This window comes from Pararge aegeria, chromosome 24 (genome assembly GCF_905163445.1).
Source record: "Pararge aegeria chromosome 24, ilParAegt1.1, whole genome shotgun sequence".
Classification (NCBI taxonomy): Eukaryota; Metazoa; Arthropoda; class Insecta; order Lepidoptera; family Nymphalidae; genus Pararge; species Pararge aegeria.
The window spans coordinates 3,886,404-3,958,492 of NC_053203.1; the positions used below are offsets into that span (position 1 = coordinate 3,886,404).

Sequence of the window (72,089 nt, forward strand, 5' to 3'; positions counted from 1 at the left end):
TTAGCCGGGTGTTTTTTTTTTGTCATCACAACCATCACAAAGTCATTTAAAATTATTAGAAGAGCAACCTGGTTAGAGCAATAATTCACACCAAAGCTTTTTTAACGTTTACTAAGTCCTTTATACTATAATAGGACAATTTTTTTTTTCAGGAGCATTTCTTTTTGGTCTTTAAAAATATACCGTAACGAGAAAAACATTTTTGATGGAAAAAATTTTTGGTTTTTTTGCGCCACACTAATGTATATAATATATAAATGGCACAATATTACTACATTATTCTATTCATTTTTTTTATTTATTTTTTAAGTATTTATAGTAGCGTATTTGTATGTTTATATGTTTGTATATATGTATGGAATATATTTTATATTTTTGTACATATCTTTAATATGTTATGTTTAGTATCTACTATGTTTTATGTTTTTTTTTATGTTAATTTAGTTTTAAATCCTAATATTTAATTATGTTTGTTGTACCACCTACTTATTTCTTATAACATTTTCTTGTATGCCTTTGGTTGCCTAGAAGAGATCGCTATTTAGCGATAAGGCCGCCAAATTGTACGTTTTACCTTATTGTGCTGTTGTATTTGTATCTCTGTAAATTTTCTCTGTGGTGTACAATAAAAGTGTATTCATTCATTCATTCATACATCTTAGGCCGGTTAGCGCAGTGGGCAGCGCACCCTGCTTGCTGATTCCAAGTTACCTGAATAGTAGTTCGATGAATGATATTTTAATAAGCATGTATTTCAGTCATATCAATAGTATTCCATCGCGCCTTCAAGAATAGCTCTGGCGAGAGAAAGAAAAGTGGCGATCCCTCCCCCTGGCCCGCTCCCCTCCCCCCGGCCTGGCCCCGGGCGCTTTATAAGACGCTATTTTATTTCGCTCATTGTATTTTTATCGATGTTTCCACTCAAAGGAACAAGGGGCTGATGGATATTTCAAATTCTTAATTTTACCAACACTAATTTGTTTTTTTTTATTTATTTATACTATACCTACTTGTCACTTCATTACACCTCATTATTCCTAGTATATACTATATAAGTATACTACGACAATGCACACATCGCCATCTAGCCTTAAAGTAGCCATAGATTGTGATTTGGGTACGTACTAAGATAGCCTATTTTTTCGGAATTTAATATACATATGAATATAAATGATTATAATACACATAAAAACACCCAGACACTAAAAAACACTCCTTTTTCCAGTTGTGGGAATCGAACCCATGGCCTTGGTCTTAGAAAGAAGGGTCGCTGCCCACTGCGCCATTCGGCTGTCAATGATGATAGTAAGATGTCGCAAAGTTTCCCAAACGCTGTTCATCGGAGTTACATTCAGTGGGTTTAGCTCACATCATTTTATACCGTCTTTATCATCATCACCTACATACAGCCTTCATCATCATCACCATCCACCACCCACCCACTTGAGGGCACCCAGGTTTATGATGTTGGGTAGGGTTGGTAGACTTCAAATACCTTCGTGATATCGTTATTTATCATCATCATATCAACCCATTACCGGTGCACCACAGAGCACGGGTCTCCTCCAACAATGAGGAGGCGTTAAGCCCCACGCCATAAGCCACTACGCTCGTCCAGTGCGGATTGGATTTAATGTTTTCGAAGGTGTGTGGAGTCCCACACACCTTTGAAAACGTTATGCAGAACTCTCAGGCATATTTTAATCACTAAAAACGCAAATAACTCGAAAAACGAAAAATCGTAGGTGCTGGGATTCGAACTCGGCCACCGAAAGTGAAGTCGAGTTCCTACCCATATCACCGCGTCTGATACTTTTATTGCAGCTATTCGAATAGTTAGAGCAGCGTGATCCCTGGGTTTCGAACTCGGTCCCCTGAAAAAGGAGTCGTACCTTTCGCCACTAGGCTATCAGTGCTTACACATTGAATGACGATATCATATTTAACAAAACAGTTATGGAAAAACAAAGTTTCGTTGTAAAATCGCAAGGAAATCGTTCTCATTAATAAATCGCTGGAAGTGAACTGGCGGCCCACCGCAACTGGTTGAGACTATGGATCGCTCGGTGGAGGTTTATGACGCGTAACCGATTAGGGTGAAGTTTCTTTTAAGGGCGTTCATTGGGTAATACCTATCGATACTTTTTTTCAAGAGAAGTATCAAGGGTTTTTGTGCGATGACACTAAAACGTCGCTCCTAGAGTATAATCTTATAAACTTTATTTACTCTTTATTTGCCCACAAAACACTGCGAAGTGTTGCTCTGTTTACAGGCGATAATTTTCACCAACAGATGGCCCATATGCTTCCATATGCATAATTGGTGGATGTTTGCTATGTCCATCAATTATGACTAGAAAAAAAAGAATCTGATTCCCCATTACATTTTTGACGGCCGACTGTATCTAAGGAACCAAAACTGTTATATTGAGGCATTCGCGGTATCGCCTTAATACGGCTTGCACTGAGACATGTATGGCTTAATCTTTGAGCTAAGCATATAACAACTGGCAGGATCAACCAGGGAGCTATCCACATACGCCACGCCACGCCCGTAGCTGTTCACTACGGGGAACGTAGGCAGTGCAGTGGGCAGCGTTACTGCTTTCGGTGTCCAAGGCCGCGGGTTCGATTCCCATAGCTGGAATTTTTTTGTGTGATGAACATGTTTTTCAGTATCTGTTAATAAGTATTTATGTATATTATTCAAAATAATTTTCATCAGTCATCTCAGTACTTAGTATCAGTCCTACTTAAAAGAGGGTACAATAACTCGAATGTTTGTCCAAGCAATTAAGATAATTAAATAAGTCCCAACAATATCCAAAATTTTCGAGTAATTATCAAACAAATCCACCCGCTTTACACATTAGCATTCTAAACACTGAACCGACTTCAAATATAGGCGTTTCGGTCTCGAGATTAACAAAACACAAACCGATCTCTAAAATGAACGATTGATTCGTATTCTCAAAGATAAGTAATTACGCAGTGGAGGCCAGATCTATAAATCTGGGGGAGGCCTCCCTTTAAAAAAGGGGGTTCTTCTTATATTTAAATATCGTACCCCTTCCGGGTAGGTGCCACGGTTTTTCCAGTAAAAGGGGTAAGTGACAGAAGCAGGGAACAGAGAAGGTGCAGAGTTGCTTTCGTCGATTAATTATAACACTCCAATTTTACTTACCTTTTCAATAATGAATGTACCTAACATCCGTTTTAACTTAACCTAGGCATTGTCTAAATTGAATTCCTGATGATTGAGGCGATGTTTATAGAAAAAGGAACGTTTCACCAATTCTTAGGTTATAACTATTGGTAAATGGTTGATTTGTCTAGGAATCTCCTTACCTATTACCTTTACCATTTCATTTCCTTTTTCATCATTAATGAAAACGGGCATAAGTGTTTTTAGGGCATTCTAAATGGTATCACTATATTCGTTCATTTTACAATTGATAGAAATAGACAAAAGTTTGTATAAGTTAACTAGTTTTCAACCGAAAAAGCACACATGCTTTTAATTAATCCACAGTAAGCCTACATAATTATACTGTAAATTGAAAAATAAGCCGATTCCCGACCGACCAAAGTGAATCAATTGAGAGATGTGTTTAACCAAACAAACTTATTCGTCAAGTTAAGTCCATAACATATGTTCACATGAAAAAGCTTTAATCTATAACTTTATACTTTACCGATTTTATATAAGCTTTCATCAATATTTTGTACACGTCTTTCGGAGAATAACATTGAAAACAAAATTTAGTCAAGCAGGATTCCGCAGCATATCAGCTAGTAGTCGAATATTACATATAATATATAATATTACATATAATATAATAAATAATAATATTATATGGTTAATTAACCTATCAGTAGGTAAGACTTTTTATATAAGGTATGTAAAATAAACAGTAGAAACACGATTTTATTTACATTATCATTTTTAATGATACAATTACAGTGTGATTACAATATTCTGGATGTTAATGAATAATCGTGTTATTAGGTAAGTAATGGGTAGCTAATAATATAAGGGGGAAAGATTTGTTTGTTTTTTATAATTGATAACATTTGTAATTACTTGATCGTTTTTTCACGGTCTTAGACTTTGTCAGACAAAATAAGATTACAGCCTGAAATTATAATAGTACTAAAACGACCGCTATTAAAATATTATAATGTTAATAGTTTCTTTTAGAATCCAGATTAAATGAAATAATCGGTAGCGACTAACTGAATCAAATACATTTTCAGCGAAAGTCCTTAATAAATAAAAATAATAATTTGACAAACATCTATTCCAGGACTCCGCTGTTCCGTCTCAAGATGGACTTAAGAAGCAAAAAGGAAAGAGTCCACGGGGCGGCGCCCCCCTCCCCTCCCCATCGGAATACAGAATAATAATCGCCAAAAGAAACGAGGGGGAGGAAAAATATAAATAGCTCTATCTAGGTACCTACCTCCGGCGAGATATTAAAATTTGTTCAAGAAATACTCCGGCCGGTTTCAATTTTCTTAAAATAAAATACTTAGTACTACCTACTGAAGAGGCTGTTGCTTTCGGTGGTTTATAATAGCGTTATTTTACTTGAGTTCAAAGAATATAAATAAAGAAATAAATGTACTTGGTCATACACACAACATCGTCACCTAGCCCCGAAGAGAATATTTTTATGAATAATATACATAAATACTTGCAAGATACAGAAAACAACCGACCACTGAAAAACGTTCATGTTATGAACATTTTTCAAATTCAAATTCAAATTCAAAATTTCTTTATTCATGTAGGCCTATCACAGGCACTTATGAAGCGTTCATACATATTTGTTTACATAATTGTAACGGGATGGTGATAACTTCGTTCGCCAACTTAAATCTAAAGCTACGAGGGTTCCAAACGCGCCCTGGTCTAAGAAGTGCCCACAGCAAACTTAGCCGGGTAAATTTATTTTTTTGTTATCACCATCTTCCAGTAAATTTAAATTAAGCTATGAAGCTAGAGCAATTCACACCCAAGCTTTTTTATCGTTTAAATAATCCTTAATATTATAATAGGATTTTTCTGTAAGCTTACGTTTTATATAAACTTTGAACTTATTGAGAGACAACTCAAAGATTTCATTTGGTAATTTGTTATAAAATAATATACAATTGCCCTTGAATGAATTTGCAATTTTGTGTAGCCTAGTAAATATATAGTACTTTTACGACCTGCGATATATGTTTTCGGTACTCTTTAAATAGCAAAATGCCCTAGGTAAATTATTTTTTTTTTTCGCATCCTGCATTGCGATCATGATTAATGTTTGGTTTTACTTTAGCATTTACGTACATCATTATCAACCCACGTTTCCGAATTATCATATTAAGCGGGGATAGCCCAGTGGGTTATGGTGGGTGGCCCAGGACTTCGACTTCACTTTCAGGGGGCGAATTCGAATCCCAGAACGCACCTCTAACTTTTCTAAGTGTGCGTTTTAAGCGATTAAAATATAACTTGCTTCAACAGTGAAAAAAAATACCATCCATAATGTTCTGAAAGGTGTGTGAAGTCCGCCAGTCCGCACTGGGCCAGCGTGGTGGACTACGTGCCTTGTAGTGGGCCCGGTAATGGGTTGATATGATGATATAAATAAATAAATAAATATAAATATACGACGACAATACACACATCGCCATCTAGCCCCAAAGTAAGCGTAGCTTGTGTTATGGGTACTGTGATAGCTGATGAATATATTTTTATGAATATAATACACATAAATACTTATGATATACAGATAAACACCCAGACACTGAAAGTTGTGGGAATCGAACCCACGACCTTGGATTCTGAAAGCAGGGTCGCTGCCCACCGCGCCAGTCGGCCGTCAAATGTGATTATCAACTTATTACCGGCCCGCTACAAGGCACGGGTCCCCTCTCAGAATCAGAACGGCTCTGGCCGTTGACAACGACGCTGGCCAAGTGCGAATTGAAAGACTTCACAAGCCTTCGAGAACGTTCTGAAGAACTCTTTATCCGAAGGGTGCGAATAATCTACATTATTGTACAGCTACTATATAATACTTTGTAGAAATAAATGAAATTAATTAAATTGTTTTTTATTTCGGAGACGCGACGTAAAGAAAGAAAATACATTTTTCTTGTTTAGTATTACCATATAATACATAATTGAATGTTTCCTATAATTAAAAATCTGTTAATGAAAGCATTGAGCAACGAATATATTCAGTCTGTCTGTACAGTAGTGCTTTGTGCTTTCGTTAATAAAAAGCACTAAGCAACGAATATACAAACACAAAAATATCTCATCACGAATCATGGAACAATGACATATTGTGGCGAGGATTCTTGTATTTTGGTTTTGTGTGTGCATATAAAAAATAATAATAATTATAATAATGAATATTCATAAACTTAAAAATATAAATAAGTAGGTATATCTCCTTACGTGATTTCTAAACGTGCCTTGTCTAAGAAAAAGACATATTGTTACTACTATATATCTAGTCAGAACAATAATAATTAGGTTAAAAGTTAAGGGATTTCTAGTAACCATTAATAAAAACTTTTGTTTCAGTTTTTCAGGGCCATCGATATCCGAGTATCTTAGCAAAGTTGAAGTTTCTTTGTTTGATTTCGTTTGTTTGTTTGCTAATCTGTACAAAATTTGAGTTATAACACTGACTTTCAAGAGGAGGATCAGTTTAGAAGTCTGGGTTATCGATTCTAATTTTATACCTATAGAAAGTGTGTCTGTTATAAATGTATGAATGAATAAGCTTTTATGGTACAGCACATAACCAAATCATGGGCAGTTCGCACACTTTCACTAGTAACAGTTAAAAATTAAAAACTTTAACGCGATTTGTTAAATTCTCATTTTATATAAATTAAATAAGTTATACAGTCATCCTTTGTCTCCTGCAACACAGTTTTAACTACCGCAGGAGACAGGGCTTCACACTCATGAAATGTAAGCGTTTATTTTGATAAAATAAAGATACGAAGAACTTGACGTTTCAAAAGTGCTTATATTAGGCCTACTTGAAATAATTGAATTTAGAATTTTTTTGAATTTTGATATTATTATGAATGAATGAATGAATGAATGAATACACTTTTATATTGTACACCAAAGAAAAAAAAAAGTAGTTACAGAGATATAAATACATATCAAGAGAGGAGAGTACAATTTGGTGGCCTTATCGCTACATAGCGATTTCTTCCAGGCAACCAATGGCGTAAAAGGAAAACACATAGAAAAGAGGTAGGTGGTGCAATAAATAATATTTAAAATTATACAAATATATAAATATATTATAAATATATTACATATAAATACAAATAAAATATATAACATAAATACCTATATAAATTGATAACAAATAACATCCTCAATTTATATGAAATACATAGATAATTAAAATTACCTACACACTTAAAATGATCCGCTTCAGCGATGTTCGGCTGATAGAGACAAATAATGATCCTTCACTAGTTTCTTGAAGGTCCCAATCGATGGTGCCTCACGGATATCTAACGGCAAGGCGTTCCATAATTTAATAGCCTGAACCGTAAATGATCCGTTGAAGAAGGAGGATTTGTGACCAGGCACCTTCAAGATTAACTTCCTCGTAGAACAAAGCTCGTCTGGGAGTCCTACAAATTGAAACTTATTATTATTTTATTTTTCTATCATTTATTATTTTTCTTTTTCTTTTTTTTAAATTATTAACAATGCTTAAAAATAAATTAAAAAACACTATTAAAAATTTATAAAAAAAAAAAAATTTTGATAATTTAATAAAATTTAAAATTTATTAATTAAATAATTTATTATTATTATTATTATTATCCTATTAATAATTCAGTGGTTATAGCCTAGTGGTTAGGACTACGGCTTCACATTCAGGGGGCTGAGTTCGTACCCCTGCACTTATCGCTGCAAAACGATCTCTTCCGGGCAACCAAAGGCGTAAAACACAGCTCAAGAAGAGAGGTAGGTGGTGCATATAAATAAACATATATATTTGTATGTATACCTAAATATTTAATAAACTTACAATCTTAATATATATAAATCTCCTGTCACGATGTTTGTCCGCGATGGACTCCTAAACTACTTAACCGATTTTGAATTAAATGGGCACACCGTGAGCAGTCTGGTCCAACTTAAGAGATAGGATAGCTTAGATCTTTAATTATAGTCGCAATTTTATTTTATTGCAAATTATTTGTCTATAATTAATTGACAGTCACATACTACTATAATCATTTAAGGCTTAGCGATACTGAATACTTTAAAAACAAAATCAAACGCAGACGAAGTCGCGGGCAACAGCTAGTATTATATATAGATACTGATAATTTATAATAAGCTTTTCTAAGTTATGAGCATTTTAAGAATTAAATATCACTTGCTTTAACGGTGAAGGAAAAATCGTACGGAAACCTTCATGCCTGAGAGATTTCAATATTTTTTTCAAATATATGTAAAGTCCACCAACCCGCACTTGGCCAGCGCGGTGGACTACGGCCTAAACCCTTCTCATTAGGGCATGGGTGAAGACCCAAGTCCTGTAGAGGGCCGGTACTGGGTTGTTGTGGTGATGTGTGATGATTAATAATTTAGGTATAGATACATTTACCTAACCTTGTTTACAAACATTGAAAGTTTAAAAGAATATTTTGTATGCCTTAAAAGTTTTGCGTGAAAGTGAAAGGAGCTGGCGTAAGTGAAAATTGTCGAACTTTCCACTCTTGAACAACTTAAATCGCGTTAACTTCAGCTGAGAAGTATCGACAGCAGAAAAATTGTGAGAATTTGCAACAAAAGACGATGTGATTCAGTCGCTAATCATTTCAAATCGTCGCTAATCATCTCAAAGTTTTCTATACATTACTGGACAAAATTTATGAATATCACTTTATAGCACCTGAACACCTGAAATGTAAATGACTTGAAATTAAATTACTACTAACTTAATTCTTTATTTGATTTAATTGGTCGCCATTTTACGTTTTGAAGATATTCTATACAGTATAGAAAGAACGGTCCTAGGTACAGAAAAGCGTTTATTTACAGTTCTTAGACTTACAGTATCTCATTTTCATCAAATTACCTAGTTGGGTAATGAACTATAATGAGATACAATAGGTAGGTAGGCAGTTTAGAACAAGACATGTCTTAAAACATGGAAGTTAATATTAGTTGCAGTAAAAGCTATCCAAATTACATAAAAATAGGTATTAATGTTAATCGTAAGTAAACCTTACTAATATTATAAATGCGAAAGTGTGTTTGCTCGTTTGTTTGTTTGTCCTTCCTTCACATCCTAACCAAGCAACCAAAGAACTTGATTCTTGGCGATGGCACAATCTCAGTTGGTTCTAATAGTTAACAATTAACTTTTAATACAGCTGTTCAAGTTCGCTGCGATGCGATGGTGATATAGAACTTCTTTAGCGGTTGTTTTTCAATGGAGCCAATTCGTTTGTGCACTAGTCTCTAAATTAAACAAAATTGACATGTATAAATATAGTGCGTTCCTTTTGTACGCCAAACGCGATAAAAGGACATAGTGTAATTTTATCCTAGAAGAACAAACGAAACCCAAAGAAAAAAAAAAGCGGACGTTGAAAGCTAGTTTTATTATAAAACTTAAGTTTAGTTTTTTCTGCTATCGGTACAACTCGTAAGATTCTCAGTGACCCACCTGTTAACGCATACCATGTCACAAAACTTTGCACCTACTTAACTTTTTGATATTTTTGACCCACTATCGAGATATGGTTTTATCTGAAATCCATACTTTACTGATTCACAGTTAGTTCGAAGCGGTGATAGCATAGGTTTCGGCTTTCCTTTCGTTGAACCGAGTTGGAGTCCTGGCACGCACCACTAACCTATCATTGTGCGAGTTATGTACGTTTTTAATTTAAGCCATTTAAACATCACTTGCTTTAAGCGGTGAAGGAAAACGTCGCGAGGAAACCTTGTTTGGTTTGCCGTTATATTTATGAACTGCACGCTAGAGCAGTTTACGAGAAATAATAAATAATAATAATAAATAAATAAATATACTACGGCAATGCTAAGCGTAGCTTGTGTTATAGGTACTAAGATGACTGTTGAATATTTTTATGAATAATATACATATAATATACAGATAAAGGCCCAGACATTGAAAAACTGTCATGTTCATCACACAAACATTTTCCAGTTGTGGGAATCGACCCCACGGCCTTGGACTCAGAAAGCAGAGTCGCTGCCCACTGCGCCACTCGACCGTCAGACCAGCAGAAAGCGTGCGAGCAGTCAATCTTTTTATACAGCTAAAGTAATAAAGACTATCTGCCTTGTACCTTCCTTTCTTTTGCTGGGCCTGTCTCCGTACTTGGTTTGTCTGAACCGTACGTTGTACGTGTGGCCACTGATGCGGCTCCCCGCTGGATCATTAGCCAGCCGAGCTGACTCCAGAAGCTTAGCAGGTGGCCCAGGTCGCCGAGTGCTTCATGGAGTGTTGCTGAGGAGCCAAGGTATGCTGCGCGTTGTTCTGCTACTCCATTGCATTGGAGCATTACGTGTATCGGTTTTTCATCTGTCTCCATGCATGCTCTGCACAGAGGACTGTCAGTTATACCTAAAATGGAAAGGTGTTTGTTTAGTGGGCAGTGCCCCGTTATCATACCTACCACTGTCCTTTTTTTCACGTGGGGAAATCCTCATGGATACCACCCCACGGTGTTCCTACCAGTCGCCTGGGGGCTGGGCCACGCGAACGCTTTCGCACAGATCCGCGACCCAAATACCTACAACTGTCCTTAGTTTAACCCGGTTGTAAGTCTTCAATTTTTGTATAAAGCTTAAGAAATAAAGAGTACCTGCCTTGTACCTATATGTATAGCTAAAAGAAAATATACAAGGCAAGCTTTTATGTTTGTACTGAACTGAACTACTAGTATGTACTAGTCTATTTATCGCCTACATAAAAATTTCTAGTATACAGATATGATACGGGAGATGTTTGTTAGTTTATAGTTACTTTACGGCTTAACTAAAAATCAATAAACTAAATTTTTCGCATAGAGTTAGTTGGAAGGGCGGAGAGTAACATAGGCTTTTCTCAGGAAAACAAATGTTTTTGTGTGTTGTGAAAACACCTTATAAACGCAGATGAAGAACTCGGGCAACAATTAATATGATATACTGAAATGCTTTTTCTAATCCGACTACTAGTTCATTTCAGTACAAACACAAAAGCTTGCCTTGTAATATTTTCTTTTAGCTATAGTTCCACCCACCCTGAGTTCAAATTTGAATGAAAATTATAAAATGCTAATTGGTTCTTCAGTCCACTTTCTTTTTAAATTTTGTTATATTTTTATGTAGCTTAGGTGGTAAGCCACATATGCCTGTTATTCAGCTGGAAACCGCGCCCTTTAGACCGGAAACAGCAAAGCTGAGCCTCTCACCTGAATAGACGAGACCGGATACAATTCAGAAATTATATTATTCAGACATTTTCCACGTAAACACAATGCGGACCTCACATATATTATATTTGTGTAGTCTGGTTTATATATTAGTATGTTGGTATTTGTATGTATGTACTAAATAGTGTACCCCACTTATTCGTTTTTCTTTTTAGTTTTCCTAATCCTAAGGTTGCCTGGCAGAGATCGCTACTTAGCGATAAGGCCGCCTTTTGTATCCTACTTCATTCTTCATGTGTTTGTTCTTTTTTTTGTCTCGTTTTTCTGAGTGGTGTAGAAATAAAGAGTATAAATATAAGACTGCAGCGCTTTAGTACCTAAGGAGGTACTTGTGTGGTCACAAAATATCCTAATCATAATTTGGTCCCCTCTTTTTCTATTTAAAAAAACGTCCCGATGACATAAGTAAGTGTGAGAGGGACAGATATAACGAGGGGGTCATTTTTGCCGATACTTAAACGAAGATAGATAGCGTCCACCCCTCGAGGGGGTGTTTTAAGAAAATTTTAACTTTTCTTTATTCAAAGCAATACCCGACAGCGGGGGTTACCACCCCCGGGCCCCACGGGGTGGTCCCATTTTTCTTATACTATTCTCTTTGAGACTGGCCAAAGGAAAATAACAGCTTTCCTACTCAAGTATTTATTAAATCCACCATTCAGTGCGAATTGTTGAAAAAAGTGCTTCTTCGCATTTATAACAATTTTGTTGAATTTCTTGTAAGCAATTTGTATTTGCGAGTAAACTTCGGAATTAAACTGAGGCTTTTTCATTTTATTTCGTTTGTAAGAGGGTTGTTTTTAATTTGTTGCTTAGTAACAAAGGAGGGCAAAAATATTTTAGGTGTTTTACCTTCTGCGAATATGAGAATGATGAAAGGAATGCAACCAATTCGGCACAGTGGTTAACGCTGTGGTTTTATAGTAAGCAGTCTAAGGTTCAGCAATTTCATCCGTGACATCATCACTTGAACCGATTAGCATCCACTGCTGGTCATAGGTCTTTTGCAAGGAGTTCCACAATCCACGGTCCTGGGCCGCCTGTTTCCAGCGGCTCCCAGGGACTCGTTAGACGTCGTCTGCCCGTCTTGTTGGGGGCCGACCAAAGCTGCGTTTACGGGGTGCGGGTTCGCCATTCCAATACCGCCGAATCCAAATCGGATGGGCAGCGTTTGGGAAACTACGTGACATCTTTTCGGCCGAAATCCCTCAGTGCCTGAAGACCAAAGTCTTCGAACAGAGCGTGTTGCCAGTGAATATTTACGGATCTGAAACGTGGTCACTTACTAAGAGCCTAATAAGAAGGCTCAGAGTCACTCAGCGGGCGATGGAGAGAGCTATGTTGGGAGTATCTCTCAGTGATCAAATCAGAAATGAGAAGATCCTATGAAGAACTAGAGTTACCGATATAGCTTAACGAGTCGCGATTTTTTTAAGCTTTCCCGGCACATAGTTGTCACTCGGAGTTATGTGTATTCTTAATTTAAGCAATTAAAACAAAACATCGTGAGGAAACCTGCATGCCTGAGAGTTTATAATAACTCTCAGGCATGTACGTTCCCAAAGGCATGTGAAGTCAACCAATCCGCACTTGGCCAGCGTATGGCATATGCCCTTCTCATTCTGAGAGAAGACCCGTGCCCTGTGTGAACACTGGCGTGCACAGGGTTTGAGACCAGGGAAAGCAGGAAAGTGGCATAAAATTGCAAAATTGCCCTCCTATAAAGAATTTGGGTAGGCATTCCTTTTGTGCATGTATTAAGTGCAAGCCACTGTGTGTACAGAATTCCATTCAGCCATAATAGCATGCAGTGCATTGTGTTCAAAACAGTGAAAACGCCCCGCGCACGTCCCATTTTACACCCGCGGAATGTTGCTAGCTCGCGAACTTTCCCATTTTCCCCATTTTATGTTAAACATTACAGGTAAAGTAATTATTGTCAACTGTTAAATGGGATGAATTGACTAACCGGCTGTTCGAAAAACTACTAAAGTGGGGTGGTTTTTTGATGCTTCTATATAAGTCGTGTTCCGATTCCGTTGCTCAATTTTTTTATGTCCACCCACATAGTGAAAAATCAAAATTTGTTTTTTACATAAAATCTATGAAGCTGCGCATAAGTATTAGGTACCTATGTGAGATCGTCGATAGTACAAGTTCTAAGTAAGTATAGTATATTATTTATTTGAAGTGTGAATAATGAGCTTGCCTTCGGAAGCAGCGCGTTTATATAAGGTAAAAAACTGTTATATTGTAAATATGTGTGTATTTTTGTGTAGGTGATAAGGTTAGGTTTTAGTTATTGTATTTTTTCACTCATTGTACTTATATGTTTACAAAGGTGTGTTAGCCTGAACAAAAAAATATTAGTTTCCGTTAGCAATAAGAACTTATTATATCTGTTGTTTAACATGTGTTACGTTTTATAGACGAAATAAAGACTTTTTGAAACAAAAATATAAGTCGTGAACACGGTTTCTGTACTTTCTTAATCCTGTGGCATTAGGTACTGGCTGTTTTTAATAGGTGTAAGTACTTAGAAAAAAAAAAGTTGACCTTTATACACCTGGCAGTGCTGTAACTTAAGTATTATTTAATATTCCTGTTCAAGAAGCCCTGGACGCTTCTGTCGCCATTGCACCCTCAACGACGTCATCCGAATATCTCGAGCAACGTGCCAGCTGTATTAGATCGTATTAGTAAGCCAAGAGACATGGTGGTATGACGCTCGTTCAATGGAGACTGGAAAGGTCACATCACTCATTTAGGTTTAGACGACCTTCCTGGCGCAACGGTGAGTGCTGTGGATTTAGGTAGAAGGTCTCGGCAGAGACCAATTGGCAATTTATACTTTCTGAAAATTCTATGGTCTGGTCTGGTGCGAGGCGTAGGCCGTGGCAAGTTACCATCTTACCGACAAAGACGTGCCGCTAAGCGATTGAGTGTTCCGGTGCGATGTCGCGTAGAAAGTTATTATTGGTATGCTACCATACTCCCTAACAGGTTAGCCAGCTACTATCTTAGACTGCATCATCACTTACCAGGTGTAAGATATTGCAGTTAAGGGGTAACTGGTAGTGGAATAAAAAAGGTGACCTCTTCAATGGTTGGTGCGGCTGCTACCAGAGCAGAGCAGGGCAAGATGCGCAAGTATGAAAACTATCATGGCAGTTGCATTTTTGTGTCTTTTGGAGTAGAAGCTAAATAGGAGCAATTACAATGCCCATAGTTGTCAACCCTTTAGATTGTAAATAAATGTGTCACAAAAAAACCTATTAGGTTTATATTCATACAAATCGATTTGTACCAGCGAACGGAAATAACACTGTTCGATGGTACAATTACATACCTACCTACTGACATTGTGTTATTGTTGAACAGGTGCCTACCTAGGTATATTTACTGCTACCTCCGGTTACGGCTTCCAGTCGGTACTTCCAGCGACAGGATATTTTGGAAAACTAATGTTTGGGTACTTTTTATATTATTTTTATAAACGTGGCATACTTATCCTCGGAATTGTTTAACCAGTTATATTGTTCATATATGCGAATAAATATTGAAGATATATGATTTTGGTTAAAATAATAAATTAGAAATATTGTATTAAAATGCTCTAGCATGTTCGTGCATTTCTCGGATCCCGAAACAAATATTTACAAATTCAAAGCAGCGCCATCTAGTTTATAACACGAGAGTTTACATGAAAAGTAATCTCGTCATTAACGTATTAGTTTAGTACATACTTCCTAGATGTCACTTATTAAACTTAGCTTTTGAAAGTAACTGTTTCTCGTTTCGGTTTCATATAATCAGACAGGAACTACTTATTTTCCGAATGTTGGTATAAAGATTGAAGAAATTATAAATTACACCAAACAGATTCTCCTGCTTTTCGGCGGAGTGTAGAAAATTAAGCTTAATTTTCATAATATTTGGTATCCCTACCTAAAAATACAATTAGGTATTTTAAAGTGTATTTTTAGCAAAAACTCCCAAATGAAACAAAAAATGGTTTAATGTATTTTTTTAATGAAATCCGATGTTTATTTTACAATTTATTTATAATAAATTACATATTAACTCAGACCGCGATCACATACATATCAATCTGACAGTCAAAACGTTATATTCAATAAATAAATAATTACATACCGACACACAAACATATTTTTACACTCATGCATACAAGGTTATAGATAATAATTAGGTATATGGTTGTAAAATCACTAACCATTTAAAGTTTGGAATAATATTATTTTACAAATTATTTTATTAGGACTGCAATTAATTCGGCGATATCGAATACCGAATATTACGTAGCCAAATATTCAAATATAATATTCGGCTCACCAATACATAATTTACATAATACTAAATAGTAATTAATGCTGAATTCAATATTCGATATACACGAACTGCCAAATAATCATTGCAATGCTATTATTAGGTACCTGCACAATTGAGATAAAATACTGACAGGTTTGGCACTGATTTAAATTCAATATTATATATTTGGCGAATATAAAATAAAAAGATGAGTTCACAAAACGTAAAATAAGTGCAGAATGTTCTTTGCAGAGCCAGTTTTAATGCCAGTAATGGATTATTACTGAATTAATATGACATTTGGCACTTATCAGGAAAAGTTTTAATTTACAAATTGAGTAATATATAAAATAATAAACGTCATCATTATAAGATTTCAACAACTAAGTTTTATATTGCAACATGCAATTCTTAGATGATTTATTAAAATTGGAAGTTAATTTTTATTTTAACTAATTTGGCTACATATTAAATTATCAGTACTTTTCTTAAGAAATAAGTACTTTAAGGTTGACACTTAAATCTAATAAAGACAGTTAAATTATAAAAAAAAATAAAGTACTAAGTCAAAAACAAGCTTATTTCACAGATAATATGCGTTATTTTAGAGATTATCAAAAATCTAAAATATCATAAGCAAATGCTGATTTTGGCACATTTGGAATGTTATATTGACTAGAAAAAATCACAGAAAAAAATATATAAGCCTCACAATATTTTATGTTGGTTAATATTTTATAATGATTGTCCAAAAATAGATGAAGCTTCGCAAAAAAATCAGTCACAAATAAAATAACTATTATTAGTCGGCGAAAACGGCACCCGACTTTTCCTAAATGAACATTTTGGCCATCCAAAACATTTCTTCTTATGTTTTTTTTGAGATATCGAAATTCTATTTCAATATTTTTTCATACTTTTATAAGCTTAATAAATTATATAATTTTGATCATAATACTTAATTTTAATTTGGCATAATTTTAGTTTTAGAAACTCAATAACAGGCTTTTAACGCTTAAAGCAAAACATTTTTTAATAACATTAAAGTTGGTTTAACCAAAAATAATTTTAAAGTACACCTTGTATATAAATAAGCCTCACGTTAAAAAAAAATCGGTTAGCTGTAAATCGGTCCGCAAGGACAACGACATTGTACGACTTAAAAACATTTTTAATAGGTCAATAAAATCTATAAATGTTTTTTTTAAATAATTGATCGCTACCTGAACTTCGAACAAATCGGTCGAATATAAAATCGGTCATGTGCGATTTTGGAATTCTTATATTCGACAAAACTTGGGCTAAACCATTTAACGGGTAAATAACTTCAAAATTCGACTGTTTTTCTTTTATTGTTAGCATGTGTCTAGAACTCTGGCGATTATAAAATCGCCCTAAGGGCATGCTTATAAAGAACTTCTAATAAGACACCATACGTTTTATCTAGTACCAGCGTACGCGACTTGGTCTACGTTGAGTTTCTGATTTCCCGTTAAAGACAAACTATTTCACGATACATTATATTCACCTTAGTTATATTATATGCACCTAACAGTTTATGTAGCGCGCGCCAACATAACTCACAGATGCACAGATTTTCCTACTCACTGGTCGTTTGTTAGATTTTGGCTAATTTACAAAATATATTTAAAAATTAAAGCCCATATATTGTTCTAATATATAAGCTATATTACTTTATAGTTTTATCAAAATCCATTCAGCAGTTATTGTGTGAAAGAGTAACAAACATCTTGAAACATTCTCACCAACTTTCAAGTATATATTATTCGCAGGATCATTGAAAATTGGTTATGATTGACTTCTACTGCTGGGTATGAACTTCAGAATTCCGGTATTTTAGATTTTGATTAATACATATATTTCAGAATTTTGAAAATAAAAGAAAATGGCGGACTACTCACTGAACGTAAATATTCATAGCCTTTCAAATTAGGTATCCTAGGTATAGATATTACGATGTCTTATGAAAAGTTCTTATAATTTTAAGAGACAGACGGACTGCATTTTGATCTGCTAGCACTCTATTAAGAGTTATAATTATACTTTTTAAGTAATACTTAATTCAGATTTCATATTAAAGAAGCATATATAATATAGCATATAATACAGTCAAGTAACATTATTTACTGGACAAAATGCGTAAGATTTTTATGTACTTCAGAACGTAAGTGTGATTTTCCATTTTAATGTTGAGCAGAACTTTTTTATCTTGTTTAGTCATACATGACTCTTTAACCTTAAATATAAACACAGCTGATGTTATGGTTGTTACTGCGTATTTTTTGCTTTGTGCGTTTTTTTCTCTAAAAGTATTGATCCCAGGAAAAAGCTGTAGAACAAAAGTTTTTCATTATCATTTACATTCATATACTGTAACAGCTCATCGACTTAGTTCTCCAATTCCAAGTAGACTTTTATATTATTTATCGGAAAAATATGTTAATGCAATATTTAATATTCAAATCCAAAATTTAGTATTTAAATTCAATATTAAATGTTAAAATGAAATAATTCAATATTAAATATTTAAATCGAATATTAAATATATAATTCCAATTATTCCAACTAGACTTATATATATAATTTTAGAAATAGATAACGGAAAAAATATGTAAATTCAATGTTTAATATTCAAATCCAATATTTAATTTATTAAATCAATACTCTAACCTCATTCGTATTACCTGTTGCATTCAAATGCAGCCGATCTGTACTCTGTATGTACCCTTAATACAACAACGCAGTCTCGAACAAACAAACTTCAATTTATTTACATAACTATGACTATTTAAACATACTTGGTTCAACAAAATAACGCATCGATACAATAGACGGTAATCGGAATGCACGTAACGTTATAACTTTACTCAATAACGTTATAATAAGCCTGTAACGTCAACTATAAAACGGTCCTTTTCAACAAAACTATACGAGGAAAACTATTTTAGTCTTATCGTCTTATCTAATATTTTCACTTTTGAGTTGCCTATAACTTTTTAGTTTTTTGTGGATTTTCGGATTTATTATTTCGTGCACATTTATCGGTAGTCAAGTAAAAAAAGCGTATACCATGACTTTAATAAAGCAGAGACAAATTCAAAGCATTAAATCTCCAGCTTTAAAATAACTGACCAAATATTTTCTTTATTGGGTCTAATGTTTGTTAATTCAGGATACTCGAAGGGGGCGTTAGGTCAAGTCCGAGTCAAAAATATTTGGTTAAAAAAAAAGGTGAACTAAATTGCCCGAAATTTCGATTACTTACGCAAACTACCTTAAAACCTTTTCGGAAAAAGCCATGCATGCGCGCCTAGTCTAAAGCCGGGAACACATTGGCAATAAGCAACACCATTTCACGTAACGCAACACGTGTTGAGACAGATATGTTACCCTAGGTATACTACGCTCGCAAGTTTAGCGTGGTGAGTATCAGACCACTGAAACTTCCGTTTAAAATGGAACTTACGGAGTTTGTTTTAAAGCTCAAATTCATTTATACTTCAACACGAGTTCTTGGCGGAACATTTACAAAAATCAGTAGTATATAATTTGTGACTCTAAAAGTAGTAACAGAAGGTCCATTTTACTCTGAATGTTATAATCTGTATTATTTTATAGGTAAAATTTGCGTACACCCTAACATAATTCTTAGCTGGGCGTGTGTAAATAAAATAATTTTCAACTCTAAAATTACTGTCGATAGGTACTTTTTCCTTTGAAAATCCATTTCGTCCACAATCGAAAAGGCTTAGGCTAGTGATCTAACTATCACTCATGATGTCATATACGCATAGGTAACGAGGCAAATTTGCGTAATGCAGCGTGAAGCTACCCCACGCTAACGAGTTCATCACTAAGGACCCGGAACAGGTTTGGCTAGGTTAACTAATAAAACACGAATGAAGCCTCTGTGGGATACACATAATGCCGACTTATCCATAGAACAGTCCGGATGTGGTCATGGAGCAAAAATGTTAAACAAGTTAAACAGCTCAACAATATCAGGAATACAAAATCTACAGACGTACGTTTTTAGAATTTTCATATTTTGTTTAGTTTCGGGAATAAAGAGTCGAATAACGTTCTATCTGACATTAATTCCGCATAATGTTCGATTCAGTTTTTTTCTTAGTATTAAGAATAGTTTTGACTCAACATGCGTGGCGTTGCGTGGTATGGGATGGCATTTTGCACGTGCCCGTGCTGAGTGAAATCCGAACTTAGCTAGACTATATTATATCTACAAGAAGCGAAGCATTGCGTTTCTCCAAAACGTGTCGGAAATTCCGGTCGGATAATCGTGCGATATTAACGCAAAAAACAAAGTTTAGATAACGAATAGCAGTTTATTATATGCTTTTTGTTTGATCAGGGCGTTATGAACCGTGTTAGCGTGCTGAAGCGGTGATAAGCGGAGTTCGACTTCATTTTCGGGGGGCCAGGTTCGAATCCCAGCACACCTCGAACTTTTCTAAGTTTTGTTACGGTTAATTTTACCGTAGAGAAATATGTATTAGTTTATTTTATATATGTACTGTTTTCTAATTATGAATATGTATGTATATTCTTAGAGCTTTGCGCAACGCTATAAGGATTCATATGCGAGTCAATTCCTCATAATCACTATAAGTGATAAGGCCGCCTTTGTTACACAGATTTAAATGACTTTTACATTTTTGTCTTTTATTTATTTCTGTTTTGTTCTTGTTTACAATAAAGTATTTTTGATTGATTGATTGATTATGGGCGTTTCAAGCAAATCAAACATCACTTTTTTTTATTCCACTACAAATTGATTGGCGATAAGTGATGACGCAGTCTAACATGGTAGCGGGCTAACTTGTTAAATAGTATGGTAGTCATACTCTACTTAAAATAATAATTTAGAGATATTGTATTAAAATGCTCTAGCATGTTCATGCACTTCTCGGAACCCGAAAAAAAATGTTTAAAATGCTCCTAATGTACGCTATACCGCACGACTTTGCCGGTAGGGTGGCAACTAGCCACGGCCGAAGCCTCCCACCGGACAAAATTCAAAATCACATTTCGAAATTCTCTCCGAAATTTCGCACGTTTGGGAGAAGCGCAAATGAGAAATTTACGAATTAAAAAACGCATCTAACCACCCTAAGTGTAAAAGCTAGATCGAACTTAGCGAATTTTAGTCTTGTTTTATATATTAATTGGCCCTTTTTAGACTAACCTAAAAATTTATCTTTTACAACAGTACCGCCTAGTACGAGTTTTAATTTCGAAAACTTTGATAGTTTTCGAAAACCATACCGTCGATATTAATAAAGTCATCGCTGTTGATGTATAGATTACGCCGCCATCGTTAACTTATTTCGTTTTCGAAAACTAAATTTAAGAAGTCGTACTAAGGGTTCTAGTGAGTGCTGGTAAGACGCAAACCTAGATTGGGTACATCTTTATTAAGAGATGCTTACCCCTATACGAAATCCATTATACTATTTTATATTCGACGTACTATAACGTTTGAATCACATTAGGTATATACATTATAATGTATAGGATTAAAAAAAAAAAAATCTTCGACAATATACACGTCGCCATCTAGTCCCATAGTAAGCGTAGCTTGTGTTATGGGTACTAAGATAACTGATGAATACATTTTACTAATAGTGTACATAAATACTTATAATATATAGATAAACACTGATAAACATTCATGTTCATCACAAATACATTGTCCAGTTGTGGGAATCGAACGCACGGCCTCGGACTCAGAAAGCAGGGTCGATATTATTTAGTACTGTACACCTTCTTACCTACTAATGCTATAAGTTTTTTAACAGATCATTAAACTCAAAGTGAGTGTATCTTCTCTGCATTGTATTAAAAAAGTCGCGTTTCGCGTCTGTCTGTTTATGCGTTAACTCCTAAACCACGGATTTCGTTGAGGTTTTCATTATCGCTTAGATATTTATTTTCAGATGAGAATTGTTTTAAAAGCTGTCTGCAAGTCCTAGCTGTAAAGCAAGTTTGACAGAATTTTTTGTTATTTGTCGCCTCTGAGTCTATCTCATCGCCTTGGAACCTTGTACTATAACTATGCAAAAAAATCACAACAATTCGTTGCTCTGTTGATCCGCAATATAAGGACAAACGGATAAACACACATTACCGCATTTATTACATTAGTAGTGATGAATTACTGTGGTGTGGAAATTCAATTATTCTGGCAACAGTCAACTTTGAAATAGAATATTATAAATCGAGCGAATTAAATCAAGTAAATAAAAAATAAGACTATAAAAATAACACTAATAAGCTAACGCTGGAATGCTTAACCCAGAAGTTATTATTTATGTTTGCGAAAATTTACTAAATGGGCGATTAGAAATACTCAATGGGAGAATTTTATACCAAGTGAGCGACAAAAATCCGAAGCGATAAATAAAAATCAAAAAATTCTAACCTTGCTACTGCCTACCAATAATATAAAAGTTAATTTAGAACATACATATTTATGGGAAAATTTTTAATAGATAATTAATAGTGGCCGTTTTCAAGATTTGTAGTGGCCTCAATACAGTCGCTCACTTAGTATTATAGTAAATACAACCTTTAATAAAAATTCATAATAACTCATTTAAATACTCAACTTTTGGAATTAGACTTTACAACTTCATATAAACTATACTGTCCGGTAATGAGAAATTTCATATTCAAACGTCGAATATAAAATAGTATGATGGAACGTGTAAAATCGGTTTCTATTCATCGTTGTTAACGCTCGAATTAATAACGTATCCCTTATCCTAGATCGAAATCGATCTCCGATTGATTTATATTGAACAGGACTTGAAAATCAGACATAAGATACCCTATACTTTGAAAATAAAATTATTGAGAATGGCGGTTTCGTTCGTTAAAAAGTTCGCTTTAACTGTTTCACTGTGTGAGCGTTGACTGAGTTGATTGACCTCATTCGATCATGAATAGAGCGTACTTCTGCAATTTTTCTGAAACTTGTTTACGAGCAAGTAATAGCGGTTTCAAAAGCGGTTTGATATCTTGTTTACAAATCAATTTGTTTGAAAGAAACATGCAATCGACTGTCGATTTTTTTTAATCATTTCACAGTTAGCCCTCGACTGCATAATAAGTAAGTGATGGTGCAGTTTAAGATGGTAGAAAGTCTACCTGCTAGGGAAATGGTAGTTTTATAAAGCCCCTTATTATTTTCTACGCGGTATCGTACCGGAACGCGTGGCGACAATGCTTTGTCGGTAGGCTAATATCCTGATTTTCAGGCCCTGATATCGTCACATCGTCGATCCCCAATACAGTTTTAATCAGTGGGTTAATAAAACGCTTCACAGGGATTCAATTTTCAATCTTCAATCTGGAAGTTTTGGACTAGATGGATAGATTTCGGGTGTAAATCGATTAGTTCACTAAATACTCGCGCGATGGGACGGCGGGTTGAATGTCAGTGTGTCATTCACAAAATAATTCTCCTGATCCTCGTCATCAGGCAAATAGTAGCCATAACTCCCATCGTTCGATAGTTGATCGGGAAAGATCGATGTTTTAGGTAGATCGCAAGTGAAGTCGTCCCAATTCCTGTCAATCGATTTTCTCCTCTTCGCGAATATAATCGATCCATCGAAAGCGTATTCATCATCGAAATGCAGCACCGCATCGTCGTAAAAGTAGTTCTCGACACGCTTCTTATTATTCCCAGTGTTCCTAGCTATATTCTTCATCAGTTTCTTTTTCGCGTAGCTCGATTTCTCGGAATCGTAATCGTCTACGAGAGGGTCGTTCGATCGATTGTCGGACCGCAAGTTCATAGAGTATAATGAGGAGCTGTGCGGACTACTTGCGCGATTAAAACTATTCTTGTACGGGTCCAGGTATTGGTCGTTGGATATGTCGTACGACATCATTCCTTTGCGCAGCTGTTCGCGTCTTTTCGCCACTATATCCCGGAAATCCTCGGGATCTATCTGGAAGTCGTTAGTTTTCGCGTTCATGTACAGATAGCCGGATGCTGAGTTCAGTCTGAGGGATTGCGAGCAGTTTTTCGATGAGGATTTTTCTATATAACGCGGTATACTGCCCAGTTCGCGATAGTTCTTCGCTCTCAGTTGTTTTATGTTCGTAGGCAGTACGGGCGATAGTGGATCGCGATATGGTATTGACCTGAAACATAAAATTAGTTTTTTTTTAACCTTTTTTTTAAGGACTTTTACAGAACAGCCAGCCCTATTGTAACCTAATAAACATCTAACCTCTACCTACCTATTATATCAGCAAATAATGTAAACAAGTGGCACGCCACGATAAAATTAGATTAATTTTAGAAAAAAAAGGGTTTTAAGTGGTTTAGGACCTTTATTTAATATATGCAGAAACAAATGGAATAACTAAATCGTTTGGCGACACGTCTTTGTCTGTAGAGTGGTAAGTAAGAGAACTCAAAAATTTAAAACTCCAAATTTTTCCCGTCGGGTTTTGAATTCACAAGTGGTATTAGACATTGGCTTAGGATCTCTATCTAGCTAGGAAGGTGCCAAACGCGCCCTGGTCTAAGAAGCCCACATAAAACTTAGCGGGTTTTTTGCTATCACCATCATCACTTCAACCGATTGAAGTCCACTGCTGGACATAGCTCTTTTGTAAGGAGTTCCAAAATCCACGGTCCTGGGCCGCTTGCTTCCAGCGACTCGTTTGAGGTCGTCTGTCCACCTCGTTGGGGGCCGACCAACGCTGCGTTAACCTGTGCGGGGTCTCTATTCCCACACCTTGGGACTCCAACGTCCATCGGTTCTCCGAGCTATGTGCCCCACCCATTTCCACTTCAGATTTGCGACTCGCTGAGCTATGTCGGTAACTGTCTGTCTGGTTCTTCTACGGATCTCCTCATTCCTGATTTGTTCACGTAGAGATACTCCCAACATTGCTCTCTACATCGCCCGCTGAGTGATTCTGAGCCTTCTTATGAGGCCCATAATTACAAGCTCAGAGTCAATTCTTTATCGTTTACGTTAACTATTCTTGTGAATGAGACAACGACAACATTTAACTTACCTATTAGGTCCGAAACAGTTACATGAACAACTGCACACACTTGGGGAATAGTCGTCATCCGAGTACAGCGGGATTGCGGACGCGTCACCTGCACAAATAAAAAAAAAAATCAGATATACAACGTGTAACGGAATTACGAAATAATATTGAAGCATGCATAAGTATACTTCATAAGGAATCACCCTGTAAACATATTAAATCGAAAGAAGCATATTTAATTTTCCATACATACAAACTAATTCAAAACATTCTAAGTGTTTACTTATGACAACCCTATTGAAGATAAAAGATAGACACGCGCATAGTACCTACGCTTCATGTAGGGCCAGGGTAACACAGCCTTGTTGCTAGCATGTCCAGTTTGCACGCTACTGGCTGTGATACAATATGAAGGACTTCGTTGCCGGTGTTATTAAAGGCACATGAGGCTTAACACCTGCATCTCAAGATGATGCGAATAAAAAAAACATATGTTTATTATACTAACCAGTGTATATGTATAGTATAATAATGTACATAATACTAACCAGGTCTAATAAGTCTGGTGGGTCCAGGTAACCTGGTACCTCTTGACACTCCGCGCAAAACTGCTCCGTCTGCCGTGATGACGTCACCCTCTAACCTCACCGCCACTTGTTGAGCCTGAATTGAAACATTTAAATTTCACGTATCATGTTTTTTATTTGTTATTTATTTATTTATATTCTTTCAATACATTGTATCTTTCTACCATTGTTTATGTTTTGGGTAACAGAGGGTTTAAACTGTATTACTTTTTTTTATGGAAATAGTATGCACATTGTCAGCAATAGAACGGTTAACATGACGTAAATATGAGTCCTTAGATGAGCGTTAACAGGGTTGATTGACCGTTCGTGTTCAATCTCCTAGTTAACAGATCAGCGGGGAGGGAGCAAATCGCGTGAGCGTGCGTTTTTTCTAAATTTCTCTGCCCACTCTTATGTATGCTTCAAATTAGATAAAGAGCGGTTTGATATACTATTCTCAAGTTTCAAGCCCTGGATCGCAGTTCAAATGTAGTCTTCGTTGAAATCACGTTCTGTGTACGCATGGATGTGCATCGTCATCCGAACGGAATGAAGGTCAGTGAGCACATCACCCGTTTCACTCACATTTACTAGCTGATTGCATGTGTGTAAGCGAGACAACTATATCTACACCCGCTTGCCATGCTGTTTTGAGCGCGTTACTTCTCTTCCGAGTTCTTGGTGACGAACCGAACTAGCAAGTTGAGGCGCGCGGCTACTATCGCCAGCCCAACGGAATGAAGTTCAGAGCATACATCACCTATTTCGCGCACGGACTCACTGAGCGCCTGTGTGCGAGTGAGACAACTATATCATCACCTGTTCGGCGTGCTGCTGGTTGCGTTTCTCATGGTCAGCATTCGGGGTGACGAACCGCAGCACTAGCAGGATATCATCCTTAGTACCAACAAAATGAAGTTCAATGCAAACATCACCTATTTCGGTCCCATAGGTTCGCTGAGCGCCTATGTGCGAGTGAGACAGCTATATCATCACCTGTTCGGCCTGCTGTTGGTCAAGGACACCAACCGCAGTACTAGCCGGCTATTATCGCTAGCACCAAAATAATTAAGTTCAGTGCAAAACTCACCTATTTCGGTTTCATAGGTTCGCTGAGCGTCTATGTGCGAGTGAGACAACTATATTATTACCTGCTCGGCCTGCTGTTGGTCGCGCTCCTGGTCGTCAGTGTTCAAGGGACACCAACCGCAGTACTAGCAGGCTATTATCGCTAGCACCAAAATAATTAAGTTCAATGCAAACATCACCTATTTCGGTCTCATAGGTTCGCTGAGCGCCTATGTGCGAGTGAGACAGCTATATCATCACCTGTTCGGCCTGCTGTTGGTCAAGGACACCAACCGCAGTACTAGCCGGCTATTATCGCTAGCACCAAAATAATTAAGTTCAATGCAAACATAACCTATTTCAGTCTCATAGGTTCGCTGAGCGCCTATGTGCGAGTGAGACAGCTATATCATCACCTGTTCGGCCTGCTGTTGGTCAAGGACACCAACCGCAGTACTAGCCGGCTATTATCGCTAGCACCAAAATAATTAAGTTCAGTGCAAACATCACCTATTTCGGTCTCATAGGTTCGCTGAGCGCCTATGTGCGAGTGAGACAGCTATATCATCACCTGTTCGGCCTGCTGTTGGTCGCGCTTCTCGTCGTCAGTGTTCAAGGACACCAACCGCAGTACTAGCAGGCTATTATCGCTAACACCAAAATAATTAAGTTCAATGCAAACATCACCTATTTCGGTTTCATAGGTTCGCTGAGAGCCTATGTGCGAGTGAGACAGCTATATCATCACCTGTTCGGTCTGCTGTTGGTCAAGGACACCAACCGCAGTACTAGCAGGCTATTATCGCTAGCACCAACAGAATGAAGTTAAGTGCAAACATCACCTATTCCGCTCTCATAGGTACGCTGAGCGCCTATGTGCGTCTGAGACAACTATATTATTACCTGTTCGGCCTGCTGTTGGTCGCGCTTCTCGCCGTCAGTGTTCAAGGACACCAACCGCAGTACTAGCAGGCTATTATCTCTAGCACTAAAAGAATTAAGTTCAGCGCAAACATCACCTATTTCGGTTTCATAGGTTCGCTGAGCGCCTATGTGCGAGTGAGAAAACTATGTTATTACCTGCTCGGCCTGCTGTTGGTCACGCTTCTCGTCTTCAGTGTTCATGGTCACGAACCGCAGTACTAGCAAGTTGAGGCACGCGGCTACTATCGCCAGCCCGAACAGAATGAAGATCAGTGCGAACATCACGTACGAAGGTTTGCGGTTTAGTGCGTTGTCCTTTTGTAACGCCACCATGTCCCCGAAACCTGCAATACATAAATTGATTACCTATTAACACGTAGTTTCACGTTATTACCTCGCTCAGTAAAGACGACTATTATTTATCTACTATAACTCATATTTAAGTTATATATATATATTACTATATTATTTTTGTATTAGTGTAGTATGGTTTATGTATTAGTGTTTATGTTTAAAATGTTTTTCGTTTTAGTTTTCCTAATTCTAAGGTTGCCTGGCAGAGATCACTACTTCGAGATAAGGCCAGCTCTTGTATCCTACTACGTACTTAGAATATACATAAACACCCAGACACTGAAAAACAGTATTTTCCAGTAGAGGGAATCTAACCCACGGCCTTGGACTCAGAAAGCAGGATCGCTGCAAACTGCACCAATAGGCCGTCAAAGTCAAATTTCGTCTATCGATAATATTTTACTGAATCGTGTAATAAATAAATATACTACAACAATACACACACCGCCATCTAGCCCCAAAGTAAGCGTAGCTTGTGTTATGGGTACTAAGACGACTGATGAATATTTTCATGAATAATATACATAAATACTTAGAATATACATATAAATACCCAGACACTGACAAACAAATCATGTTCATCACACAAACATTTTCCAGTTGTGGGAATCGAACCCACGGCCCTGGGCTCAGAAAGCAGGGTTACTGCAAACTGCGCCAATCGGCCGTCGTATGTGTGATCTTGTAAATTATTTATTCTTTCAACCTTATTAAGCAGCGCTCAGCAACAACAAATAATTCTTTTTTTAGGTGCTTGGCGTTGCTGGAACAAACATACCTATAGTGGTAAGTGTGATAAAGCAATAGTAGACACTGTCGAAGTAGCTCCACCCTTCAAACTTCGAGAACGCCGCGGCTCCGCCCGCTATGGTCAACGAAGACAATGTCGTCACAACGCATATTAGGTCAACTTCCGACGCACTGGTTTGCTTGCAATTCAATGCGCGTTTTATTGACTTTATAATAACACTAAAACAAGAAAATGAACACTAAAACAAGAAAGTTGAACATCAATGAAATTAAAAATGGAGAAGAATCTCAAATGTAAACGATTGTTTAACCCAGGGTTTCCCAACCTGCGCGCCGAATTTACACAAGAGCAACCGCGAAGCACTCTTGCTGTACTTTAAAAAAATCAAGAAATATATTGGATAGAAGCAGGCGTTACTTTGCGGAAATCCATGATATATTATGAAAATTAAGCTTAATTTGATGAATAATTAATTGTTAAGTCGACATCTCCTTTAACAATTATTAATTGTAAAGTCAACATCTCCTTTAACAATTATTCATTGTAAAGTCAACATCTCCTTTAACAATTATTCATTGTAAAGTCAACATCTCCTTTAACAATTATTCATTGTAAAGTCAACATCTCCTTTAACAATTATTCATTGTAAAGTCAACATCTCCTTTAACAATTATTCATTGTAAAGTCAACATCTCCTTTAACAATTATTCATTGTAAATTCAACATCTCCTTTAACAATTATTAATTGTAAAGTCAACATCTCCTTTAACAATTATTCATTGTAAAGTCAACATCTCCTGAAGATGCTCCGGTTTCGGAACGAAACGTGCGTAGAAGGTACGTTGCCGAAGATCTGTTTGGTGTGGAGTATAAGGATTGAAGAAATTATAAATAACACCATACAGATTCTCCTGCTTTTCGTATAGCAAATTAAGCTTAATTTTCATAATATATCAAGAAACATAATTTTTTGATAGTTTTTGCGCAGCGGTGTCACGGGCTTGTCCCACATGGATAAATTGGGTGGAGATCACCAAGCTCAGCAATCCCGTTGGTGAGGTACAAGTTTTAAGTATTAAGTATTTAAGTAATTATATATATATATATATATATATATATATACATTCTTAATTTGTAAGTGCGCGTTTGTTTAATAAGTTTGGGAACCCCCGCACGGCTACCATGGGCAGGAAACAATTATCTCCACGGAGAAAGGATAAAAACTTGCCTTCTCCCACAGCTTTTCAAATCTCAGAGCATTGGCGCAGAAGTGAAAATAATTTTTATTTATTTATTTATTTATTTCTCCTGCCCGTGCTAGCCCTGCTAGAACCATTTGAAATATTCTAAAGAATTTCCGCGGAACAGAAAATGAAATGCAACAACAACAAAACTTAGAATAAAAGTAGAAACCATAATTCAAAAATCTAAGACGAAAATAAAAAGGACACTAAAATAAGTTATCGCAACAGAACAACCACAATAATATAATAACGACCAAAAAAAAGCACAGAATCTCGAAAAATAAAAATATACTGTCACAGAAACCAAAATTCACAAACCAAAGGCGAAAAAAAAGGAAAATAATAGTGACAACAGTTCACCTGCTAAGTCGATTAACCCTTTCGCCAATACTTTGAAACATTATAAGCCCTAATGGGATACCAACGATCGCATAAAACATCGTGAACAGTTTCCCGCCGATCGTCGCTGGGGTCGAGTGACCATAACCTGAAAATTAAATGTTATTAATTTATAAGTCGTAATACATCTATTAGGCGGTAAGTGTTAAGGCGACGTCCAAACGGCCCATTCGAAGAATAGAAGAAGGGTAAAGGCATTAAGTTTCCAGAGCGGCGACCTCGAACTTAAAAATGCAGCATAGCTAGACCCAGGAAATCCAGAAAAGGGTGAAGTTTCCGGAGCGGCGACCTCGAACTTGAAAATGCAGCGTTGGTAGACTCCAACTGAATGCACAGACAAAATAAAGCAAGATGCAAAAACAGCTGGGCGCAACTATCTCAAGACCGAGGAAATCCAGCAATAGGCGGAATTTCCAGAGCGGTGACCTTGAACTAAAAAATGCAGCGTTGGTAGACCCCGACTTATAGTACAGACAATAGAAAGCCAGATGCCAAAATAGCTGGGCGCAAATATCTCAAAACCGCGGAAAACCATAAAGGGGTGAATTTTCCGGATCGGCGACATCAAGTTAAAAATTCAGCGTTGGTACACCCGAATTTGTTGCACAGACAATAAAGCTAGATGCATCAGCACCTGGGCGCAACTGGTACAAGACAAAACCGTCAAGAGACAGTGAAAATATGTTAAGCCTCATGTGCAGTAGGCACATGAGGCTTAACATATTTTCAACCACCACAACCACCTTTAAGATCGGAACACAGCAGTGCTGTTTGACGAGCTCAATGCTGCTTGGCGGCAGTACTTCTCTGGACGAGCTAGATCATTAAAAGCTCGACGACTACTAATGGAAACATAATATACCTTGAGGAGAATAAACAAATACCATTCAAACAAATACGACAGCTTCTGGCACTTTCATTTAGCTATTGGTCAGCTGTTAGGACAATAGAAGTTATATTAAATCCATAATTGGTTTCTACGCTGTATCGTACCGAAACGCTAGATAGCTTTGGCATCATGTCTTTTTCAGGAAGAAGGTATCAAGCCAGGACGGAAGCCTCCCACACCAGAAAAAAATCTGAAATTATAAATTCCATATCTGCTCCCGGGACATACGAGTTCGGGAATTGAGAGTGCACCAGAGACATACGGCAGGCGAGGTTAGAGATTTACTTCCAACTACACTGGAGATATAATTATTGTCTAGACATTGACCACCCTGGTCGAAATCGATCAAGAAAACTTTTTTAAGCCTATAACAGGTACCTAAAGTTATATTGAACAATTGCACTTACCAATAGTGGTCAGTACAGTGGTAGCATAGTAGAAGGCTCCAGTGAACTTCCACTGCTGACCAGCTTTGTGCGGCTCCGACTTGAGCACCACAGTCTCCATCACGCGGAAGTCCTCCTCTGTTATGTTGTATTTCTCTTTAATCATGCCTTCGATTGCTGCAAAGGGAATAAGACAAAATGAGAGATTGAGAATCAAAGACTTATGGCCATTTTGACTAACAAAGGACAACGCAATTTCTAAATAGCGCCCAATCAAAGAACTTCCTAGGCATACATTTACCATTCACCAATTAATATTTTCACTAGGGAACTCATATACAAACACAAAATAGTGTTTGTATTATCATATCATTTAAGGTTATTAAAAAAAACCTGAAATTTATATTATTTTAATCTGCCAAAGTTCATTTTACGATCAACAGGCACGCAGAGGTCCGACTAAAGTCTAGACAAAGGAACCGTGCGGGGCTGGGAAGACCCTCACTGGGTTCATGAGTAGCGAACGTACGACAAGGGCATTTTTATAAGATCAATGGCTTCTAACGAAGAAAATATTCAATAGAAAATAGAATCCTAGCTTTGTACTATGCTTGTTTTAATAGTAACGTAGTAATAGTTGGCCAACGTGATGGCAATCTGAAAACAGAGCAATCCTTTGCGTATGCGAGGGCCATTAATATGAGTTGTAGGAGTTTAGCCCATGAGCCTGTAATTACACCGGCAAACACCTCCTTCAGACCGGACAGTAATGCTGCATGCATGATGCAATCCTTAAGCATGGCGGAAATACTTCCTAGGATGAACTCAATTTACAATCACTGACGTGCATAGAGGGTATGCACAGGGTATGCAGACGATTTAAATAAAGAAAACCCCCAGTACCTACGAGTTATAAATACCTAAGGGTAGGCTTTTTATAACACTTACAATGCCTATACTTAAGTTTTTTATAGCTCTTACTGGAGATTTTCTTCATGTTATATCATCTGTATACACTGTGCATACCCTCTATGCACGCCACTGTTTACAATGCTTTAAAGTAGTACAATATTAAATTTTTTCTGTGATCATCAGCCTAGTTATGTCCCACTGATGGGGAAGCATTTTCATTGTAGGAAGAGATCCGTGCCTTGTTGTGGGCCGGTATTGGGTTGATATGATGATGATGATGATGATGATGATGATGATGATGATGACGATGATGATAGTGATGATGATGACGATGATGATAGTGATGATTGTGATGATGGTAATGATTATGGTGATGATGGTGATGATGATAGTGATGATGATGATGATAGTGATGATGGTGTTGATGGTGGTGATGATGATGATGGGGAAGTAGGCCTTCTATTTCAGGAGATCTGTGTTTTAAAAGGTTAGTGCAGCTACTATGTCCAATTGACGGACGATTGGCGCATTGTGCAGCGACCCTGCTTTCTGAGTCAAAGGCTGTGGGTTCGATTCCTACAGCTGGAAAATGTTTGTGTGATGAGCATGAATGTTTTTCAGTGTCTGGGTGTTTATATGTATATTATAAGTATTTATGTATATTATTCATAAAAAAATTCATCAGTCATCTCAGTACCCACAGCACAAGCTACACATACTTTGGGGCTGGATGACAATGTGTGCGTTGTCGTAGTATATGAATATGAATTATGTCCAAAGCTTACCTTGTAAAACTTCAAATCTGTTCCTCTCAGTAGTAGACTCTAGGGCGTCAAAAACGGCCGCTCCGACGAGTAGATAAGTGAATGTGCACACAATTAACGATAGAGTGCGTACATTTTGCTTCTTCATTACTGACTATGTACCGCCTTCGGGCATAAGGCCCTCATACACCCCGCTATAGTCTCAAAATAATATTCTCTCTCGCAAACTCTCCATAATATGCTATAGAGCATTTTCATACAAAAACAACTACCCCTTCCATTCTTGAAACAACTTCTTTATTCTACATCTAAGTTCAGCGATTATGAGAAGTTAAAAAAATTGTTTACGACAAACATGTTCTGGATACTGATATTTTAGTCCTTTTAATGTTAATTTTTCTAGTTTAGGAAATCTAATGTTACATTTAAAAAATTGTTACATTAAACATGTTCCAAGGTTTTCGTTCTTTTAGTTTTATTAGTGCGGAAGTTACTATTTATAAAAGGATGTCTATTGATAAATTGATCCCTCAATAATTGTTCCAATCATGCTGCTCTTGATATTTACATTTCTTGAGTAGGTAGTTTTTTTTTTTTTTTTGTATTTCGTTATTTCTTTGTTAGGAATTTTCTAGTACTAGTTGCACCTGAAAAAAAAATACAATATAATAGTAACAAAGTAGGTAACAGTATAATAGTTAGCATATATAATCCAAACCTAGCTAGCATATGCAGGAGGCAAAATTTTATCCCCCGATTACATCCACACACAAAACAAAACTGTGGGAGAAAATATATGTTTTGTCCTTTCTGTCCTTTGGAGAAAAGTTTCCTGCTCATGCTAGCCACGCAGACCACAGCCTTAATCAGTCTTACAGCCTTACAATCTTATCTGACACAATCATGGGTAAATATTGGCTTTATAAAAAAAGTTATAGAATAACTTTATACATGATATAGCATGTATACAGCATTCATTTTCGCCATTCAATGTACTCTTGGATAGCAATGCTCAATGGGACCTATTCCATGACGGGTGGACAGCATTGTTCCATAAATTGTTGAGGTACTCCGAGAATATTGAATGACCTTTATTTCAATATTCCCAGAGTACCACTACATTACACTATATTAATATCATGTCTTTTACAATTTTTAAGCTCTCTTTTCATTTATTTGTGTTAATATTTATCCATAAATCATGTAGTACCGTCTAGTAAGTGTAAGTAGGCCTGCCTTACTAACAAGATGTAAAAATAAATAAATAAATGATAAAATCATATTTGCGGAGAAGTAGCTCCAACCCAGAAGAGTGACGAAGAAATAAAATTGGTCCATGTGAAAAAAGGTAAGTCCAATAAAAACATGGCACAAGATCTATATGAGTAAGAAATTTTGGGACCTTTGCTGTACACGTGTCAAGTCACTAAGATAATGCAAGTGAACAATTTTTGTATACAAGGAATAACCTACAAAATTTTAATTCATTATTAAGAATAAAAATATTAGCACTATTTTCGTGCTGCAGAAGAGGGCTGTTCATTCGATCTACAAAATGGGTCCGAGAGTCATTGAGAGATAAATTTAAAGATTTTAAAATAATGACAGTGTATAGTCAGTACATATTTGAAAATTTAATGTACGTTCATAAAAACATTTCTAAATTTAAGAAAAATGTGACTGCAATAATTTAAACATTAGAAGTAAGAATAAACTTACAGTGCAATATACTAGGTTGCATAAATATGGGCCTACTTGAATAAAGATATTTTTGACTTTTGACTTTGAATAAAGTTTTCTTTAGGCATAATTTTGTGTGTGAGGCATATTGAAGTCTGAAGGAGAAAATATTGTCAATATTTAATGCCTTAAACTTTTAACCACAGGATCTCAAGATATTAAAAAGCTTTTTAAATTGTCTATTTATACAGGTTCTTTAAGAGGCATTGAATTTTTTTTCTCTTATAGAGGTGAAATAATACCTTAACTAACTGAACTGATAAATGAAACATGTACTGAGGAAATTCATGTTGTCATCAGAAACATCACAATCTATACAAACCTGTTAAACTGTCTTACTTTAACAGACTTGATCAACAGTCACAATAATAAATTCAATTATTAAATATAGATTCAAACATTAATAATAAACTAAGAATTCAAATCTCTTGGTAGTCAGACATACATCAATGCATTATATGCAATGGTGTCAAGACCGAATTGTCATTTTATCAGTAAGTATTAGGTTTCTCATTTGTCCTGGGTTGACAAAACCAGGATACAGCAAACTGGGCTACTGGCCCCTCGTTTGCTATTTGTATTTGAATGGTTGAACAATGAAAAAAACTGCTTATGAAAAATCACTTTATAATAACACTGAGAAATTTAACAATTCATAAACAACTAAGACAATATGTTCAAGTCCATGTAGGACTGAATTGTATCAATAATACAGTTGTATTTATATCAAAATACCCACAACTCAATGTCAATTTAATAAAATATCTGGCAAATATGAATTTATAGCTATCAAAAGTTTGGTTATTAACCCACTTTATAAAAGTACTGTAGCACAATATTTCATTTATACCCACACTAGGCAAGCCTGTATAGTTCATGTTGATTCAAGTTTTCAGATGATTACCTCAATTATTTTCTCAATGAATCTAAGAAAATTGCACAGCTAATTGTAAACAAACCTCCTTTTCCTATTTGCTGTACTTAATATTTGAAACGTTTTTTTAATATTAACTTTTTTGATGAAATAGATCCACCACTGAAACTTGAATAAATATAATTGACAGACTGCCAAGGTTATTTACTGATTTAAATAAATGTAAGTTTTATAACAATAATTATAGACAATAATTAGGAAGTAACAACGTAATACCGTTTACTAATATTGGAGAAATGCCTAGATATATCTTAAAAATAGTAGCATTTTTGTCAGCCAAACAAAGGCACTTACCATACTTCAATCAGAAAAAAAATCATATCCATAGTAACTGTAATTGTGCACTGCGAAAGTCATCTATAAATATTTAATTAACTGCAAAGATTCATCCTAAAAATAACATCTCGCTTAGTCATTCACTTCCAATAGGTCAACCTACAAAGCTTAGTAAAGTGGGTCAAATGTTAAGAACATTAAATTATTTTATTCATATTAAAAAAACGCTCAATTAAACACCAGTAACTTTTTCACTCAGCTCACACAACGCGCCGAAAAATCTACTGAGCGTAAATTTTTAATTAAGGAACCAATTTAATTTTTTCGATTCGGGTCTTCTATGCGGTATTTTCCTGCTGTCACACCTGTTTTTTTGTCCTGCGAATATTATGTTCCCTCGCCCCACACATCCACACATTCATCTCGGTATCATCTCGCCAAGGGGCTGAACGAAATAACTAATGGCATTTCATTGAAAAATTAAAATAGAAAACAATAATTTTGGCCAGCAGATTCCCTGCACTTCCTTGATTGACCTACTGGGTGACCAGTTCGAAAAAATGATTTTATGAACTGCATTTCATAAGTTGCCAGTATAAAATAACAAAAGCTTTAATACGCTAACGTAAAAATTTTTGCGTGATGATTAAAATAGTTTCGAATAGAATACACTATAAATTCCAATTACTATTCACTTAATTCAATGCAAAATAGTAAAACATTAGAAGTTTGCTATTAAAGAAGTTTTGATAAAGCTACACAGGTGGCGTTGCTTTAACGTGACTTTAACCCTCTTCTACCGTATCACTATGGAGTGTAGAGGTATCACACAAACTGACCACAAGATGACCAAATAGTACCAATACAGCTACATAGATGGCGTTATAAAGCTTAGAAGAAAATGGGTTTCATTTAATTTTTATTTTTTATCCTCATAATGCCTTGCGTAATGTACGATATACAATTTAAAAATGATCTTTATTATTTAAGTTTATGGCTCACCAAAGATTGGAACGTAATTCGAATTTCGCAAACCTGAAGGTTAGGGTTGCTTCAAAGCTTTCTCCATTCTTCTGAAAAATATACTAAAAGTTTAATATTATGGCTATAACAAAAATATAATCAGCACCCTATTGTATCAAGCAACATACATTATGTTGCTTGATACGGTAAGCAACTTTGTCGTATAATCGCGAAATCTAAACGTATTATTAATCTAGTTTTTCCTCGTTGTCACCCCTAGCTTGACCAGCAATCCGTAAAGGGAAAGCCAGTTAAGGGCTAGCTTTCACGCTGGTGATAGGTCATAGATATTATTATCTAGGTCAAACGGATATGATTATATTACGTTAGTAGTGGGTAGATTGACTAGGTACGAAAGGAGGTATAAACAGGTAAAGCTTATTATGTAAGTATAAATACAAAATTGGGTAAGAAAATTATAATTTAGGCTTTTCCAAATCGAGTTATAATATACTTTATTTGTTAGATATTTTTTTGTTAATTGCAAGATAGTTTATTTACCGGACTACAGAAGGGTAATGTGTTAAATAGTCTATGTATGCATGTATGTACCAATGTTCCAGTTTTATGAAATCCGAATCGGACCGATTTTAATAATTTGGGTTTCGTTGGCTTCCCCTCAGCTTATTACACCGAGTGTAAAGTTTGGTGTCGAAAGATATGTATCTCAATGCGTAGATTCCAAGAAAATACCCGTAGCTGGTGCCCGGTTTATTTTGGGTTTCAAAAATACCGCCTCATTTTCCGGGGATGAAATATATCATAAAAAGAATATAGATTATTCTAGATTATCCTAACTTATTTGATTTTACAGACGCCAAAGATCATCATGCTTATCAGCGTTTTAAACGGTGTACAAAAGCATTTATCGCCAAACGTAAACATAGGTAATACAAATATTACATAAGTAAACCGGCGTGACCCAGAACTTGAGAGAAAGGTCTAGGCCCCCTACCATCTCGCCTGCCGCCATGTTGCTACAGCTTTAGTACAACATTTCTCGCTCGCAATCGAGGTGTTGTTTTCGATTATGGAAATACTTGAACATTGGAGTAAAATGGATCTTATCAATATTGTATTAAAGCTCTAATTCGCCTACAATTATTTGGCTCTGGTAACAAAAATCTAATGTTTCCATTAGGGAAACAAAAGTCAGAAGAGGATTTGCGACTTTAAGCTGAGAGACATGAGGCCCACTTTACTTTGACAAAACAGAGTTTAATACTGGAAAACGACTTAACTATTGCGAGCAAGAAAATCTTGTAATCTTGTACTAAGATTAAATTTTGCTGGCCAAGCGCTAGTTACCGAACGAATGTCATGACTGATACTCATTGGCCTATTATTTAGGAACAAGTTTACGGCATACCAACAATTTGTTTGTCGTTCACCCAGTGAATGGCTGTCATGTCTCTTACGGATCATGAAGTCCTGGTATTAACTGATCGGGGTAGGTTAAGTTAAGTTATATTTTTTGGTACAAGTTACCACTTAACCGCATTCTCACTTGATTGTAAGTGATGATGCAGTTTGATTTAGTAATAGGTTAAACTGTTAGGGGTATGACAGTTATATAACACTGCCATACCCCCAAACGGTTTCTATGCGATTTCGTATCGGAACTAAAATCCAGAGAAAATTGAAGAATTATGAATTCCCAATTAGCCCTCGACGGAGATTGAACTAAGAACCTCCTACTTTAACCACAGCGCTCCTTGCGTCAGAGAGGTCATCTAAAATTATATTAGTATTGAATAGGTATTTCAAGAGAGAGAATCTAGATAACGACTAAGACACCGTGGTCCGTGAGGTATCTCTTGCCGATAACCACCGAGGGTGCCTTGAGCTGAGCCGAGCTGAGCTGAACTGAGCCGAGGCCCGAGTCCTTCGAGGACTCGGGCCTCGGCTCAGTTCGACGTTAATCTGACTGTTTTAAAACTGAAGAGTATCGAAAATACCTACCGGCACAATGTCAAGTAGGTATATGGCTATGAATCAAATGAAAAACTATTCATCATTAAATAAGAATTATAAGCATATTTGTTAAAACGCTAATAAATTTTATAAAACATCTGGCATAAATCAAATTACCTACATATATTTATAGTATTTACCCACTTTAAAATTACTGTAGCACAAGTTAGCTAGTGAGTATATACTTAAATATCTAATAAATTGCATTTATACGGCCTACAATTCCGGTTAAGGCATAGAACCTTCTAGTACTCCGGCCCTTTCACTAAGAGAAAACCGAGAAAAGTGGGACTGCTAAATGAAGTCATACCCCGCAATACTTTCTTTAATAATATTGTTATTATGGTTGAATGGATATCATTATGATTTGTAATTGACAGTAATCTTAATCCCCGTAAAACATTTAAAAAAAGTGAATCGCAATAATCAGTAATGTCTAGGTAATACAGAGTATTTTATATTCTATCCCATAACTTTAAAACATAACTTTCAAAAATGATCTTCAAATTTTCGTTAGAGATAGTTGTTTCTCATTTATTTCCATTGAGCGATGAAGTAAAATTGATAAATTTTTTCATCCCGTTTCCTAGGGGAAACTTATTGTTTATTTATGTTGACCCGGGATACTGGCTACCACTAAACCAAATTTTATTTAAATCCGTTCAGTAGTTTTCACGTGATGCCCGGACAGACAGACATACAGTCAGACAGGCAAAAATGAAATAAAAATCTGTTTTGGACTCAGTATCGATTATGAAGCATCCCCCGGTCAAAATTTTCATAATATATTAAATGTACAAAAAGTCTTCCAGTTACAGTTTTATTACAAGTATATAGTATTAATGCATTTATATATTAACTAGCGGACCCCAGCGCCATCTGTCGGGCTGATTTGTGAATCTAAATAACGCATACCGAAAAATTCATTCAAATCGGTCCGGCCGTTTAGGAGGAGTTCAGTGACATACATACACACGCACACAAGAAATAAATATATAAAGATATGCACCACCTATCACTTATCGTCTTGAGCAGTGTTTTACCTTGCTTTTTTAAGAGGTCGCTATGTAGCAATAAGGCCGCCTAATTGTTTAAATCGTGTACTTATACTAGTTTTTTTTATAATTTTTCCTCCCGTTTATTCATTAATTCATTCCTCAAACGAGTGTGAAAAACCTCTACTACTTATGCAATAAAACGTCCCGTAGAAACACTCAGCACTTTAAAATTTTATTGCATTCCTTACATTGATAACACAGACAATAAATAAATAAATAATAAAATAAATATACTACGACAATACACACATCGCCACCTAGCCCCAAAGTAAGCGTAGCTTGTGTTATGGGTACTAAGATGACTGATGAATATTTTTATGAATTATATATACATAAATACTTAGAAAATACATATAAACACCCAGACACTGAAAAACACCTATGCTCATCACACAAACAATTTCCAGTTGTGGGAATCGAACCCACGGCCTTGGACTCAGAAAGCAGGGTCGCTGCCCACTGCGCCAGTCGGCCGTCGCAAATCACAATGCACCGCATGAAAAATAAGCCACCAGTCTATTACGTAAGAAGTTTTCCTACTGTCACTAAACCGGACGAGGGTGAAAAAAGTACGGTACCATCATTTCCTACCGGCCAATTTTCCGCTCATGTAATATCAACGTAAAACTTTACAATCAACTTTCCGTACTCGTAACTTGGCATTGGCATTGCGTGCGTATACGCAACACGCACACTGGTAAAAGCATCGTAGCAATAGGAAAGTGTGACGTATCCCCCCCTTTCACTCACACAGACATCTGCAGTGTAGATATACAAATAAAATGCAAACGGTTTATTATCTGTGCAAACAGCACGCACTATAGACTTACAAATCTGTAGAGGCTACCAGTGTGAAGAAAAATCAATAGTTAGCATTAAAATAATTACTTAAATAGGTAATTTTACATTAGTGGGCTTTTTGTTACGAAGCTTTTTTGCCGCCAAACAGTTTTGTTGCCGTTGTAACCAAAAAGAACGCATAAAATACGCAAACAAATACATTCACAAAAAAAAAACACTAATTACGTACACTGTAGGAATTTTCACATTTGAAAATGACAACAAACAGCGTTTCAAATTTTTTATATAAAAGAATATACTCATCATTCTTAATGTATACTTCTATCAACTGCGATCACCCGTCTGTCCAGCGTGGTGATTATGACAAACCCTTCCGTCGAAAAAGGCCTTTAGTTCCACAGTGGAATGTTTTATCTATTGATGACTATGATATATTTATATAATTAATCAAATTGAAGTATTAATAATTATGATCATATAATAAAAATGGAGGCAAGCGGCCCAGGACCGTGGATTGTGGAACTCCCTACAAAAGACCTATGTCCAGCAGTGGACGTCCATTGATTGAAATGATGAAGATTATTATGAATAAAAATTATATAATTGGGGTAACCAAATATGTAATAGCGAATTTCTCTCTTACAGAAAAATCACTGTTAAGCAAGTTTGTTAAGTGTTTAACTTTGTCGTAGTCTATTCTATTGTTTTCTACCTACGTTACGCACACATTCTCAACCGCATACAAATAACCATTGTATCGGTGTGTGGGTAAAGAAAGGTGTTTAGCTGAGTGAAATGGGCACAAACATGATGTGTGATAGCTCATAAACGGAACAGGTTATTGAAATTAACGACGGATGATCAAATAGGTGCAACAAGTATTGACGATTGCTGCGCATGCGTCGTTATACTTACATTTATTCACGGGAAAACAATAGTTAAAGTAGTGGCAGAGCTTTTTGACACAGAGCTCGTCCGAGGAAGTAATACAGCCTATTTATGCCGTATGTTTCTCTTTAAGTTTACCTGTCTACCTACCTGTCTTTTTAAGTTAGGTACTTTTTAATTTTTTAAGTAGCCAGTTTAGTTTTTGTTTTTAATGTAGGTGCTTTTTGTGACCGAGCTCGTCCGGAAAAGTACTGCCACGATGCTTATTTCTGTCGTCAAGCAGCTGTGTTACAATGAATGAATGAATGAATGAATGATTTATTTATTTCTCCACATTACTTATAAGTATGAGTACAATATAATGTTGCTTACGGGCTATTTTGTTTCACATTTATAATGTGGGGACTGATGCTTGAACTAGGTAGAACCAGTATCTCAAGCCACCAGGCCCTTTCCCCAGATGCTGTGTTCCGGTCTAAAGGAAGTGGTTGGACTTATTAATTACAGGCACAATAAGCTTCAGGTTAATGGACACACGGCACGATGCAGGAGGTGTTCCCATGCCCTGCGAAGTGTAACTCTCTTTAAAGGTTTTCCTTTTAAGTACCATAATGTTGGCCACCTGCCTGAAACCTTCAGTAATCCTAAAAAAAAGCGAAGCGATGTCATAACTAGTGAGGGTACAGACAAGTAAGAACGTAACAATGTATCTTAAATACTGTCTAAAGCTACATACCCATCAGGAGTAATCTTGATCAACGTCAAAAACAAAATCTTTACGTCCATTTAACTGACTGCCATATAGAATAGAAAATGTAGAACTTGGTGACCCGATGAACACGATTAGAGGTCACTACTCATTCATAAATGAACGGCGACTGTTTAGATAGTACACAGTACGTCTTAAATATTAGGCTACGTAATAAAGTGAGTTATATTAATCTGTTGGTGCCCCTCACCGGCAATACTCTGCCCTCCTCAAGCTATAAAGTCGTTTACCAACATTTGGCCAAATCTGAGTTTTTAACGCTATCTTACTTAGTTTTTTTTTCTATCGATCAATCTAACTGGTATTTTCCTATTTGCTGTAGTTTTCGATATAGTAATATGAAGAACGTCTTTACTTAATTCCCTATTAATAATACATAAACGTATTTAACTAAAGTTGCCAGTCTAAAATAAATAAATAAATATAAATTTCATTGCTAGAAGGTTTTTTCTTTAATACCTAATCAAAATGTCATTTGTGGATTTTCCTTAACTTTAATGTGCTTAAAGTTAAATTTAGTTTTTCTCCAAAATTATGGTGCACTATAAGACATTTAAGGTATGGACCTTAAATGTCTTTTAACGAAAATGATAAACTAAATGGTCTTAAATGACACATTATAAACGTATTTGTAACGCCTTTATAATATGTTAAATCTGTAAATCTGTAAACGCCTGTAAACTCTTAACGCCTTTATGTGTATCTGTATACACAATAACCGCTGTATCCCGCAAAACTTAACTTAAATATCCCTAACTATTCTAGCATCTCGGAGGTTCTGACTAGTTAAAAAGTTTATGAAGTGCGTCTGCGAGCAGACCATGCGCACGGGTTCAGTGTTTTTTTCAAGGGTGGTGTGATACAGTGTTGGGGATTGTAAATAAAAAAATAAGGTGGCGAGATGAAGTGCTTCGGCTTTTCGGCTGCCCTTATCTTGCAATCATACTACAACACACAAATTTTAAAACCTTATTAGTAACAATGTGTCATTCAAACCACCCACCACCCAGAGCTAGATAAGGAATGCAGTAAACAGTCTCTATACCATTTTATTTAAAGTAAGTATTTACAATTACAAATACACAAATACAATTTGTAATACATTAACTACGTCCGACTCGTATCACAAATCAATGTAAGAAAATATAGCAAGTTTAATGAAAACAAAGGAAAAAAATAATGTGATAACAATTAGAATCAAACCGTCATATCTGTTTTACATAATGAAGCCTTACCAAACTCTGTTCACACTCCTAATCTCACTCCGTTACGAAGACCACACTAGCAATAGAAAAATGGTATTTAATACATTGAAAGTAAATAATCTAGTTATCTCATTATCAGACCACCAAATTTCATTGAACATCTTGGAAACTTTATTGGTCTATGTGATACAAAAATACGGCATTACTTTTATGTATAATTATACTGTTTGTTTCCCTTGAAAAGCTAATAAATAAATAAATAAATAAATAAACATTAAAATTTGAATCAATTAAATCACTGGAATGAACCCGCAGACTTTGACAATTGAAAGTGAACACTGCCAAACCTTACAGCTAACGAGTAACTTCAGGTATCCGCGCGCATCGTGAAAAGTAAGCTGGCGGTATGTATTCCTCTGTCACTAGGATCGCAACTACCGTCATACTGTTAAAATGGTGTAACAATATGTGCGCGAATTACGTTATATCGTAGAATTGCACTCCCATGATTTTTTCCTAACACCGCTAAAGAAGTATATCTTCAAAAAAACATACTATTATCATCCCATCCCGTAACCTAAATGATAAATGCCCAAGAACCTAAATAAACGTTTTAGCGTCGCATCGTTGCAACTCTTGCTTTCTCCAGGCAATATCGTTCGCTTATGATGTTGGTATTGAAGATGGCACCCTGTTTTTGCATAATTTAACCGTCAAATCAACTTCATCTCTCACAAAGCTAAATACGCATTAGATCCATGTTCCGCACGGTTAACGCACGGTTTTTGTGTGCCCGAGAGTACTCAATAAGATAAACAAAACCACAACGTATATAATGTTTGATGGAGAATATATAGAGAGAATAGCATTCATGTGGTACCCACGGGCTATTTTCCGGTGAGCAAGCCTATTGGGCATAAAAAGGTCGGGACTAGTCCAGTTACCAGTGAGCAATATTATCTTTACTGGGTCTTAAAAAAGGTCACGTGAATCATAACAAAATTCTTTATTGCCACACTTACATGCAATTAAGTAACAAGTAGGCAACGATGTAAATGCGGAAACCTAACGGTTTGGGTGAACGGCCGGACATGATCTTGACATTTTGGAGGCTTTAGCTGCGGCCACAAATTATTACCTACAAGCTTTTATAATCAACTGTTTTATAATGCAATATTTTTAACTTATTTTGTGTAATCGTGTAACGGAACTTTAATAAAAGTTATCTGTAACGTTATGAGCTGAAACATAGCTCATTCCTTAGATGGATTTCAAAGAACTTGCCGCGATTTAGAGTCACCCTAGAATCTTCGGTTATTTATGGCGTTATTGTCGCGTATATCATGTGAGCGCACTCAAAAATATCCTCAAAGCGACAATAAGTTACGGCGTCAAAAAATCACAATGAGCGGTGGCCCTTTAGTTAGGATGTCAGTCCACGGTCAGCTAAGTGCCGCCATTTTGAGTTTAAAATGGCGGACTCCCAAAGACGGCAGATAAATTAAAATTACCATGATGGCAGATAAATAAACTTATTTTAAAATATAATAATAATAAATATTTATTAACCACAATAAATAACTTACATACTAAGAGAACAGAGAAAAAGGAAAAAAAATACAATAATTTAAGAGTAGGATTTTATATATGGAGTAAGATTTAACATAGTTTTTGTGAAAGTAAGCGTAGCTTGTGTTATGGGTACTAAGATGTCTGATGCATATTTTTATAAATAATATACATAAATAATTAGAATATACATATACCCAGACACTGAAAAACATTCATGCTCATCACACAAACATTTTCCAGTAGTGGGAATCGAACCAACGGCTTAGGACTCAGAAAGCAGGGTCGCTGCAAACTGCGTCAATCGGCCGTCAGTAACACAATACTGTATTAATATTAAAATAAAAGCCGTCTAGCCGTGTGGTGTTAGCAGAACCGATAACAGTTCTTACTATTTCTTTCGTACGAGGTGACTAAGGAAATGTAACGGAGAACCGGTTAATACCTTCTTCCGCCTAGCGACGTGATTATAGACAAACCATCTCGTTGGGAGAGGCCTTTAGTCCAACAGTGGACTATAGGCTATCATCAACAAAATAATAAATAGAAAACTTGTATGATATTATAGTGTATTATAGTATTATCCTTATCTCAATTACATCAAAATGAGTTGTATCATTTCGTTATAATAACTGGAACCTATCTGCCTGTTAGATCTTAGATATCAGTTACGCGACAGGTTCAAAAGCAATTATTACAGATAATTAATAATTATTAATAACGGGCATTGCCTAGGCGTTGTACCGATGCAGTGAAAGCTGCAATTTTTAGTCAACTTGAGTTGTTTGATGCTTTATAATTAAAGGTTTTCGGCAAATCCCATGGGAGCTGTGTGTTTTAATGGTATTAAAAATTGCTTTGTTACTCTCCGTCCCTAGCTTTGCAAAGTTTGTTAACTAACACTGTGCCAAAAATAAAGTTTATAGGTTCCTTAGTTAGGGCGTAAAGGAACAAATAAACAAACGAATAATCGAACACACTTTTGCATTTTTGTTAGTAAGGATTAAGAAAGTATTTATTTCAAATCAGGTGCTGGAGAATCAGCACCGTGTCATTTTAGTGATCCGAAAGTATTAATTTAAATATACCTTTTTTTGTTGATTTGTACAACCCCCTCGCTAGCCAGCCTCAGTACATATTGGGAGGCTCTGGGATCTCCCTTGTACAACGCTTAAAGCACGTCCCGGGAAGAATGATTCCTGACCTCATGTAGGTACAGTGCTGTGAGGTTGCTTTGCTTTAGCATTTAGCAAGCGGCTGTCTTCCCAGAGTCGAAGGTAGACCCTGATGTCCCTTCGTCTGGGAATATTGAGCAGGTGAATGAGCGTGGTCAGCACAACATTTAATATACCTAAGTACTAATTATTTGCCTGACATGAGGCTTAACACCTACGCCTCAAATTGATGGACACATGGCAGCACTTTGCAGAGTTTACTCTGTTTAGAGGCTATGGGTTCCCACTTGCCATTAGGTGGGTCATCTACTTAGTCCGTCAATTATTCCCTCGTAAAAAAAACCATTGCATCTTCAAGAATTAACAACCGCTTACTCTTTGTCAAAAATTCTTTCTACTCTGCTAATAAAAAATCAAATGATCTAGACTAATTGATCGCAGTATTATTTAACATTGACGACTATTAGAAATATTACAGCTTAGACAACTAATACTGGGGGAAAGTAAGCTGCGACTCAATTGGCCAACTTACAGCTACCATATTCTAGGGTTCCTAGGCTTTATCTTCGAGACAATACAATCTACATAATAAGTGTCATATTAATAAAATTGGGAAAATCCCAAGGTAAAAGTTTATTTATTACAATATATAACTAAATATATTATGATGCTATTATTACTTACATATTCTCAGAAAGGTTAATATAGATTTTTTTTAATTTAATATAAATTAGAAATTACTTCGAGACCTCTTTTGCTGACTACTTAATTAAATCACATTATTGGTACTCTGCGGTGGTGGGGGTATGCTTCAAAACCGTCTTTCCTATTAGAAAGGAGAGCAATGGGACGTTGATATGCTGTTGATGATTATTATTTTTACAAATAACATCAAATTGACAAATATTATCAAAAGAAACACAACCAAAAGCACCAGAACGTAATGCCTGTAATCTCTTTGAAAAAGTTGAACAGCTTATAAAACGAAACAACCAAAAAGGTTGTATAACAAAAACTAACGGTGTCTACATAAAGGTTGACATCGATACTAGAACTGTAGCACAGATAATAATGAAAAAGAACAATGGCGGTCGATATAAGCGTTGAAAAAAAAAGTTAGCGTTCCAAATTCAAATAATTTCCCACACGTAACGTTACGCGGGAGGACATCCAGTGCAGGCCGTTATACGAGGCACTGACCCACATTTGCCTCAGCATTTCGCCCAGATTATGAACATGTTCTGTTAGTAACCTTATTGGGACTTTCACTTAGCACGGTGTACATTGCTCATTTTTTTAGATGACCGTGACTTTGAAGTTCTTAAACTAGGAAAAGAGAAATATTAAACAAATTTACGTATATAACCAAATTAATGCGTTATAGCTTATTGAATATTTAGAAAGTGTTTGCAATGCATATGCCTCCTTTTAATTTCAGAGTTAATCGTTTTGAAGCCCATTTTCTGACATCGTTAATATTCGTAATTCATTTGCAGTTTTAACCATTCAAAAATTAAATAAGATGAAAATAATATATTTTTTTAAGTAAACAGCAATGGACGAAGAACAGTTCGTTAGACTTTTGTTAGTATAAGTTAAATGACGTTTAAATAATAATAATGGCGGCCGGCCGGTGTAAGTTTGCCGCGCTTTCTGATTTTGCGTCGAGAAATTATAGTGCGGTTCCAAAGGCACGTTCCGACTTAATGGAGTGTTACGTAGGATGTGGCAATTATTTATGATGTAGTTTTATTATTGGTATTACATTATTGATATTATTATTTAAAGGTCGCAAATGTATAACATATTTTTTAATTACAAAGTAAAAAAGGTTAATGGGGGTAAACGGTTATTTATAACATAAAACGGTTAGATAGCATATATTTAGATTTTTTTAATACTAATGTAATGAATTGATGGGTTCCTATTTTAAAATGTTGGGCTCCCGTTTTTGCCCTTTCCGTAGGAAAAGTAGGTGTGTCTTTGATTTATGCAATTTAATTTAATCGAGATAGAGAGGAATCCTGCATGCTTGCGAGTACTTAATAACATTCTCAAAGGCGTGTAAAGTCTACCAATTGCACTTGGCCTGTTGTCTATGGCCAAACCCTACTCATAGAGAGAAGAGTTTAGGCCATAGATATACTCAACCTCGTGCCTTGTAGTATACGGATTATAGTTTGATAATGAGGATGATGAATTTGAACTGCAATGCTTTAAGCTTGTTAGTAGATACAATGAAAAAGTCGTACGCCAGAAACTGGAACAAGAATCCGGTTCTTGTGACACTTTGGATGAAGGGAGACAAAGCAGTGCAGTCTTGCATTGTTAAAGCTCCTATAGATGCGTGTTACTTACCTACAAGTCAACAATGTTTTTATATGGTAACAAATAATTAATATTTAATTTTAATTTATTTCCATCGTGTGTTTTCTCAGTACCAAAATTTGCCATAGTAACTTTCACCCCCTATAAACATATCATAATTATTTTGCCATTACTGGACACTGGCGGCGCCGGCAGGGTGATTACGTATCTCACAAACAGGCTTCCGACGGGCGTGAATCTCGCGATCTTTGCCGTCAATCGACACATTTGCAAACGAAAGTGACGTTTGACAGCAAGCCTGTCGTGAGATATGTACCTACTCACCCTGAGGGTCTCACAGAATGAAAAGGGGTTAAGGCCATAATCCACCACGCTGGGCAAATCCGAACTGGTAGACTACACGCACCTTTCAGATCATTATGGAAACCTTTCAGGCTTCAGTACGATATTTCCCATCACAGCTAAAGCTTACTGATATATAGCTCACTATATTTTAATAACTTAACTAAGGCGTGCCAGCGATCAAACACAGTCCAAAACAAAACTTCAGATTCAACTGTCTCATTCATTGAAAATTTTCTGCTGATGATACACTTTGAGAAACATAGGACAACATCTGCCACCCCCATTAAGCCCTGAGATAGCCTAACATATAGGTTAACTAAGAGTTGCAGTATAATCCTTTATTTACCTGTGCAAGTCCCTCCAAACTATTAGTGAAAAAAAATGTTAGTGCTTCGATAGTTTGGGTACGAGTAGGGAAGGATATAATGGTATACCGTGGTCATAATATTGAAATAAAATACTTAATAAATTGTAGAAGCAAAATCTCACTGAATATTATAATATTCAGTTTCCTCTGCAAACTAGCGATATTTTCTCAACAATAGCACTCATCATACCAAATCTCATTCAAATGGGTTGCATAAAGGAAAAATGAAATTGTCTCACTAAAGCATCGAGTGAAATGTAGGGGAAATGCAATTTTCTTATGCAACGTGCACTAATGCGATGCAACTGATGTATAAAACCAACGTTTCTAATATTACATAGTACATACTGGCGTAGCTTTCTTCGACATACTCTCCGGTAAAATGGTGGCGGCAAAAACTAGTGCTTTCTTTTTCAATGTCGGCTACAGAGCGAGATAAATAATGTAATTTATGTGTATTAGAACGAGACGAGTGATGTTATGTTATTGCGTGTATTGCATCCGCTTGTTCGAATTAGGAACGACGTATACGTCAGTATAGTCTGTTGAAGTAACATTGGTTAGTATTCCACAGATAATTAAGATGGTTTATTGATTTGAATTTGGAACGCTAGTGTTGTATCGCTATGGAGACTAGTCGGTGTCGATTCGCGTGCGGTGAAATGTGGGACAATCGAAAGCCTTTCTCCGTTCGGCGGTTAGGTATTTTATTCCGTTAGTTTTTTTGCGGCCGCGTTCATACTAGTTAATGAGCCAGTGGTAGAAATAATTGCGACCTTAGCCAGAATATAAATTTAATTATTTAAACATTTGTTAATTAAATATTTTTACGTTCAAAGGCAGTGATAAAACAAAAGTTCATAATTTTTAGTTTTTATAAATATTAATTATGTTTGCAATATATTATGTATTTACACGCATGTACACATAATATGAAAATACTAGAGGCAGCTAAAGGCATAAAAAGCCATAGCTTCACATTATGCAAAAAGTATATTACTTTTATTCGTGGTCACAATTTCATATAATTATACAATATATTATAATATATATAATATATTAAACATACACCTAAAAAAACTCAAATATACGGATTTTGACAGAATTTTCTCCGGTTTGGTCTAGTTCCCACTGGCTTCGGTCGTGTCTAGTTACCACGGTAGGGAGGGCACGCTTTTGTGGTGTACAATAAAAGTATTAATTCATTTATTTTGCCACCGGTTCTTTGGCTAGCATCAATACGGCGGTCTGGTGGCATCATTTTTTCGCTTTGTCACGTTAGATCATTCTTGTTAGTGTTGGAAAGCCGCGTTCTGCTGGTGGATCTAAGTCGCATAACTGTATGCCGGAGTGAAATGATGTAATTGTAACAGTGGATGGATCTGCTTCATTTCTTCATTTTACTTGGCATTTAGCGCGGGCTTGTTATTTCGATGATTAATAATAGTAGCGGAACATCACTTAACTAAGGCCTAAAAACAGTTATATGTATAGCAAGACATTCAATTATTATTTAGTTTATAATATTATACGAATAACTTATAATAATTCATATGATATTACAGAAAACTAGCTGTGCCCTGCGTTTTCACCTTATTTATCTAAAGATCGTAACGTAATGTTATATTGGCCACGTAACTTTACTTATAGCCGTAAAACCCTTATGTTCGCCAAGTACAATAAATTTTTATACGATAAGTCGCGAGCAACAAATAGTGCATATTTTTATGCTTACCTACCGTCTGTAGAGTGACATCAGGCTGATTTGACGTTTCAAAAGTGCTTATAGACTAGGCCTAAATAAAATAATTGTATTTTGAATATAGTAAGTTTTCAAAATTAAAAAAATTCTAATTTCATTTATTTCAAGTAGGCCTAGTTTATAAGCACTTTTGAAACGTCAAGTCAATCTGTTGGTGGCGACTTAACCAACGGTTCAAAAAGCAGATTTTACCGAGAAGAGCCGAGAAGAAACTCAGCAGATTGCTCTTTTGCAACATGATTTTACAGTTCCAAATTTTTCTATCTTGTAAGAGATGAGAGCGGAGCCTGTTTCCAAGCAGCTTTATCATTAGGAATTCAGAATCGTGTAGTAACCACGATTTCTGAATTTCTTAATGATAAAGCTACAACACCAACCAAAATTACCTTGGGACATATATTATAAAAGCATATACTCGATCTCAGAAATGCGTTCTGCACCTTTCGCAAACGTTATGCAGATGTCACTAACTTATGTTCATTTCAAGCATCTAATATTTTAATTGCTATTAAATTAAATTATGTACTCATACCGTTTATTAATATTCTATTACAACGTTCTCAAAGCTGAGCTAAGAAGCGATAATACCAACTGTCGGATTATTCAGGTCTCGCGTCGTTCCAGATTCGCATCCCGTTAGCGGGTGAAAGTGGCGCTGCAGTCTCTATGCAAATTATGCAATTACCCACTCGGTGTGCTCAAGAACATGGAAAACTGTTGAAAGTCAAGTTTAACCGCTTTATTCTTTATATACGCAATTTATTTTCTGAGTTACTAAACTCGGTAGAAACTACAGGTAATCCTTCTATAGTGGATGTTTGGATGTTTGTTACTCAATCAAGGCTACGCAAATACGGCTGAACTGATTTGGATGAAATTTGGCATGCATGTAGCCTGGGTTTTACCTACTTTACAGGCGATTTCGGATGTCAAATGCAATGGCGTGTTTCCACATGCAAGTACACTCGCGAAAGTCTTGCACTGTCGACCTTTAAGGTATGTACGTTGTATTATCTGTGAATCCCTTAAAACCTACATTCATCATCAACAGGCTATTACAGTCCACTGCTGGACTAAAGGCCTCTCCCTTCTGGGGGATTTGCCAATAATCAGATCGCAGTAGATGGTAGAAGTAGCACAGAGGACGCTGCTGCCCATTCACCGTTATATTCAATTAGTCGTACTACACCCGCGGGAAGAAGAGAAGTGGTGACAACTGTATTCTGATCTGCAGTCACCACACGGCAACGGAAATACTTGATCAGAAATCAATGATAGAAATAATTTATTTAACGTTAACTCATTTTGGTATTCATGTAAAACTTTTATTTGCTCTATAGAAATCAATCGTATCTACCTAGGTGAATTGCCGCAGTATGTGGCGTAATGGTTTAAAAATGGCCAAGCGAGCTAGCGCGCGCGAAAAGAGTTCCGTACTAATTTGAAAAATACATATTTTACGGTTTCTCATTACAATTTGAATATATGGGGTATTTTTTATTATTTTACTGAAACTATAAAATGGTTCTCACAACTTATTTTTGTTTTTTTTTTCGTACTAAGAGGACTCAAACTCAGACACGCACGATAGACGGTAAAAGCAGTAACATTTTTTGGTTGAAAATAAATACACTTTGATATGATATGTAATACTTATATATTATTAATTTACTTAATTTTTCCGTATACACCCTCTCATTGTCAAGTTCACTACGCATCTACTTAAACTTTTCCCAGCAAATCCGTGACGCCAATCAAGGCTATACCTGAAATTCAGCGCTGCAGTTGTCAAACATTGCAGCATCATGCTGAGGTAGCAGCCTTTTCAGCTGAAGCACCTTTCGATGAGGCATTAAGTTTGTAATATAGTGTATAATTAGTTTGAATGTAATTAGTAATTCGATTTTATTAGTTTACTTATGTGTAGAAGCCGAATAAAGTTTATTATTATTATTATTATACGGAACCCTAAGAACCAATAAGTCATTTCAGAATCTTAACGAACATGATATTTTTATAATATTTTATTTACTTAAGAGAAATTATATTTACTTAAGAGATCCACAGTATGTATTAGAGGTATTTATTTGGATACTTATAGTTACCGCAAGAGTGCCGTAATAGTGTGGTAATTAAAAGCCAATACTCGCGCAAAGAGGGTTCGGTGCCTGGAAAAGAAACATACTTCAATTCGTATTTTTTGATTAGTCATCTACCAAATAAGAAGTTTTTCCGCATTTTTATAGACGAAAGTATTTTTTGGATTTAAAAATCTAAGATAAAGGTTAGAAGTGCTTTTTTTAATTAATTTTGACTGAATTGTTTTTACCGAAATAAGTAAAAATAAATACTACGATAATACACGCAGCGATATCCAGCCCCAAAGTAAGCGTAGCTTGTTTGTGGTTTGGGTACTAAGATGGCTGATGATTTTTTTTTTGAATAATATACATAAATACTTATAATACACAGATAAACACCCAGACATTAAAAATATTCATGTTCATCCCACGAACGGTTTTTTTCATTTTCTAGTTGTGGGAATCGAACTCACAGCCTTGGACTCAGAAAGCATGGTTGCTGCCCACAGCGCCAATCGGCTATCAAATATTAAATATATTTATATTTGTATAATATGCGGTTTAATTTTATTTTATTCACGAATCGGACACTGAACGGAAGCCGCCAATTAAAAGTTATCAAATAAAAAATAGCAGGATATCACAATTACGTCATAATTTGCATTAAAAAAACTAAGCACTTTCACCGTATAACGGGACACGAATCTGGAACAGGGGGTCAATTGCACAGTTGTTTACAAAGTACCATTACGGCCTTCGCATTTAACAGTCAATACTATCATTATAAACCTACTCCCACCCACAACGCACGGATGTCGTCTCAGAATAAGAAGGGATTAGGCTGTGGTCCACAAACTGTCAGGCCTGCAAGTTTTCTCACCTTTACTGTTAAACCAAGTGATACAGTTAAAACGCACATAACTCCGCAAATTTACTCTAAAATTTGGTTGAAAATTAAAATCATCTTTTTTAGTATTTTTCTGATACGCGTGGTTAGATTTCCCAACTGAGGTCGCGCCATTTTTTTATAAGAAAGCAATAAATCATTTATTAGTCCGCATATACGCTTACATACATTTACAATAATATAACTAGCATGCCCAATGATTCGCTATGATGTCTGAGTCGTGGACAGTGTGTATTCTCCAATCACGACTCCAATATCACAGCGAAGTGGGCCCTTTACTGACCGGTATTTTGGTTTTTTGCGTCTTCTGTCAACCTCATCTCCCTCCAGTTGTTTCGGGCCTTCGTCCTCCAAGTCGTTTTTATTATAATTCAAAGTAGACGGACCTAGATGGCCCAACTAATGGTAAGAACCATCGCCAATGAATCGATCGACACTTCTCAGGGCATGCAAGGATGACGTTCTACAAAGGCTCTCTGTGTGCATCACCTTGAGGCGTATCTATGTGTTGAAGGACTCAGGTGCTTGTAATGACACCGGTAACAACGGCCTTCTGACCGGTGTACAGTAATGCGGCTTTAGTGAGCATGGCTGTAGAACTGTCGTGTACACAAAATGTACTAACTACGTCATTTTGAGGCCATAAGCTCAAGACAATTTTAAGCTCGATCCAGGATTCTAAACCTAATAACCCATAGCCTTGTATTATCAAATTCAAGAAATTTAAAAAAGGCCAAAAATTTCTAAAACAGTCCCAAAAAAATAAAAAGACTTCCATCGTGGACTGCATCATCACTTTCCACAAGGTGAGATTGCAGTCAATGGCTAACTTGTAGTGGAATAAAAATAAAAAATGAAGTTACTTTATTCAATTCCAACGTAACGTTATCCCTGAAAATTGACAACATCCCAAACGTGTGGTAAGAAATTCACTTAAAAAAAAAAACGTGCCGTCGTCGATACCTCCTTCACGCTTGTTTTGGAAAACGCTGAAAAGAAAATCGATGATGAACTTCCACGACGGCAAAGTTCGCAGATCCACCGGCGAAGAGAATATCAATGTCATTGACACTCGCCGAAATGTAAACATTTTTGGCGAGCGGCGGCGAACTTACGCCAGTCGTTCAACCGGTCAATGACTGAGATCGACGCGAAATAAAATGGCGTCGGAAAAACGAATGTAAACACAAACATTTATATTGGTAACTAGCTGAACGTGCGGTTTCAGAAAGGTCGTAACGTAACGTTATATTTGCCTCGCGGGTTCTGATCCCTGCTGTACGTCCGGTAATATTCCTTATCACTATCCACCCATTACCGGCCCAATACATGGCCCAAATCTTCTCTCAGAATGAGGAGGGTTTACGCTGGCCCTGGCTACGCACTGGTGTAGTGGTAGATTTCACGTCTTTGGGAACATTATGGGAAATTTCACGTGCAGGTTTCCTCACGATGAATATGTCGGCGATACGCCAGGGTTTTCATGCTCGGTGTCATTTATAATAAAATAACGTACAAAATATCACGTAGTTTAGTCGCACAATTGCTAGTATAGAACCGAGCCGTTTTACATAAATTAAACGCTTTTATAGTTTCCTTACAATGGCTAAAACGGATATAGCAAATACAACTTCTTTTGAAACAAAAAAATTACATTAGGTACTGCAAAATAATTCTTAAATTATTCCTTAATATTTATAATAAATGTTTAATCAATTTAAATTACTTAAAATGATTAATCATCTATATAATACACAGGTTTGTTCTGTAAATTGCAACAAACATAGTCTAAAGATGGCGCTGAAGGCAAGATTTAAAATGAAATAAAGAAAGACTTATTGCATGAAATAATAAAGTTTGATACAAAATAATTTTATTAATTCTATAAGATATTAATTTGAACATTTTCACAGTAAATAAAGTAGTTTAACAATAAATGGAACATCAAACATCGTAAAAACATTCAAACAGTCCAAACAGTGTCTATTAAATATCAGGCCATATCAGGTCATATTATAAGTAACGGTTTTATGTTTACAAATAACTATTTGAATTTAAATCTGATATATTTCAAATATTTCTATAATAAAATATTCACTTTAACGATAAACTAAAACATAAATATCAATAGTAGCCAATTATTGCCGACAGGTGGCGATTTGCGCCCATATATACCTCTACCGTTAAAAGAAGTGATATTTTAATTGCAAAGATGAGCTAGAGGCTCGAACTCGGATCCAACGAAATGGAGCCCTGACTAATCACATAGCTATCACCTATTACTGTAATATTCATGTCTCATGATCTCATAAACTATACCGAAATAACATGCTTCAATGGACAAGGTCTAGTCTATCCGCATAATATATATGTTGATAATAATCAGATTATAAAACTCTTTTGTAAAGACTAATGTTATATGTTTAAATTACGGTTGAAAATCAAATTTTAATTCTATAAATAAATAGCTGTTGCCCGCGACTTCGTCTGCGTTTGATTTTGTTTTTGATGTGGCATTCCATTTAGATGAAGTTCTAAAAAACCAGAGTATTCAGTATCGCTAAGCCTTAAATGAGGGGTTTGCTGCTGTCCGCTGAGAAGTTCTGCCCTGTATCTCCAACCACATTCATCAGATCTACACAAAGATTGGGCAATATTAAACACATATTATAACCTCTATAGTACAAAAATAATTATTTAAATCGGTTATAATTTGTTGGAGTTATGGTTTAAAATCATCAAACACTTTTATCCGCTCTCCCAAATTATCCTATATTACTTCTAACACTTTCACAAATATATGTACAAAGTTTCATGAGGATCGGTTAAGTAGTTTTTGCGTGAAAGCGTAACAAACAAACTTACATTGACATTTATAATATTAGTAGGGATAGGGATTGGGATAGGGATAGGGATAGGGATAGGGATAGGGGTAGGGAGAGGGATATGTGCTTGGGTTACAAATACTATTATATTTTCAGAGTGAAATTTTATTATTGCTGAAATAAAAATACGTTACTTCTGGAAAAAAGCTCTCTAGTTTCTAATGTTAAATTATTGACATCTGTGGAGTAGTATCAAAATGTATCGATTACAAATAAACAAACAGATTTGTTTGTTGAATTAAACAACACAAATCGCCCTTTATACATGAACTTACTCTAACTTTTAAAATTATATATTTACTTACTTTAAAGAATATTTTTTTTTGTACGAGTATGTTATCCTGAGAATGCTTTGATATGGGAGAGAACATAAACAGCTGTCTAACTAAAGTCCCTTACATTAGTTTCATGAAAGACTCCATCATCTAGATAATCTATGTAAACAAGATAATTGGCAAGTAAATGCAACAGTAAGTAGTACAAGCAAAAAATAGAAGTAATTAAAAATTTAACACGTCCGTGCAAAATAAAGTGCGTCAATGTTAGTCTCGCTCGAATCCAGGGCGGAGAAATTTACAAAAAAAAAGTGACTGTCTAATGTCATTTTGCTTCGCGTCAGTATCAGTCACTGACCGGCTAGACTGCAGGTGTATAGCAATTTAAGCTTCGCTGTGACATTCAAAAACGTGTGCGGTTAGGGCACCATCATCAGGAACGCATTACTACTAACGCTTAAAGCAGTACTATTATAACATTGTTGACATTTGGATTCAGAATTATAATATTTATCTTTGGGACGTCAAGCTATGCCAAATAAACTGTTATTTTAAGAAAATACCGCTTGTGGCGACATTACTAAGGCATTTCTACTCGACTATGTCCGTGTTTGTTAAAAGCCTGTTTATTTATTAATTACACACGATGTAAATAAGTATATTTTGACAAAGCACTCTCACGGAGAGAGCATAACCATTTTTACTTACGTGACGATTTCCACCCTTTAACTCCTACCGCAGGCCGTGCGCACAGGAAGATCGTTCCAATTATTGACTTGGCGATGTGAGGTCTCAGAAATTTACTTCGATGAAACTGCACTTTATCTGCCTTTGAGAGCTGGTGGAGAGCTCTATACTTTTGAATTAAGAAACGGCGTCCTCTTTCACAGAAGAACACTCTCTGGAACCCTCTACGCTGCTTAATTGATATATCATAGAGCCGAATTGAATTAATTGTGGATTGTACCAACAAGGCGGTCACAGATAAAATTAATGTTAGAACGTAACTTTTTTTGATAAGTACCTGTGGTTAACCAATTCACGGTCGACATAAGCGCTCATAACAAAGCAAGTGGGTCACACAATCGGTGAAAGTCCGGAGAAAGGTGCTCGTAATGGGGTCATGCAGTTACCAGCGTTACGTGGTGTGACACTTTCTTTGATTGAGATGTTTGACGCGTGTTGACTCATTTGGATAAGGTTTTTTTTTTGGATTTTTGGTGGGAAATGAGTCATATTTTTATTTGAAGCGGTGATAGCGTAGTAGTTTAGCCTCGCTTTCGGGAGACCGAGTTCGACCAACGTCACGCACGTCAAACCTTTTGAAGTAATGTATTTAACTATGATAACAATACATAGTATATTTTTTTTCTAATCCACAACACGTTAGCCATTGACTGCAATCTCACCTGGTAAGTGATGATGCAGACTAAGATGGTAGGTAGGTATGGTAGTCTGTCGCTGTCGCTGTCGCTGTCGCTGTCGCTGTCGCTGTCGCTGTCGCTGTCGCTGTCGCTGTCGCTGTCGCTGTCGCTGTCGCTGTCGCTGTCGCTGTCGCTGTCGCTGTCGCTGTCGCTGTCGCTGTCGCTGTCGCTGTCGCTGTCGCTGTCGCTGTCGCTGTCGCTGTCGCTGTCGCTGTCGCAGTCGCAGTCGGAATCGCAATCGCAATCGCAATCGCAATCGCAAGCGCAATCGCAATCTCAATCACAATCGAAATCACAATCACAATCCCCTGCAAACGAACTCGGAATTGCAATCGCAATCGCAATCGCAAGCGCAATCGCAATCTCACTCACAATCCCTTGCAAACGAACCCGGGACCTCCAACTTAAATTCACAGCGCTTACCGTTGCGCCATCGAGGTTGTCAAATAATATTACTTGCTATAAATTGGAAGGAAAATGCCATGAGGAAACCTGCAGCTCTGAGAGTTCTCTATAAAGTTCTCAAAGGCGTGTGAAGTCCAGGAATCCTCACTGGGCCAGCGTTATTTTTCATTCAATGATGAAGATAGCCCACCTGATGATAAGTGGAAGACCAAAGTTTATTTGCAGACCATCACTTTGCAGGGCTTGCAAGGCGCATGTCCTATAACGGCATGTTCAACTACGGATTACGAGGTCCCGGGTTCGAATCCCGGGTCGGGTCAAAAATGGTAACGTATTGTGTTTTTCTGTTAAAGAATTTTCAATACCAGCCCGGAGTTTGGAAAGTGGCGGTATCAATAATCAATGGCCTCGGCGACCTCGTTAAGTCATTAATCTTGGTTATTATCACAGTAATAACAGTCTTTAAAGCCCAACAGCCCGCTTTGCAGCTGCGTGTTGGGTTTTACTCTAAAATGGTCTCTCCTTTGAGAGAGCAGTCCTATGCCCATAGGCTGCTGATGTCGATCATCATATCGACCCATTACCGGCCCACTACAGATCACGGGTCTCCTCCTACAATGAGAAGGGGTTGAGGCCATAGTCCACCACGCTGGCACAGTGCGGTTTGGTGGACTCCACATACCTTTGACAACATTATGTAAAACTCTCAAGCATTCAGGTTTGCTCACGATGTCTTCCTTCACCGTCGAAGCAAGTGATATTTTTAATTACTTCAAAAGGCATGTAACTTAGAAAAGTTAAAGGTGCGTGCTGGGGTTCGAACTCGGCCCCCTGAAAGTGAATTCGAGGGTTACTCGAACTTTACTACTTTCTGAGTCATAAGTCGTTGGTTCGATTCCCCCAACTGGAAAATTTTTGTGTGATGAACAGGTATGTTTTTCAGTGTCTGGGTGTGTATATGTATTTTATAAGTATTTATGTATATTATTCATAAAAAAAATATTCATCAGTCATCTTAGCACTCCTAACACAAGGTACGCTTACTTTGGGGCTCGATGGCGATGTGTAAAAAAAATAAAAAATTTATTAGTGTTTTTACTTACACTTGGGGGAATTATAAATTTAAAATGCATATAAAAATTTCGCATTCATTCTCTTCTATTCTCTTCTCGAGCGGGTGAAGATCATTATCTACACCCATGTACACCCAACAATAGAATATCATCATAGTAAATAAAAGCTGTATTTGACAGTTTGACAGTTCAAAAATAGGAGTGCTCCGATCGTCACCAAACTTTACAGGATTACTTGCCAGGTCAATCCGGAGATTCCCCGAAAGTTTTATTGCAATCGGCCCAGCCGTTTCGGAGCCTATACGGAACATACCCACACACCTTCTCTTTTATATGTATAGATACTCGTATAGATGTATTTGAACCTTTTTCTCGTCTCGTGCTTAAAGATATTTTACTAATAGTAGATACAAGGAATACGTAACGCATGCAGCCCACGGGTGTCTCGCAACCCCCGCGCGTTGTATAACATTTTACTTAGAATAAGCGCATGGGCGTACCCAGGGGGGAGGCAGGGGAGGACAGCCACCCCCTGTGGAAACCTCAAAGAAAATATATAGAGTCTCTTAAAACATGAATGGCAAAGATAAAGACAGACAGACAAAAATAACAATTTTGGCTTCAGTATCGATTATAGAGGGCCCTCTAAAAAAATGTTCAAAGGCAGCGGACGAGCTAACTTTAAAAAATCTCACTTGCTACCCCCCCTAGACCGCTGGGTAGGTACGCCCATAAATAAGCGCTTCTATAAATACAATTCAATAGTTCAAATACCGTTTATATCGTCGTGGTATTTTTTCGAAGTTAATCAGCTTATATATAAGGTAAGTTATGAGGGTGTTTCTATTTCTGACTCTTCAAGAAACCTACGTCAAGTCTACGTCTATTTCAAAGTAGGTCACAGATTTAATAAGTCGAGTATGAAATATAAAAGTCTAACGTCATCACTGTTTCGTAAAGATGTTTCAATGCAGTAAAAATCTATTTGCATTATGTATTCCCTGCAAGGCATATCCACACTTAGTGGATATATTTATTAATGTATTCAAAAGGAAGCCAACGTTGTATATACAATTCCTTAATTCTATTATAAACATAACGGTAAATCTATAAATTATACATTGTATACCCCACTGACAGGTTAATTCTGCATACATTATGTAATTTAGACGTTCTTCAACAATATAAAATAATAATACTCAATAAATAAATTAAAAAAATAGATCCTAAACCTACTAAAAAATAAATATAATAACAACTATAATTTAATATATATGCCCTTGAACCTTATATATATATGCCTATAACCGTAAAGTATATCTATGAATGTATGTCGTAAACCTAGTGTTAAAGTAACTGAATCAATCTGCACGGTCGCTTTCAAGAAAAAAAATATGCGACAAAAACCGACTTTGGTAAATACACACACACTTATATATACAGGGATAATAAAACCAACTAAAAAGCTAGAAATGGTTATGTCAAATACTCTAACGTAATTTTCTTGCTACTTTATAATAGCAAACGTCATGTAAAGTGAGGTAAACTTAGTATTTTTTATGTTTTTCTTGGCACTTATTTAAAAAAAATCATAACTATTTAAGCTATTTTATATTAAAGGTTCTTATAGTGACGTCATAACATATAATATTGCGTAGTGTATGTAAGATTCATGTGGGCATCCGTTACCACTATGTTACTCTGGCTCTACGACTTAGCAGAAGTATGTGTTAGTGCCTCAATGATAGATCGTGAGAGGCGTCGCGGGAAGTATTCCATAATTTTCACCACTTTTCCTCCGGCGCACTTTCTTCGTGTTTTTGTACAGCTTCGGAGATTCGCGGTCGTTGCAGAACATCGGCATAACAGGCTTGTTAATAAGATTACACTAGCGCGTCATTAATAACTTTCCTATGTTTTTTTTCTCATCCAATTAAATAATCTTAACTATATTTCCAATTGACGTCCACTGCTGGACATAGGTCTTTTGTAGGGAGTTCCACAATGCACGGTCCTGGGCCGCTTGCCTCCAACGGCTCCCAGCTACTCGCCTGATGTCATCTGTCCACCTCGTTTGGGGCCGACCTACGCTGCGTTTACCGGTGCGGGGTCGCCATTCCAGCACCTTAAGACCCCAACGTCCATCGGTTCTCCGAGCTATGTGCCCCGCCCATTGCCACTTCAGCTTCGCAACTCGCTGAACTATGTCGGTAACTCTAGTTCTTCTACGGATCTCCTCATTTCTGATTAGATCACGTAGAGACACTCGTAACATAGCTCTCTCCATCGCCCGCTGAGTGACTCTGAGCCTTCTTATGAGGCCCATAGTTAGCGACCATGTCTCTGATCCAATTGGTTGAGATGATGAACTATATTTAGGCTAAAAAATATAGGAAAAAACTATATGTCACTCGCTCGTTGGTTAAGACTTTTATTCAATAAACAAAAGTCCCAATAAGCGAGTGCAGCTGCCAAATCTGCTCAAATGCTTTAGCTATACTCGTACTAATGGACCATGGCCCATGATCTTCACACACGAACATTGTTATTAATATTCTGTCCCAAAAAATGGTCTTGACGTCTGGTGACCCAAGAGCTGGCGCTTATTTAGCCCAACGGCTAAGTCTAGCAAATTAAGAGAATCGAACGAAAGATGGAACAATTCAACGCAATATAGGCAATCGAAATTGTTTCTCAAGTCATTCGACAAGAAGATGACAAAACAACTAATGTCACAGAGCAGAACCAATATAGCACTGGACAGACATAACCACAGGATATTGCCTGTTAAATAGATACCTAACAATAATGAGAAATGTAGAAGATCATGTCCAGAGTGCGGTGAGGTGGAAACCAGTTTTCAATTCACAACTGAGTGCCCCATGTACGCGCTGGTAAGATGGGAACTACAAGGTAAGGATAGAATAGATGAAGAACACCTAGCAAACGGTTCTATAGGGGATATCGTGAGTTTCACCAAAGATACTAGTAGGTTTTAGGGGGGGATGCCGCCACCACAGGGGGACACCAGTAAACCTGTGTCTCAAACATGGGGAATAGGATGGAAGAGTCCTTACAGAGGACTGAACCTGGTCTGGAAATGGCAGGCGTTCCATAATTAAATGCATATCTATATATATAAAATAAAGTTTTGTTATCATCATATCATTTCACGACGTCCGATTGGCGCAGTGGGCAGCGACCCTGCTTTCTGAGTCAAAGGTCGTGGGTTCGATTCCCACAACTGGAAAATGTTTGTGTGATGAACAGGTTTTTTTTTCAGTGTCTGGGTGTTTATATGTATTTTATCAGTATTTATGTATATTATTCATTGAAAAAATATTCATCAGCCATCTTAGCACCCATAACACAAGCTACGCTTACTTTGGGGCTAGATGGCGGTGTGTGTAGTATATATATATTAAAAAAAAAAAAAAAAATTTATCTCAAGAACGGCTGGACCAATTTTTATGATATTTGTTTTTTTGGATTCCTCTTAGGCCGGAATAGGATAATAAGTATTGAAATATAACATTCATAAAAAAAAATTATCCGCGGTACGAAGTTCACCGGGACAGCTAGTATATCTTAATATATATAAATCTCCTGTCACGATGTTTGTCCGCGATGGACTCCTAAACTACTTAACCGATTTAAAATTAAATTGGTACAACGTGAGCAGTCTGGTCCAACTTAAGAGATAGGATAGCTTAGATCTTTAATTATAGTCGCAATTTTATTTTATTTCAAATTATTTGTCTATAATTAATTGGCAGTCACATGTTATATATATAAACTACTATACTCATTTTAAGCTTAGCGATACTGAATACTTTAAAAACAAAATCAAACGCAGACGAAGTCGCGGGCAACAGCTAGTCTATATATATAAGTCTAGCAATTCAAAGGGGCAATAGCGCCAGCATTTTGCGTACCAAGCGAACTCTTAGACGGCTTATAGTTTTTATAAATATTTATTTTAGTTTGTATCTTTTTATTATTTAAATATAATAAACCTTTAATAAAGAATACTCATATAATTTATATTACAAAAAATAACATTTTTTTTATATATATTAATTTATTCAAAGCGTTCAATTTATATAGATAATATATAATACTAGATGACTACCACCACTTCGCATCAAGTGACCATCTATAGACCGCCATTTACTGAGAATAATCCGTAGTGGCAGTTCTCGTCAGAAAGATTTAGCGGTTTTTGGTTTTCCGTTTTAAAAAAGCAAAGGATCAGACTTTCCTTTTTCAAAAACAATATCTTAATTTCTTTATTCAAGGCAAACAAAGCCAAAATAGATTTTTAATTTGTCCCGTTTTAAGAGTTATTGCGAGAAATGTTAAAAGATATCCAAGAAGAAAGATCATTCAAGTAATAAATAAATAAAAAATAAAAATAAAAATCATTCAAGTACCTACCTGGAAATAAATTATTAATTCTATGTAGCAAAAAAAATGTGTTGTAACTCAATGTACATATTATAATTCTTCTTCTTAGTCGTTTCAGTCTTGACAGACTGGTCGTGGTCGTCATCAGGGTGTTTGAGGCTCGCTTTACAATCCTTCGCCACTCTTCTCTAACGGTTGCCTTTCTTGCGCATTCATGTAGAGGAGCCTCGATTGTGGCCTTCACTTGGTCCATCCATCTCATCGGTGATCTTCCGCGTATATATTAAATATACTACGACAATACACACATCGCCACCTAGCCCCAAAGTAAGCATAGCTTGTGTTATGGGTACTAAGATGTCTGATGAATATTTTTATGAATAATATACATAAATACTTAGAATATACATATAAACACGCAGACACTGAAAAACACTCATGCTCATCACACAAACATTTTCCAGTTGTGGGAATCGAACCCACGGCCTTGGACTCAGAAAGCAGGGTCGCAGCAAACTGCGCCAATCGGCCGTCAATATTATAATATATTATTAGTATGCCATATAAAATAAACATTTATAAGAAAGCAGCTTATAAAGGGGTGTAAAAGTAGGCTGCAATCAACATTTTACAATGCTTACAACGCACCATCTGACGCACGCAATTCGCACCCCTACTTTTTGTCAAAACTTTGGTGTTGCAATGAATAAAAGCGTAATTAAAAAGTTTAAAACACGATTGCCGAACACTGCACGTGTTTTCTCAACGGAAAATGAAGTCATACAGCCGCCATTTTAGATGTTTTTCCACAATATAAAGCCATGCCTGCATGATCTTTGGAAAAAGTATCTATTACAATTACTCTTTGTCATTCAAATCACACAATCGCGATATAGACAATTTTCTTTTCATGTTTTAGAAGGGAAGCGGTTATAGCCCAGTAGGTAGGAATTCGACTTCACTTTCGGGGGGGGGGGGGTTTGCGAGTTCGAATCCCAGCACGCAATCACTTGCTTCAACGGTAAAGGAAACATCGCACTGGGTCAGCGTGGTGGACTACGGCCTTAACCCCTTCTCATTGTTGGAGGAGACCCGTGCTTTGTAATGGGCTGCTAATGGATTGATATGATGATGATGATGATGATGTCTTTAGTCTAACTTTACAAACTTTTGTAGCCCTTTTTATTAGAAGGGTTATATATAAAATTACGTTACGATTTCATTGGTTGGTAGGAATGTGTAAACGCAATGATTTATAACGGAACTACTCGTATTTATACACTTTTTTTTGTTTTTTTTTTATGCCTTCTGTGCTACAAACTGGAAAATGTTTATGTGATGAACATGATTGTTTTTCAGTGTCTGGGTGTTTATTTTTACACTATAAGTATTTATGTATATCTATATGTATAAAAGAAAGTTTTGTTAGTTTCACCATTTATACACTCAAGAACGGCTGGACCAATTTTTATGATATTTGATATTTTTGCATTGGACTGTTACATATATGATCTTCATCAATACCGCAGAGTCCACTGATGGGCTAAAGGCCTCTCCTAGCTGGTTGGTGATTGCAGTAGATGCTAGTAGTAGCACAGAGGAGGCTGCTGTCCATTTTCCGTTGTATTCTCTAAGTCGCTTAGCACAGAGGCGTCTGCTGTCCATTTTCCGTTGTATCCTCTAAGTCACGTAGCACAGAGGCGGCTGCTTTCCATTTTCCGTTGTATTCTCTAAGTCGTGTAGCACAGAGGCGTCTGCTGTCCATTTTCCGTTGTATTCTCTAAGTCGCGTTGTACAACACCCACGGGTTGAGGACGGGTGAAGACACCTGTATTTGTTATGTAAGTACCTACCTATTATTGGATATATATATTTTTTTTTTCTATTGTTTTTTCTTTTGTTTAGCGCCTAAATATCACAAAATTTGGTTATAAAAAGCATTGAAGTGGAGTGTACAACATTGTAAACAATTGTTAATTGTGTCCATTTATTAAAATAGGTAGGCTCTTTGGCTTCCTAATAAAAAAATAAATATTCTGATCTGACGTCACCACACTGCATATTTATGATCTGCTGTTGACAGCCGATTGGCGCAGTGTGCAGCGACCCTGCTTTCTGAGTCCAAGGCCGTGGGTTCGATTCCAACAACTGGAAAATGTTTGGGTGATGAACATGAATGTTTTTCAGTGTTTGGGTGTTTATATGTATATTATAAGTATGTTATGTATATTACCTATTCATAAAAATATTCATCAGTCATATTTGGGGCTAGATGCCGATGTGTGTATTGCCGTAGTATATATATTTAATTATTTATTATTACTGTTTCGTCATGTGATAATACATCACAGAGTAAATAAAGTAACAATACGTTATGTCTATATAGATCGAGTTGAGCAAAAAAAATGTTACAATACACAGAACATAAATCATAATATTATTTCATCAACCAGCGCTGTCATGCAATATGTTTCAATTCAACCAAGCCCTTTTAAATCGCCGGTATAACAAACAACTTCATAGGGTTGTCGCCGCAGTAAATACTCTCAATTTTTTCTAACCTGTCTAGTATTGTTGTATTAGCGCAGTGTGCAGCGACCCTGCTTTTTGATTCTAAGCTGTGGATTCGATTCCCACTGCTCGATTCTTACTGGAAAATAATTATGTGATGAACATGATTGTTTTTATACTATAAGTATTTATGTACATCTGTATATATAATAGAAAGTTGTGTAAGTTACACAATTTAAAACTCAAGAACGGCTGGACCAATTTTTATGATATTTGATTTTTTGTATTATACTTAGTCCGGAATAGGATAAAAAGTATTAAAATATAGTATTCATAAAAAAATTGTTTGGCGGTACGAAGTTCGCCGGGACAGCTAGTTATTCATAAAAATGTTTATCGCTCATCTTAGTACCCATAACACAAGCTACGCTTACTTTGGGGCTAAATGGCGAAGTGTATATTGTCGTAGCATATTTATTTATGTTTAAAAACTTTTATTGTTTTTTAGTATTAACTATGTTTTAAACCAAGGAATTGCGTTCAAATAAATTTAAAATTTTAAAATGAATAAATAAAATAAACGCAAAATATTCTCCATGTATGGTTTTCTTATTTCTTGATTCTTTAAAACCCTTAATCTTTTTGAACGATCCTAGAATTGAACCCAGGATTTCATCCATTCTAACCAAACATTCTAACCACTAGACCAAATAAACTGTGAAATTATATAGTAAAGTAGGTACAAGTGCAAACTTTTAGTCTGGATAAAACTATATGTATAGAGTTATGAAGTAAACTTACGGGCCCTTTTTTAAAAGATTAAACTTTTATATCACGTTATTTAGTTATTACTAAATTAAATTAGGTCGGTTCAATTTTTTTTTAAATTTCTTTTGGATAACATTGCCTTCCCTGCGCAGTTCTCATTTCTCACAGCCCCTTTTAGCACTTGTTGGTTTGCGTGGCAACCCTGCGTGTATAAAATCGAGGTGACCGCGATGCTTCGGTGAAATGGGAAAGCGACCTCGAATCGGCAGACGCATAACGGTACAGTGCACCGCTTTGTTAACACACGTTTCTATTTATCCGACTTCTATGCAACTAGGGCTGTTAACTTAAAAATCATATTATTACATTTTGTTTTATCTCAATATTTTGGTTTTATTATTAAGTTACCTTCATTTATCTATACTATTTTCAACTTGGAAGTAAGCGATATCTATGACACAGGGAGTCCTAGTGAGAAAACCACAGCCTTTATCTATTTATCTGTTATGCCTCTACACGCTAGCCCTTGACTGCAATCTCATACGTGTATGTGATGATGCAGTCTAAGATGGTGGCGGGCTAATCTTTTAGGGAGTATGGTAGTTAAACTCCTAATCGGTTTCTACCGGACGTCGCACCGGAAAACTAAATCGCTCACTTTTTCGGTGGTAACTAGCCACGGCCAAAACTTCCCACCAGACAAACATTATTATCTGTATTCTTTTCTTATTTTTTTATGTGTTTGGGTGAAATAAATAAACAAAAAAAGAAAGTAATATACCTATTTAATTACGTGCCTTGCCCATCGATAAGTTGGAGTCCCAAGGTGGAATGGCGACTTCAGACTCGCACCGGTAAACGCAGCTTTGGTAGACAACCGAATAGGTGGCCGGATGACATGAAGCGAGTCGCAAGGAGACCCTGGACCCAAGCGGCACAAGACCGTGCTATTTGGAACTCCGTACAAAATACCTGTATGTGTCCAGAAGTGAACGTCCATTGGTTGACATGATGATGATGATCGTATATTACATTATAGTATAACATAGTATACTTATAATTCATAAGTATATTTCATTTACCAGGTTTTATAGAAAAATAACTTTTACTTTACATGCACAGATGTACAAATTCTTAAATAAACAGTCATTAAAATCATTGCCTAAACGTCTTTGAAATTGAACTCTGAATACTTTTCATTATTAAAATTTATAAAATATTTATGAAATTAAATGAAAATTTTAACTTCCGCCGGAGCACTCCCATAAACTCTACCTATAACTTTTCCATAAATTATTTTTTTAACTATAACCGCGCAAGACAGGTATAAACAATATAGTATGTTTTAAGTTGTGACTTACGTGTCATTTAGATACCAATCAAGTAAAGAAGTATGTCGATCTAAAACTTATTCTCAAGGAAGATACTACTCAGTTGATCGGAAATGTGGGCTAATAAAAAAAAAACTTCAATTTAAACTGAGCATTTAACTTGACATGGTTTCCTTTTATTGATATTAATTAATGGTGACCCTATTGGATACTGGCAACTTTCTCGGCCACGACTATTAATTAAACGTACATACGTAGTAGCTTCGAGCATAGAAGTAACCTCAAAAAAAAATTGTTATGTTATTTTATTCTTCACAGTTTGCTAGATATGAGTGTCCACAAATTGGTTGACTTAAAACTAATAACAGGTTTTCATAGATAAATTTTAAATAAACAAGGGTACCTGGTAGATAGATGCAGCAAACTATAACTAAAAATTAAGTTTATCCAATAGGTTGCGACGTACACGTTTTATATTACCAGAAAAAAAATATTTTTCGGAATCATTGTAAACAAAATTAAGAAGGCAAGAGACACGGATTACAAAATAATTAAAATAAAATGTATCTGCTTAGTCTCTCCGTAATTACCATAAAAGAAAACCTATGAACGTCCACATGTAAAGCGCGTATTAGTCATGATAAGACTGATAACGAGATATCAAAGCTCAAGTTATGATATGCAATCTAAACAAACTCAACGTAATGAGTATTGCATCACCAAGCGCTAACCCACGTCATATATAATATGAACCTTCATACTTTGTAACTTTTATTTGATAGAAGAGGAAAGCTTTTATACGTATTCCCACGTGGAGGGTTGGGCAAAGATTATTTATAGCGCGTTACCGAGTTACCTCTTCAAGGTATTGTGTCACAGTGGAATGTTGCCAACGGCGTTTCTAGAGATTTCCAAAACAAAATTGATGGTTTTAGAATGCTCTTGGGCTTACCATGTTATTGTAGTGCATCAGAAATGTTCGCGAGGGCTCATACTGATGACTTTTTTTGCTTTCAGAAGAAAACGAATAGCTTGATGAAAAAAACGTAGGTAAGCAGTAACGGCATTCTGAAAGCATTAATAATTAGATACGACTCTCCGATTTACAAGCTTTATATTAAACTCCACCTAGGAATGGACGCAGAAATCCTGATTTGTTACTTATTGTATATTCATCATCATCATATCAACCCATTTACCGGCCCACTACAGGGCACGGGTCTCCTCCCACAATGAGAAGGGGTTAAGGCCGTAGTCCACCACATTGTCCCAGTGCGGATTGGTTTTGTATATTGAATATTAATATTTCATGTAAGTTTTTTTGATTTAGTTTAGTTTTTAATTAATATGTTTTTTGTAATAGTGCAGATGGGTCACAGTTACCAAATAAAAGTTAAAATTATTATAAAAGTTAATTTCACAAGTTCTCAAAAAATAAACTTTTAGCTTATTTCTGATTTTATCACGTAGATATACTCATAGGTCTCTCTAACACCCTCTGAGTGATTAATGCCTTTTTCACGAACGAAGAACAAGTCAATGCCTTGCATTGCATTGCCAATGTTAATCCCCATAAGAGTGAGATAACGGGATATCAAAGCTCAAGTAATGATATGCAATCTAAAAAAACTCAACGTAATGAATATTACATCGCCAAGCGCAAACCAACGTCATAAATAATATGAACCTTCATACTTCGTAACTTTTAATTGATATAAGAGGAAAGCTTTTATACGTATTCCCACGAAGAGGGTTGGGCAAAGATTATTCGATGCGCGTAACCGAGTTACCTCTTCAAGGTATTGTGCCACAATGGGGTGCCAATAGCTTTTCTAGAGACTTCCAAAATAAAACGTATGCACAAGTTCTATCTAGGTTGCGATTGAAAAAACCTTTAAGCGAATTTGTGTTTTGATCACGCAGATACCACATTACAAGTTAGCCCTTGACTAGTTGAGTTAGTGATGATGCAGTCTAAGATGGTAGCGGGCTAACCTGTTTGAGAGTTTGTATGGTAGTCTTACCCCTAATCGGTTTCTACGCGACATCGCACCGGAACACTGGATCGCTTAGCGGCATGTCTTTGTCGGTAGGGTTGTTACTACGGCGAAAGCTTCCCACCAGACCAGACCATAATTATAAATTCCCAAATTGCCCTGCCAGTCGAATCGGACCCGGGACCTCCTACTTAAATTCACAGCGTTCACCGCTGCGCAAATCAGCTCGTCATATGCCTCTCCATCATGAGAAGGTGACATGCACGTGGCTACATCATTAGCAAACTGCAGTTGAGTTATGTACTCAGCCTTGATATTGATGCAAAGTCCGATGCAATCTAGAAGCTTAAAGACGCCGTCCAACGCAGTGAGAAGCAGCTTCGGGTAGATTATATCTGTCTATCTCACTCCTCGTTCAAAGAACCAAAGGACGTTGAGGTGGTGAATGGTGGTGGGATGGCGACGTCACACCGGTAAAAAAAGCGCTGCTTGACCCCAGATGAGGTGGACAAACGACATCAAGCGATTCGCTGGGAGCCCCTGGAAACAAGCTGCCTAGGACTGTGGATTTTGGAACTCTGCAAAAATTTCAAATCTAGCGTTGGACGTCAATCTGTTGAAGCGATGATAATATTAATGAAGACATCATGGATT

General features: G+C 36.3%; 1 protein-coding gene across 2 annotated transcripts; it reads right to left on the minus strand.

Moving 5' to 3' along the window:
• Window positions 1-22,348: 22,348 nt before the first annotated feature.
• Window positions 22,349-36,631, minus strand: LOC120634564 (two pore potassium channel protein sup-9-like). Of its 2 annotated transcripts, XM_039905263.1 has the most exons (9): window positions 36,126-36,631; window positions 33,179-33,804; window positions 31,503-31,658; window positions 30,168-30,294; window positions 28,591-28,781; window positions 27,615-27,802; window positions 25,446-25,560; window positions 24,919-25,006; window positions 22,349-24,030 (listed from the first exon to the last, which is right to left on the minus strand). In XM_039905263.1, the coding sequence occupies exons 2-9, from the start codon at window positions 33,303-33,305 to the stop codon at window positions 23,280-23,282; spliced, it is 1,743 nt and encodes a 580-aa protein (XP_039761197.1). In that variant the 5' UTR covers window positions 33,306-33,804; window positions 36,126-36,631; the 3' UTR covers window positions 22,349-23,279. The 2 variants fall into 2 exon arrangements, with proteins under 2 accessions (XP_039761197.1, XP_039761196.1); XM_039905262.1 differs by lacking the exons at window positions 28,591-28,781; window positions 30,168-30,294 and having other exon boundaries at window positions 36,126-36,221; window positions 36,473-36,631.
• Window positions 36,632-72,089: the final 35,458 nt, after the last annotated feature.

Coding starts and splice junctions, on each gene's coding strand:
- LOC120634564 (XM_039905263.1), bottom strand. CDS start 33,305: ATGAAGAAGCAAAATGTACGCACTCTATCGTTAATTGTGTGCACATTC. Junction 28,782..30,167: donor AGGGTTAATCGACTTAGCAG/GTGAACTGTTGT, acceptor TTCTTGTTTTAG/TGTTATTATAAAGTCAATAA. Junction 27,803..28,590: donor TATCACACTTACCACTATAG/GTATGTTTGTTC, acceptor TATGTATTGCAG/GTTTCGGGGACATGGTGGCG.